The sequence below is a fragment of the Coregonus clupeaformis genome, chromosome 23, assembly GCF_020615455.1.
Source record: "Coregonus clupeaformis isolate EN_2021a chromosome 23, ASM2061545v1, whole genome shotgun sequence".
Classification (NCBI taxonomy): Eukaryota; Metazoa; Chordata; class Actinopteri; order Salmoniformes; family Salmonidae; genus Coregonus; species Coregonus clupeaformis.
The window spans coordinates 60,416,035-60,488,123 of record NC_059214.1 but is presented as its reverse complement, the minus strand read 5'-3'; the positions used below and the strand labels follow the sequence as shown (position 1 = coordinate 60,488,123).

The following is a 72,089-nucleotide window of genomic DNA, read 5'->3' as shown; positions in this document are numbered from 1 at the left end:
ACTTGTTTGTAAAAACTGGGCAATATCTGTTGTGGAAATAACAAAACTCTATGTGATAGTTAAGGCTTTTATCTTTGAATTGTGAAAATATCAAATTGATTGTATCTGGTAACTTTTGGTATGAAATATGTATTTCTCATGTAATTGTAATAGCAGTGTACATGGACCAAACACTGGTCCTGTCCATTCGACCTGGGTTCAAAAGGTCCTGTGATCAGCTCAGTGAGCACTTATAACAACAACAGTGTTCCAGATGGTTTCTTGGAACTTCCTTGTGTGACTGTATGAGTGTGGGAATATACAGTTGAAGTCGAAAGTTTACACTTAGGTTGGAGTCATTAAAATGTGTTTTCAACCACTCCACAAATGTCTTGTTAACAAACTATAGTTTTGGCAATTTTTCCAACAATTGTTTACAGAAATATTATTTCACTTATAAATCACTATATCACAATTCCAGTGGGTCAGAAGTTTACATACACTAAGTTGACTGTGCCTTTAAACAGCTTGAAAAACTCCAGAAAATGATGTCATGGCCTTAGAAGCTTCTGATAGGCTAATTGACATCATTTGAGTCAATTGGAGGTGTACCTGTGGATGTATTTCAAGGCCTACCTTCAAACTCAGTGCCTCTTTCCTTGACATCATGGGAAAATCAAAAGAAATCAGCTCATCCTTGGGAGCAATTTCCAAACGCCTGAATTTACCACGTTCATCTGTACAAACAATTGTACACAAGTATAAACACCATGGGACCACGCAGCCGTCCTACCACTCAGGAAGGAGACGCGTTCTGTCTCCTAGAGATGAATGTACTTTGGTGCGAAAAGTGCAAATCAATCCCAGAACAACAGCAAAGGACCTTGTGAAGATGCTGGAGGAAACAGGTACAAAAGTATCTACAGTAAAACGAGTCCTATATCGACATAACCTAAAAGGCCGCTCAGTAAGGAAGAAGCCTCTGCTCCAAAACCGCCATAAAAAAGCCAGACTACGGTTTGCAACTGCACATGGGGACAAAGATCGTACTTTTTTGAGAAATGTCCTCTGGTCTGATGAAACAAAAATAGAACTGTTTTGCCATAATGACCATCGTTATGTTTGGAGGACAAATGGGCCCGCTTGCAAGCCGAAGAACACCATCCCAACCGTGAAGCATGGGCGTGGCAGCATCATGCTGTGGGGGTGCTTTGCTGCAGGAGGAACTGGTGCACTTCACAAAATAGATGGCATCATGAGGAAGGAAATTTATGTGGATATATTGAAGCAACATCTCAAGACATCAGTCAGGAAGTTAAAGCTTGGTCGCAAATGGGTCTTCCAAATGGACAATGAAGTTGTGGCAAAATGGCTTAAGGACAACAAAGTCAAGGTATTGGAATGGCCATCACAAAGCCCTGATCTCAATCCTATAGAAAATGTGTAGGCAGAACTGAAAAAGCGTGTGCGAGCAAGGAGGCCTATAAACCTGACTCAGTTACACCAGCTCTGTCAGGAGGAATGGGCCAAAATTCACCCAACTTATTGTGGGAAGCTTGTGGAAGGCTACCCGAACAGTTTGACCCAAGTTAAACAATTTAAAGGCAATGCTACCAAATACTAATTGAGTGTATGTAAACTTCTGACCCCACTGGGAATGTGATGAAAGAAATAAAAGCTGAAATAAATCATTCTCTCTACTATTATTGTGACATTTCACATTCTTAAAATAAAGTGGTGATCCTAACTGACCTAAGACATGGAATTTTTATTTGGATTATAGTTTTTCTCAATTGCTAAAACACTAAACCCTATTGTCTGAACCAAATGCTCAGTTGCCTGAACCCACTGATTGAATCAATCACTCTTTTGGCAAAACCATAAGCACTTTTCACCTGTTTAGACATAACTTGCCAACACATTTTCATTGTGATGCACCCGTGCTGCATAATGGTGAGCACAGGTGACAAAAGTCAAACACAATTAGAGCACAGGTGTCACCACTTGAACACAACAACTCAAAATTGATCACACTTGTGGCTACTGATGTGAGGGAACATATACAGTAAGCCAGTTCAGAGAGCACTGGTTTGTGAGGCCCTACAATGGATAGAAATCTAAGAGGAAGAGTTCGTGTGAGAGGAGGTCGAGGTGGTCGGCGAAGACAAAGAACAGTAATATCTGATGAAATCAGAGCTACTGTGATTGACCATGTTCTTGTCCATGGTATGAGCATGAGGGAGGCTGGACAGAGGGTACAACCAAACATCAGTAGATTCACTGTGTCCACCATAATCCGAAGATTTAGAGAAGAGAACAGGTAATTACCTTTTTTTGACATTATAGTGCAGTTTGTAAATGTTGACAGCAATTACTGTATGACATACTATATACTGTACCACAGTATACTGTAAGTAAAGATATGTTTCAGTACATCACTATACCAATGTACTGTAGTATTGTAATGGAGGGTTGGTCTAACTGTTTGTAGGCCTAGTATTCCATGTATATTTTTTGTAACTCCATGTTCTCTTTTTGTAGAATTGAAAGACTGCCACATGGGGGTGGGAGGACAGGTATGTTCTCCCCACACCAAGAGACCCTAATTGTTGATATGGTCCGTGAGAACAATGCCATTAAACTGAGCGAAATTCAGCAGAAGATCATTGAGGACCATTTAAATTTTGAGGGTATCAACAGTGTCAGCCTCTCTACTGTTGATCGTGTCCTCAAGCGCAACAGACTGCGCATGAAACAGCTATACAGAGTGCCCTTTGATCGCAACTCAGAGAGAGTCAAAGAGCAAAGATTCCAGTATGTACAGGTTGGCATATATCCAGACACATTCAATGTTGATTACTCTAAGTAGTGATTTACTGTAGTGGCCTAAATCACTTTTTCCGTATCACTTACAAAACTATATCTATTTCTACAGAGGGTTTTTCAACTGGATGCAATGGAAAGACCCCATCAATACATCTACATGGATGAAGCTGTGTTTAATCTCACCAAAAGGAGAAGGAGAGGCCGTAATGTGATTGGCCATCGGGCCATTGTTGGTGTTCCTGGGCAGCGTGGTGGCAATGTCACATTATGTGCTGCCATCAGCAATCATGGGGTTGTCCACCATCATGCCAACCTGGGGCCCTACAACACTCACCAGCTCCTCATTTTCCTCAATCACATGCGAGATGCTTTGTTAGGGCAGCAGGATGAGCATCGCATCTATGTTGTTGTTTGGGAAAATATGAGTTTTCACAGAGCCCTCCAGGTTAGAGAGTGGTACAATATGAACCAAGGTTTTATCAATCTTTGCCTTCCACCGTACTCCCCTTTCCTAAACCCCATTGAGGAATTCTTCTCCTCATGGCGGTGGAAGGTACATTGGGGGAAAAAAGTATTTAGTCAAGTTCTTCCACTTAAAAAGATGAGAGAGGCCTGTAATTTTCATCATAGGTACACGTCAACTACGACAGACAAATTGAGAAGAAAAAAATCCAGAAAATCACATTGTAGGATTTTTAATGAATTTATTTGCAAATTATGGTGGAAAAAAAAGTATTTGGTCACCTACAAACAAGCAAGATTTCTGGCTCTCACAGACCTGTAACTTCTTCTTTAAGAGGCTCCTCTGTCCTCCACTTGTTACCTGTATTAATGGCACCTGTTTGAACTTGTTATCAGTATAAAAGACACCTGTCCACAACCTCAAACAGTCACACTCCAAACTCCACTATGGCCAAGACCAAAGAGCTGTCAAAGGACACCAGAAACAAAATTGTAGACCTGCACCAGGCTGGGAAGACTGAATCTGCAATAGGTAAGCAGCTTGGTTTGAAGAAATCAACTGTGGGAGCAATTATTAGGAAAGGGAAGACATACAAGACCACTGATAATCTCCCCTCGATCTGGGGCTCCACGCAAGATCTCACCCCGTGGGGTCAAAATGATCACAAGAACGGTGAGCAAAAATCCCAGAACCACACGGGGGACCTAGTGAATGACCTGCAGAGAGCTGGGACCAAAGTAACAAAGCCTACCATCAGTAACACACTACGCCGCCAGGGACTCAAATCCTGCAGTGCAAGACGTGTCCCCCTGCTTAAGCCAGTACATGTCCAGGCCCGTCTGAAGTTTGCTAGAGTGCATTTGGATGATCCAGAAGAGGATTGGGAGAATGTCATATGGTCAGATGAAACCAAAATATAACTTTTTGGTAAAAACTCAACTCGTCGTGTTTGGTGGACAAAGAATGCTGAGTTGCATCCAAATAACACCATACCTACTGTGAAGCATGGGGGTGGAAACATCATGCTTTGGGGCTGTTTTTCTGCAAAGGGACCAGGACGACTGATCCGTGTAAAGGAAAGAATGAATGGGGCCATGTATCGTGAGATTTTGAGTGAAAACCTCCTTCCATCAGCAAGGGCATTGAAGATGAAATGTGGCTGGGTCTTTCAGCATGACAATGATCCCAAACACACCGCCCGGGCAACGAAGGAGTGGCTTCGTAAGAAGCATTTCAAGGTCCTGGAGTGGCCTAGCCAGTCTCCAGATCTCAACCCCATAGAAAATCTTTGGAGGGAGTTGAAAGTCAGTGTTGCCCAGCGACAGCCCCAAAACATCACTGCTCTAGAGGAGATCTGCATGGAGGAATGGGCCAAAATACCAGCAACAGTGTGTGAAAACCTTGTGAAGACTTACAGAAAACGTTTGACCTGTGTCATTGCCAACAAAGGGTATATAACAAAGTATTGAGAAACTTTTGTTATTGACCAAATACTTATTTTCCACCATAATTTGCAAATAAATTCATTAAAAATCCTACAATGTGATTTTCTAGATTTTTTTTCTTATTTTGTCTGTCATAGTTGATGTGTACCTATGATGAAAATTACAGGCCTCTCTCATCTTTTTACAGTTTTTTTTGATTGCTTACACACTAAAATTTAAAGTAGTACACTATTAGCAAAACCTTACACTCAAGAAGCAAAACATCAGCCCATATTTGCACAACTATAAGCACATTGTCAACCTTACACTTGTTGCAAAACTCTACACACAGTGATTTGCAAAACACTAAACACACTTAACATACATTACACACAAAAATCTATCATGAAGTCACGTCCTTGCAATACCAAAGCACTGACTGTCAAATTACCACACCGTCCAACCAAGTGGTTCAACACAGTCATCAGGTGTGCAAACACTCGTTTGCTTAATTGTAGACACACCAATCAGGTGTATAAGCACTATAAAAGCAGCAGGTGAGTTCATCGGTCTTCAAGCACAATGGAAAGAGTCAGAGAAAGAGTAAGACGAGGAGGAGGAGGAGGAGGAGGAGCGACGAGGAGAACGAGGAGGAGGACGAGGAGAACGAGGAGAACGAGGAGGACGAGGAGGACGAGGAGGACGAGGAGAACGAGGAGGAGGACGAGGAGAACGAGGAGGACGAGGAGGAGAATGAGGAGGAGGAGGAGGAGGAGGAAGGGGAGGAAGAGGAAGAGGAAGAGGAAGAGGAAGACAAGAAGGTGCTCAAAGAGGACCGAATCTGACAAATGAGATCCGCGCAACACTGGTTGACCACATTGTCAACCACGGCCTGACGCTGAGGGAGGCTGGACTGCGAGTACAGCCAAATCTAAGCTTCGATATACAGTGGCAAGTGTGATGAGAACATTTCGACTGGAAAATAGGTATTGTAAAAATATCATCATATCAAAAACATCTGCACGGTTTCAGTAACTGCTTACAGTACTATATTCTATGCACTATCAGCACTTCTGTTACCTTTTCCTGTGAAATTACTGTACTATTGTATACTGTTTTTTTTTCTACATAGGATTGAGGGTCAGGGACGACAAGGGGGAAGGCCTCCTATGTTCACAGAACAGCAAGAGAGGGAGATAGTAAACATGGTTTTGGCCAACAATGCTATAACACTCAAGCAGCTCCAAGCTAACATTGTCAATAACCACGCCATTTTCAACGATATCCATCAGGTCTCAACATCAACACTGGCACGCATCCTAAAAAAAACATATTCAAATGAAGCAAATTTATCGAGTGCCTTTCGAGCGCAATTCCGAAAGGGTGAAACGACTGCGGCATGATTATGCAGAGGTATGTATTCACTTTAGCAGTGTGATCTTGCATACTGTCTCATAATCTTTACTGTACTGTAATATGTATACTAGATCTACACTGAACTGCACAATTTTGCCTGACACTGTTTTTCAGAGAGTTTTACGAATGGATGGAGAGGAGATCCAGCATGAGTTCATTTACGTAGATGAGGCTGGGTTCAACCTGACGAGAACACGAAGGAGGGGAAGAAACATCATTGGCCACAGGGCTATAGTCAATGTCCCAGGGCAACGTGGGGGTAATATAACACTCTGTGCAGCCATTACACAGAATGGGGTCCTCCACCGCTATGCCCATATGGGCCCTTACAACACAGCACTCATACTTACATTCTTGGACCAATTGCACAACATAACAGCAGCAAATCAAATCGATCATATGCAATACATTGTTGTCTGGGACAATGTGTCTTTCCACCGCTCTGCTCTGGTTCAGAACTGGTTTCAGCAACATCCACATTTCACCGTCCTATATCTTCCACCATACTCTCCATTCCTCAACCCTATAGAAGAGTTTTTCTCGGCATGGCGGTGGAAGGTATATGATCTCCGTCTCCAGGCTGAGGTACCCCTCATCCAAGCCATGGAGGAGGCCTGTGACCAGATGGAGGTAGCAGCAATGCAAGGATGGATTCGTCATTCAAGACGTTTTCTTTCCAAGGTGTCTTGCTAATGACAACATTGCCTGCGATGTTGATGAAATTCTCTGGCCAGATCCAGCTAGGCGAAGAGACAATGTCTAGTTATTTTTTTTATTTTTTTGAACTTACAATACGTAAAGTGACGTTTGGTTACAGTATTATGAATCTCCATGTCAACATTTTGGGCGTGTTGAGAAATAAATGAGTTTCTTCAGTCTGCAACATTGGTCTTGTGTAGTGTTTGGTGAATTTACATTATATTTGTACTTTGTTGAGAGTAGCCTACTCTAATCATAGGGAAGTAGAAGTGCTAAAAGTGTTTTAGGTTTATCACAGCAGAGTGTAACTCGTGCAAACAGAGTATAGTAATGTGAAACGTGTGTGTTTCATATGGTAACAAAGTGTGGTTTTTAAAAAGAAGTGTATAGTTTTTACAAGAGTGTTTAATTTTGCAAAAGGATCTGTAGTGTTTTGCTAATTGGGTGTGTGGTTGTGCTAATTGTGTGTAGTGTTTTGAAAACACGGGCCCTGTTTTGAAAATCGTGCTTAAGCAATAAAAAAAACTGTAAGTGGGAGAACTTGCACAATTGGTGGCTGACTAAATACTTTTTTTCCCCACTGTATATGAACGCCAACCTTACACCAGGGTAAATCTCCTGCAAGCCATGGGACTTGCCTGTGGTGACATAGGTGTGGAGGCATGCCAAGCCTGGATACGGCATGCCAGGGGGTTTTTCCCCCGTTGCCTGGCCAGACAAAATGTGGCCTGTGATGTGGATGAAGTCCTGTGGCCTGACCCAGTACGGAGACATGATGCTGTGGCTGAGTAATGCACTTATTTGTATATTTTTGTACTTTACTTTTACATGGGCTTACTGTACACAAGTGGCAAACGCATAAGATTTCTGTTTGTTTTTACAAGTGCTACATGTAAATGCACAAGATTTCTGTTTTGTCTTTTTGTACAAGTGCTAAATGCACAGTTTTTTTTTGTTTTGCAACATGCATTTAGCCTACAGTGAACAATAAACATTTATTTATCCAGCTTCATGTCCTGAGCATTGTGTTTTCTATTTTTCTACGTAGTGTTTAGTGACTGTTCAGTAGTGTTTTTTATTTTGATTGACTCGGGGCACGATTTGACAACATAGTTCAGTTTTGAGCACAGATTGAACTGTTTTGAGGTGAAAGTTTGGTTTTGCAAGAAGAGTCTGAGGTTTTGTGAATGTAGCTTGAAAATTGGGTTTTGTGTTCACAGTTAAGAGAAAAGGAGAGCAGCTTTCAAGAAATGTGTCTTAGCAATCGAGAAAAACTGTAAATGTCAGGAATTGTGAAAAACGGAGTTTAAATGTATTTGGCTAAGGTGTATGTAAACTTCCGACTTCAACTGTATGTCAGACAGAGAGAGATACGGAGAGCATGGTATATTTCTCTATGTGATCAGGCGCTAAGCGTCTGAATAGTATACCCTACTGTAGTGGGAACTTCCACAGAAATCCATTTAGTACATACTGTATACATCTATTTCATTTTTCATTGTGATGGAACCAGTCACTCACACAATATACACATACAGTATGTGTCTGTCTGAAGCATGAACCATGAATAATCAATTTCATCATGTTGTTTAAACCTTTGATCTTTTATGACCTGATGAGCACAACGAAACAAATGAAGAGCACAGTTGAGGAGTGGGACATTGCGCATTGATGACCTGCTGGATATAAGATCTCCTATGAAACCTGGATAGGAGAGTCCTTCAACAATGCACCGAGTTCTCAGAAATACACAGGGCATACGTTTTGTTGTCACACCGTCAGCTGAGCGCTTTTGGCACCGATAAGATTGTGTAACCACGTTGCCACTAAACATTTTTACTGCTCTAATTACATTGATAACCAGTTTATAATAGCAATAAGGCACCTCGTGGGTTTGTGGTATATGGCCAATATACCACGGCTAAGGGCTCTATCCAGGCACTCTGCGTTGCGTCGTGCTTAAGAACAGCCCTTAGCCATAGTATATTGGCCATACCATACCCCCTCGGGCCTTATTGCTTAATTGTAGGACACTCTAGGTTCTAAGTATCACAAATACAAAAACTTCACAGCAGTGGTATAGCAAGCCCTGCCAAGTGATCTCAGTACAATTCATATGAATTATAATGTCTGACTGTAGGGAGAGGGACCTCACAGAGAAGGAGAGAGAGAAACAGATGTAGAACTACTGCAAGGAGAAATGTGAAAAGCAGGAAGAGGAGGGGATAGGGATAGGGAGGTGGAAGAGAAAATACTGACAACCACTGATGGAGGGAAGGGAGGAGGGAGAAAGGAAAACAGAGTGGAAGGAACGAGGATGAGATAGAAGAATGATAGGTGAAGGGTTTAGAGATGGAAAGGGAAGTAGAGTTGTGAGACAGGTCAGAACAGATGTGGACACATTAGACATGTCAGGACCCGCTGGACCCTATAGAGTGACTCTAGGGCTGGTTTCACAACTCAAAAAGTTTCTCATTGGATTTAGCTTAACGTGATTTGATTTTATCTTCTTTCTAGTATCTCTGTGTATATAATTATTGTACACAGATTTAGAAGATATAGTGTACACAAAAAACAACCCAGCGCTGGGTAAATAGTGGACAGAACACGTTGGGTTATTGAGCTATCATCAGCGTTTGTAAGTACTTAAGTAAAAATACTTTAAAGTACTACTTAAGTCGTTTTTTGGGGTATCTGTACTTTACTATTTATATTTTTGACTACTTTTACTTTTACTTCACTACGTTCCTAAAGAAAATAATGTACTTTTTACTCCATACATTTTCCCTGACACCCAAAAGTATTCGTTACATTTCAAATGTTTAGCAGGACAGGAAAAGTATCTAATTCATGCACTTCTCAAGAGAACATCCCTGGTCATCCCTACTGCCTCTGATCTGGCGGACTCATTAAACACAAATGCTTTGTTTGTAAATTATCTCTGAGTGTTGGAGTGTGCCCCTAGCTATCCGTAAATTTTAATAACAAGAAAATGGTGCCATCTGGTTTGCTTAATATAAGGAATGTGAAATGATTTATACTTTTACTTTTGATACATAAGTATATTTTAGCAATTACATTTACTTTTGATACAAGTATATTTAAAGCCAAATACTTTTCGACTTTTACTCAAGTAGTATTTTACTGGGTGACTTTCACTTACTTTAGTCATTTTCTATTAAGGTATCTTTTCTTTTGAGTATGACTTACTGGTCCCCTCCCCCCGTGTCAAAAACTTCAATTCAGGAGGCGGGATTGTTAAGGGGATAGGGTGACATCACCATAACTCTAATTTTAATACAACATCGGAGAAGGCGTGTTAGCAGAGGGCCGTGGTTTATATAGCTAGATAGCTACTCTACTGGTGCCAAAATGTTACAGTAGGGGTGTCAGCAAATATAATTAAAAGTTAACACTATTTTTTTATGGCAAATATACTTATATGTTTCCCCTTTTATCTGTGTCTGGTGTTAACTAGTTACTAGCTAGCTAGGCCTTCAGCCAGCGTGGAACAAAATGGGGGGTCATTCAAAACTCTGACGCAGTTGTGATGTCAACACATCCGTCAGTGCCACTGTGAACTGCATTACTAAGTGACATGTAAAATGGGAGATGTTTAAAATATTATTGAGCTGATTTTACTGCAACACTGTATTCAAGTTGCTTTACATAGGTGTTTTAAAGCGCTGTCAGTCAAGGCATGTCCATGAATACAAGCTCTCTGCCCACTCAGCCTGTCTTTTCAATCATCCTGGTAGTTAGCCATGAGAGAAATTACTTTTTCTCAATTTTTTTGTATTTCTATCAACCCAAAAATATTATTAGTGATATTTTAGTCACTCAAAAGGCTATTTTACATGAGAGTCAGAATGTCTGTTCAGGACCTTTAAAAAAGACAAATCCTTAAAGGACCCAGCACGAAAGTGAATAGAAACCCAACTGATGCTTAAATTAACCCATGTTTGACCACCCGTGAAAGTAAATGTTCATCATGTTAAGTTTGTACACTGCTAATTTAAATGTTCAGCACTTTTGCCTAATTACATACTTTTATATACTGTAAAGTGAATAACATTATTATTGAAATATAACTAAGTGGTAAATATTCCAACATTGGGATATGTATAGAGACTTAAAGAATTCATACTCTTGTGTAAGCTTTATTAAAGGTACAAAAGTGTCAGTGCTCAACCTTAACATGTGTTGACAATATAACAGAACAGATTAACAGGAATGACATTTACTATCACGGGTGGCCAAAAAGAACAAAACAAAAGCCACGCCCCTACTAAACCATGCCTCTAACCTGGTGAATCATAGCTCAATAACCCAGTAGAAACAACCCAATTTAACCCTCCCGTTGTCCTAGGGTCAAAATGACCCGCCACTGTGTTGAACCAACTTTATTTAATTTTTATATTTTTGGGATCATTTGTGAGAAGGAGGCAGTGATACTTTTATTAAAGTATCACTGCCTCCTTCTCACAAATGATCCAAAAAATATAAAAATTAAATAAAGTTGGTTCAACACAGTGGCGGGTCATTTTGACCCTAGGACAACGGGAGGGTTAAAGAAAACGATGTGTTGTTTGTGACCGAACGGGCTGGGTCAAAATAACATAACGTGGGTTCTGTCCAATATCCATCATTTACATAAGTATTCAGACCGTTTACTCAGTACTTTGTTGAAGCACCTTTGGCAGCGATTACAGCCTCGAGTCTTCTTGGGTATGACGCTACAAGCTTGGCACACTTGTATTTGGGGAGTTTCTCCCATTCTTCTCTGCAGATCCTCTGAAGCTCTGTCAGGTTGGATGGGGAGCATTGCTGCAAAGCTATTTTCAGGTCTCTCCAGAGATGTTCGATAGGGTTCAAGTCCGGGCTCTGGCTGGGCCACTCAAGGACAATCAGATAATTGTTCCGAAGCCACTCCTTTTGGCAAACTCCAAGCGGACTGTCATGTGGCTTTTACTGAGGAGTGGCTTCCATCTGGCCACTCTACCACAAAGGCCTGATTGGTTGAGTGCTGCAGAGATGGTTGTCCTTCTGGAAGGTTCTCCCATCTCCACAGAGGAACTCTGGAGCTCTGTCAGAGTGACCATCGGGTTCTTGGTCACCTCCCTGACCAAGGCCCTTCTCCCCCGATTGCTCAGTTTGGCCGTGCGGCCAGTTCTAGGAAGAGTTCCAAACTTCTTCCATTTAAGAATGATGGAGACCTCTGTGTTCTTGGTACCCTTCCCCAGATCTGTCCCCCGACACAATCCTGTCTCAGAGCTCTACGGACAATTCCTTCAACCTCATGGCTTGGTTTTTGCTCTGACATGCATTGTCAACTGTGGGACCTTATATAGACAGGTGTGTGCTTTTCCAAATCATGTCCAATCAATTGAATTTACCACAGGTGGACTCCAGTCAAGTTGTAGAAACATCTCAAGGATGATCAACGGAAGCAGAATGCACCTGAGCTCAATTTCGAGTCTCATAGCAAAGGGTCTGAATACTTATGTAAATGAGTTATTTCAGTTTTTTATTTGTAATACATTTGCAAAAAATCTAAAAACCTGTTTTCGCTTTGTCATTATGGGGTATTGTGTGTAGATTGATGAAAAAAATGCATTTAATCCATTTTAGAATAAGGCTGTAACGTAACAAAATGTGCAAAAAGGGAAGGGGTCTGAATACTTTCCGAATGCACCGTATATCACTATAAGGCCATGACATAATCCATTGACAGTACTGCTTTGTAATGTCAATAAACAAATCCTATACACAACAAAATACTAAAATGTAAATAAGTATAAATATTTTGATCCCTTAATCTGAAACATGTTATAAGGGTTAAGTGTTTATAAGCCAGATAAGGCCTGAGCTTTATTGTAATGGTAATGTTTTCACAGGACAGTAATCTAAAGCTTAGTCCATTCTCAGAGTTTGTGGCCTACAGCCCACTGCAACTATCGTAGCAAGCTATCCTTATTACAATAGCATTAGCGACCTCTTTCGCTTGCGCTCTTTCAAGGACAGTTAAGTCCTTGGCCCTGTTTTGCGAGACTGACCAGTAAATTGTGTGTTTGGCTGAGAAACAGTAAGAGTGGTGTGTCCAGCTAGCCAGGCCTGTAGAGGCTGTATGGTTATTATGGAGTATTGAGACTGTTGACTGATCTGGACAGGACATGCCTACTATTCATTAGACCAATGACCTAATGTCCTGGTAGTGGTACTGGTAGAGTCCTGCTGTCAAAGATATATCAAGATAGGGTAGGTCTCCCGGGTAGAACCGAGCATTGGAGAAGGAGAGTAGCAGAGGTGAAGCGTAGAGGAATAGAGAAATCTGAGGTAAAACAGTAGAGCTCATTGTAGAAAATAAACAGTCAAAACCTCTCCGTTACAGCATTCACTTACAGCACAGCATTCAATTAACATACTCCTCTCTACTATTTTCTATGCTTTCCTGCTCCTCTCTTACTCACTATGCCCTCCTTCTTTCCCTCTCTCTTTCTCTCTCCCTCCTCTCTCTTTCACTCTCGCAGCTCTCTCGCTCTCTCACACTTTCCCGTGCTCTACCCGCCTACTCCCCCCCACCCCCCCCCACACTCTCTCTGGCTGCGCTGACTCCCTCAGCTGTTTTCAGTTGCCCTGTGTGCAGTGTGCAGTGTAGACAGGGCTAGGCTGAGCTGGGCTATGTTGAGGGCATATAGTGAATCTGTGTGGTGAATCTGTGAGGACTACAGAAGGAGTGTCTCAGTGCAGACTCTGTTTCCCAAACTAACTGGATTAGGAACTGGAACATAATGGACCTGTTTTTCTATACTAACTAAAGACAGAGCTTTAAGCGAGAGCAGGCTGGAAGAGAGAAAATAGAAAAACATATAGAGAGTCAACACTGGAGAACTGCTGGAGCAGAGACCCACGTCAAGACTGATCTCTAGCCCAGCTCCCCTCACTCTCCCTGGGATCGGTATGGTGGGACTCTCTCTCTGACCTCCAACACTGGGGTGATGTGAGTCTGTTGTGTGGGTCCTGTTTAGCTCAGTTCAGTCCCAGTTAGTTAAGTTTGGCTCAGTTCTGTTTGACTTGCTTAGGCTGGCCCTCTATGACACTGACCCATACCCCTGCTCCATTTGCAGGTTCTGTGTCTCTGGAACCCCTGACCCCTAACCCCTGAACCTAGGACAGGTTCTGGTACGGTTTTGTGAATTACTGGACTGAAGGGACTTCTGTTTGGCAGTATTTCAGGACTTGAGGATTTTTATTCTCTGGAAACTCTACCCCTGATCTTTGACTGCTGAGACCTATTCTGTCTTCTGGAGGACTGGTGCTTCAGGGACCTGTCTGGCCTCTCTCTCCCTAGGATCATGGCCTCTCTCTGGGGCACAGTGGTGCTGCTGTGTGGGGTAGTGGCACTCTCTGGAGCCCAGCAGGCAAAGAGCAATGTTCCCCGGCTAAAACTCTCTTATAAAGGTGAGTCCACCTTACCCCGACATTTACTGTACCATGTTCCTTTCCTGTGTCTACTATTACTCTACAAGAATAATCCTCTATGGTTACTGTGTCCTCACCAACTGCTCTCTATGTTTACTTGTCTGTATGCATGTCTAGCAGGGACAAAGGTTTCTGTGGCTGTTTGTATTGAGAAAGAGCAGAAGCAGAATTGATATGATATGATGTTGTTTCTATTTTAGATCTATGTAGGCTATACATTGAAATATAGCAGGACTCATGTCTAATATCTGTGTCAAGATAAAGTGCAACCCATATTTCCGTGATGTTGTTTGGTTGCTTTTAGATGGCTTTATAAATAACATTTTGAGCACAACCATAATCTAGCTGCAATGACTTTCTTTTTTACTAAAAACGAGAGATGCATGTTTGGTATGATCATTGGATTGAATAAGACATCTCATGTACAGCTTATGCACTCTGCACCATAGATATTTTTTGATGTGTGTAGGTGCACACTGTCTTTTTCCCTCAGTATTCCATGTGCCACATCTCTGATCAGAGACATGCTTACTAACCGTGGGATCTGTTACAAAATATATTTGTTGACCATGGAGTAGATCAGAATGGATTTATATCAGAGTAGTTCTGTAGGAATCTGTTTGATCACACTGGATCGAATCTGTTAGATCACCATAGAGCCTCTGTGATTAAAGTGTCTCTGTAGACTACTCACTGTGACCAGCTCTGGGAGATACATAGATCTGCCCTGATATCCACCTCTAGAAAACTATACACTGGTTATATTTTCTACTTTTCCACTGTGTGGTATAAGTCAGGTGGAACCGAAAGTTGTCTTATTTCATAGAATGCTTTATCAGAGCATCCACATAATCAGCAATGTGTATGAATGTACAATACTATCTGCTCTCTACTGTTGTCAGTTTGTTAATAAAGAGAGATACCAGAGTCTGACTTGCCAGTGTTTAAGTGAAGTAATATTAATCTGTCTATCCTTCTCTCGTTTTCGTGGTTGTCGTTTTTCCGCTCTGTCGTTCCCTGCATGGTAATTATGGTGAGGATGAATGGTGTAAGTCTGTCTCAACAGATGGCTCTCCCAAACAGACACATTTCTCTCTCAGCACCACCACACTCATATCTACGCATACGCACACACACACACAGACACAAATACACACACACACATATAAACACACGCATGCACTCTTTCGCTCTCTCTCGCATGCATGCACACTCACATGCACCTTGGCCATCTGTAGGTAATGATACCTGTGTGTGTATGTATCAGTCATCTCTAAATCACACGCCTTCTGTGATTTCTCTATTAGACCACAGCACTACAAAGAACTACACATACACAGCAGCACAGACCTGCATAGAGCTCAGGGTAGAAAGTCAGTCTCTGATATGGATCTGTTCATACTGAGTGTTGAATTATCAATATAGGCTTAAACGTTGCTGTGGATAAAACCTAAAAACATGTTTTATTGCTAAACATTTGTGGAGCAGGATGTGAGGTGTGTGGGTCTGTATATGTGGCTTCTGAGTGTTTGTGTGTGTGTGGTTGGTTCTCTGTGCACGACAGGTCCGGGGAGTGTAGGAACCCTGACCCCTACAGGTGGCACTCAGCACACACACACACACGCACACGCACACTCCCACGCGCAGACACAAACACACACACACACACACACACACACGCAGACACACACACACACACACACACATACACACACATATACATACATACAGTTGAAGTCGGAAGTTTACATACATCTTAGCCAAATACATTTAAACTCAGTTTTTCACAATTCCTGACATTTAATCCTAGTAGAAATTCCCTGTTTTAGGTCAGTTAGGATCACAACTTTATTTTAAGAATGTGAAATGTCAGAATAATAATTCATTTATTTCATCACATTCCCAGTGGGTCAGAAGTTTACATACACTCAATTAGTATTTGATAGCATTGCCTTTAAATTATTTAACTTGGGTCAAACGTTTCGGGTAGCCTTCCACAAGCTTCCCACAATAAGTTGGGTGTATTTTGGCCCATTCCTCCTGACAGAGCTGGTGTAACTGAGTCAGGTTTGTAGGCCTCCTTGCACACACACGCTTTTTCAGTTCTGCCCACAAATGTTCGATAGGATTGAGGTCAGGGCTTTGTGATGGCCAATCCAGTACCTTGACTTTGTTGTCCTTAAGCCATTTTGCCACAACTTTGGAAGTATGCTTGGGGTCATTGTCCATTTGGAAGACCCATTTGCGACCAAGCTTTAACTTCCTGACTGATGTCTTGAGATGTTTCTTCAATATATCCACATAATTTTCCTTCCTCATGATGCCATCTATTTTGTGAAGTGCACCAGTCCCTCCTGCAGCAAAGCACCACCCACAGCATGATGCTGCCACCCCCGTGCTTCACGGTTGGGATGGTGTTCTTCGGCTTGCAAGAACCCCCTTTTTCATCCAAACATAACAATGGTAATTCTGGCCAAACAATTCTATTTTTGTTTCATCAGACCAGAGGACATTTCTCCAAACAGTATGATCTTTGTGCAGTTGCAAACCGTAGTCTGGCTTTTTTATGGCGGTTTTGGAGCAGAGGCTTCTTCCTTGTTGAGCGGCCTTTCAGGTTACGTCGATATAGGACTCGTTTTACTGTGGATATAGATACTTTTGTACCTGTTTCCTCCAGCATCTTCACAAGGTCCTTTGCTGTTGTTCTGGGATTGATTTGTACTTTTCGCACCAAAGTATGTTCATCTCTAGGAGACAGAATGCGTCTCCTTCCTGAGCGGTATGAAAGCTGCGTGGTCCCATGGTGTTTATACTTGCGTACTATTGTTTGTACAGATGAACGTGGTACCTTCAGGCATTTGGAAATTGCTCCCAAGGATGAACCAGACTTGTGGAGGTCTACAAATTCTTTTGAGGTCTTGATTTTCCCATGATGTCAAGCAAAGAGGCATTGAGTGTGAAGGTTGGCCTTGAAATACATCCACAGGTACACCTCCAATTGACTCAAATGATGTCAATTCGCCTATCAGAAGCTTCTAAAGCCATGACATAATTTTCTGGAATTTTCCAAGCTGTTTAAAGGCACAGTCAACTTAGTGTATGTCAACTTCTGACCCACTGGAACTGTGATACAGTGAATTATATGTGAAATAATCTGTCTGTAAACAATTGTTGGAAAAATTACTTGTGTCATGCACAAAGTAGATGTCCTAACCGACTTGCCGAAACTATAGTTTGTTAACAAGAAATTTGTGGAGTGGTTGAAAAACCACTTTTAATGACTCCAGCCTATGTGTATGTAAACTTCCGACTTCAACTGTACATACATACATACATACATAGCACACACACACACACACACACCACATCCCCAACCCTAACTCTAACTGCAGAGGGCAATAGGACAGAGGGTCAGTGATGGGGGCGAGGAGCATGGTGGAAGTATAACAATGGCCTCCTTACCTTAACATGATCCTACCAGGTCCAACTGTAACAACTGCAGGCCAGCAGGACTGTAGGACTGCAGGGCAGCAGAGGGACAGGGTAGAGAAAGATGTATCACTGGTCGCCTGAGGTGAGGTTTTAATGGATTTCTGTACAGTGCCAGGGACATAATAACTAAAGCTTTGCTGTACAGTATGTCATACATGTGTCCTAGCCAGGAGAAGTGGAGGGCATATTGTTAAGTGTGTGGGAAATAGAGGAAGACAAAATGAGAGTTTGAAGGAGAAGAAATGAGAGGGAAGGAGAGTGAAAGAGAGCGTACTTTAGTTTCATGGCCAGTGAGGGGACTTCCAGACCTATCCACCCCTTTGATACCCGCAGCCAAGACACACGCAGATACACAGATACACAGACACACAGACACACAGACAGACACACACACACACACACACACTAAAACTCTCTCTCCCTCCCCCTTTCTCCCCTTTCTCTCTATCCTTCTCTCTCTCCTCCTGAGGTCATGTAAATCTTAGTAGTAATGTTATCCACTGGGTTTGTCTGGGTCTGAATAGACTTTTAATCAGAGCATAGAATGAGGGAGGTTCATTTAAAACATTTTATCCATAAGTATGTTTATTTGTCTATGCTTTACCCATCAGTATCCCAGAGAGACAGATGACATGCTGAACGATGCTTGTGTGAAGCCTGGTGTTGTGGACAGTGACTGATGGGCTAGGAACATAGAGAGAAGGAACTGCCAGATGAGTCATAGTCGCCTGGATGTAAAACAGCATTGAGAACCAAATTTGAAATGGACACGATTTAAATGTATGGTCACCATTCATGTAACACATTAAATCTATACATCTCATGGGAGTGGGGAGCTATTTTCTAGTTTTCACAGGTATATTATTTTCCCTATTTAATCTTATAGCAAGCTTATGCTTGACGTGACTGTTATAGGTAGAGCAGACCATCCGATATGCCCTTAAATATTTTTATATGAAACCTGGAATAAAAATGTAAGAGGACCAGTGCTTCTATACTGAAACAAATCTCACATCTGTGCAGTTTGTGAGCGATGTTGTTAGGCTACTTTTTTTTTTTTTTTTTTTTTTTTTTTTAATTTATTTCACCTTTATTTAACCAGGTAAGCCAGTTGAGAACATGTTCTCATTTACAACTGCGACCTGGCCAAGATAAAGCAAGTAGTGCAATAAAAACAACACAGAGTTACATATGGGTAAAAAAACATAAAGTCAGAAATACAACAGAAAATATATATACAGTGTGTGCAAATGTAGCAAGTTATGGAGGTAAGGCAATAAATAGGCTATAGTGCAGAATAATTACAATAGTATTAACACTGGAATGCTAGATGTGCAAGAGATGATGTGCAAATAGAGATACTGGGGTGCAAAAGAGCAAAATAAATAACAATATAGGGATGAGGTAGTTGGGTGGGCTAATTTCAGATGGGCTGTGTACAGGTGCAGTGATCGGTAAGGTGCTCTGACAACTGATGCTTAAAGTTATTGAGGGAGATAAGAGTCTCCAGCTTCAGAGATTTTTGCAATTCGTTCCAGTCATTGGCAGCAGAGAACTGGAAGGAATGGCGGCCAAAGGAGGTGTTGGCTTTGGGAATGACCAGTGAGATATACCTGCTGGAGCGCAGACTACGGGTGGGTGCTGCTATGGTGACCAATGAGCTAAGATAAGGCGGGATTTGCCTAGCAGTGATTTATAGATGGCCTGGAGCCAGTGGGTTTGACGACGAACATGTAGTGAGGACCAGCCAACAAGAGAGTACAGGTCACAGTGGTGGGTAGTGTATGGGGCTTTGGAGACAAAACGGATGGCACTGTGATAGACTACATCCAATTTGCTGAGTAGAGTGTTGGAGGCTATTTTGTAAATGACATCGCCGAAGTCAAGGATCGGTAGGATAGTCAGTTTTACGAGGGCATGTTTGGCAGCATGAGTGAAGGAGGCTTTGTTGCGAAATAGGAAGCCGATTCTAGATTTAACTTTGGATTGGAGATTCTTTATGTGAGTCTGGAAGTTGAGTTTACTGTCTAACCAGACACCTAGATATTTGTAGTTGTCCACATACTCTAGGTCAGACCCGTCGAGAGTGGTGATTCTAGTCGGGTGGGCGGGCGCTAGCAGCGTTCGATTGAAAAGCATGCATTTAGTTTTACTAGTGTTTAAGAGCAGTTGAAGGCTACTGAAGGATTGTTGTATGGCATTGAAGCTCGTTTGGAGGTTTGTTAACACAGTGTCCAATGAAGGGCCAGATGTATACAAAATGGTGTCGTCTGCGTAGAGGTGGATCTGAGAGTCACCAGCAGCAAGAGCGACATCATTGATATACACGGAGAAAAGTGTCGGCCCAAGAATTGAACCCTGTGGCACCCCCATAGAGACTGCCATAGGTCCAGACAACAGGCCCTCCGATTTGACACACTGAACTCTATCTGAGAAGTAGTTGGTGAACCAGGCGAGGCAGTCATTTGAGAAACCAAGGCTATTTAGTCTGCCAATAAGAATGCGGTGGTTGACAGAGTCGAAAGCCTTGGCCAGGTCGATGAAGACGGCTGCACAGTACTGTCTATTATCAATCGTGGTTATAATATCGTTTAGGACCTTGAGCGTGGCTGAAGTGCACCCGTGACCAGCTCGGAAACCGGATTGCATAAGCGGAGAAGGTACGGTGGTATTCGAAATGGTCGATGATCTGTTTGTTGACTTGGCTTTCGAATACTTTCGAAAGGCAGGGCAGGATGGATATAGGTCTGTAGCAGTTTGGATCTAGAGTGTCACCCCCTTTGAAGAGGGGGATGACCGCGGCAGCTTTCCAATCTCTGGGGATCTCAGACGTTATGAAAGAGAGGTTGAACAAACTAGTAATAGGGGTTGCGACAATTTCGGCGGCTAGTTTTAGAAAGAAAGGGTCCAGATTGTCTAGCCCAGCTGATTTGTAGGGGTCCAGATTTTGCAGCGCTTTCAAAACATCAGCCGTCTGAATTTGTGTGAAGGAGAAGCGGGGGGGGCATGGGCAAGTTGCAGCAGAGGGTGCAGAGTTGGTGGCCGGGTTAGTGGTAGCCAGATGGAAAGCATGGCCAGCTGTAGCAAAATGCTTGTTGAAATTCTCGATTATTGTAGATTTATCGGTGGTGATAGTGTTTCCTAGCCTCAGTGCAGTGGGCAGCTGGGAGGAAGTGCTCTTATTCTCCATGGACTTTACAGTGTCCCAAAACTTTTTGGAGTTAGTGCTACAGGATGCAAATTTCTGTTTGAAAAAGTTAGCCTTTGCTTTCCTGACTGCTTGTGTATATTGGTTCCTAACTTCCCTGAAAAGTTGCATATCGCGGGGGCTATTTGATGCTAATGCTGTACGCCACAGGATGTTTTTGTGCTGGTCAAGGGCAGTCAAGTCTGAGGAGAACCAGGGACTATATCGGTTCTTAGTTCTGTATTTTTTGAATGGGGCATGTTTATTTAAGATTGAGAGGAAATTACTTTTAAGGAACAACCAGGCATCCTCTACTGACGGAATGAGATCTATATCCATCCAGGATACCTGGGCCAGGTCAATTAGGAAGGCTTCCTCGCTAGTGTTTTAGGGAGCGTTTGACAGTGATGAGGGGTGGTCGTTTGACCGCGGACCCGTTACGGACGCAGGCAATAAGGCAGTGATCGCTGAGATCCTGGTTGAAGACAGCTGAGGTGTATTTAGAGGGTATGTTAGTCAGGATGATATCTATGAGGGTACCCATGTTTAAGGATTTAGGGTTGTACCTGGTAGGTTCATTGATAATTTGCGTGAGGTTGAGGGCATCTAGCTTGGATTGTAGGATGGCTGGGGTATTAAGCATATCCCAATTTAGGTCACCAAGCAGTACAAACTCAGAGGATAAATGGGGGGCAATCAATTCACATATGGTGTCCAGGGCACAGCTGGGGCTGAGGGGGTCTGTAGCAAGCGGCAACAGTGAGAGACTTATTTCTGGAAAGGTGGATTTTTAGAAGTAGAAGCTCAAACTGTTTGGGCACAGACCTGGATAGTATGATAGAGCTCTGCAGGCTATCTCTACAGTAGATTGCAACTCCACCCCCTTTGGCAGTTCTATCTAGACGGAAAATGTTATAGTTGGGGATGGAAATTTCAGAATTTTTGGTGGCCTTCCTGAGCCAGGATTCAGACACTGCTAGAACATCAGGGTTGGCAGAGTGTGCTAACGCAGTGAATAACTCAAACTTAGGAAGTAGACTTCTGATATTTATGTGCAAGAAACCAAGACTTTTGCGATTACAGAAGTCATCAAATGATAGCTCCTGGGGAGTAGGAGTGATACTGGGGGCTACAGGGCCTGGGTTAGCCTCTACATCACCAGAGGAACAGAGGAGGACTAGAATAAGGATACGACTAAAGGCTTTAAGAACTGGTCTTCTAGTGCGTTGGGTACATAGAATAAAGGGGGCAGATTTCCGGGTGTTATAGAAAAGATTCAGGGCATTATGTACAGACAAGGATATGGAAGGATATGAGTAAAGTGGAGGTAAACCTAAGCGTTGGGTAACAATGAAAGAGATAGTATCTCTAGAGGCATCAATTGAGTCAGTCTCTGAGTGTATAGGGGGAGGGGCAAAGGAGCTAACTAAGGCAGGTTTAGCTAGGCTGGGGGATCTACAGTAAAATAGTACCATTAGAAATAACCGAAACAACAATAAACTAATCATGTTTGGGCTGAGGCTAAACATAAACAGGATGTAGTACCTAAAAAGGAACAGTCCAGCAGACATCAACTGTATAGCTGAGTTATCATAAGGTCCGGTGGTGAAGCGCTAGTGAGTAAGGGCCCACGGCTAGCGTGTGCTACGTCCGTTTTGTTGTTGTAGCCAGCTGGTAGCGATGAATCCAGAGTTAACGGTCCAGTGAATCAGTGATTCCGGCGGAAAAACTGATATGTTCTGGGTCGATAACGCGCTGTGCAGACTGGCCGAATATCCGGTGATCAATGTCCAGTGATTAAAAATTAATCCCGCGGAAAAAATCCAATATTCTGGGTGAAATGCCGCTAGCTGTGGCTAATAGCAAGTAGCTTGTTCAGTAGCTAGTTCAGTTTAGTGAGTAAAAGGCCACGGATAACGTGTGCTAACGGGCCAGGGCTAGCAGATGGATGGAATCTTCGTGGTTAACGTCGTAACCACATCAGACGATTTCGTCGGCAGACCAGTCGTGTAGGATCGGCGGGGCTCCGTGTCAACACTAGGTGGTCCCGTCCGGTTGATAGAGAGGTAGATAGCCGGGAGATGGGCCTAGCTCGGGATGATTAGCCAGACCACAGCGTCCGTTTTGTTGTAGCCAGCTGGTAGCGACGAATCCGGAATTAGAGGTCCAGTGAATCAGTGATTCCGGCGGAAAAACTGATATGTTCTGGGTCGATAACGCGCTGTGCAGAATGGCCGAATATCCGGTGATCAATGTCCAGCGATTAAAATTAATCCAGCGGAAAAAAATCCAATGATCTGGGTGAAATGCCGCTAGCTGTGGCTAATAGCAAGTAGCTAGTTAGCTGGCTAGCTAGTTTCAACTGGAGATTCTAGATTCTAGATAAAAAGGTAAGTCAATAATAGAATCCGTTCCACATTGAGTGAGGCGGGTTGCAGGAAAGTATATTTTGTAGAAGGATGAAAGTCTGATAGGAAAATATGTACGAAAAATACAAAAAAACTGGGTATTTACAGGCTATTTACAGACACACGACATAAACACAACTGCACTACTACGCCATCTTGGAACTACTTTGTATCGTTGTTTCTTCTTCAGAGCGCACTGGTGCACAAGTGATACATTTTACATTTACATTTTAGTCATTTATCCAGAGCGACTTACAGTTAGGGCATTCATCTTAAGATAGCTAGGTGGGACTCATTTTGCTTGACCGTGACAATCGCATGTTCTTTCAAGTTTTGCAGTGTGTGTTCTGAAGGTTTGCATTAAAATAAAGTGTATAGCCTATTAAATATCAGTGGAGGAGCCTATAGGCCTACTATTTCATTTTTTCAAAATTAACTTATTGGATCCCCCTCACCATGGAACGAACGCGCTATACAGCACAAAGCACGCCACATGATCTCCACCCCAGGCCACCCACTTAACCACTGCTTTGAGCTCCCATCAGGTCAGAGAAAACAGACAATTAAATGGAGGACATCACTATTATGAACAACTCCCCATATGGGCAGGTGTTGGGTGGGGTAGGAGGGTAGGAAAGGTAGCTGTCTGACTGTTCCTATTGTTTGTTTCCTGTTGTGTTTTCTATACGTTTTGTTTAGGCCTATGTGATGTGTTAGAAGTGCTATGATTTCCTCTTGTAGGACAAAAGTTAATCTGAATCGGAATTGGTTTTACTTTCCCATCATATGACAGTCATGATTCAAAAGCATTGATATAGTTTAATTCAATCAATGAATCAAAGTTTAATGCTGGAATTATTTTATCCTTCATGGTATCAGGAGTGATAGCTCATAAACTGAAGAGAATTTCGGCCTATACGATAAGAATGGTTGCCTTTTTTCTCTCCTTGATACATTTCACACCATCCCAATTCAGACCCAAACACACATTTGATTTACACACACATGGGGACTTCATTAACATAATGTGGCATGTGATGGGTATGTGGTCTTCTCTATTCGCTACAGAAAATTGTAAAGGAGTAACGTTAGGAAACAAGAATCTCAACCTACAGTGGTCAAATGATTTGGCATAAATAGAAACAAGCACCAACAGTTTGATAAAAAGTATAAAACACGCTTGTGAAAGATAAATTACAATATTAGTGGGAATATGTCCATGATAAAGAGAATGGGATATAATTAGATAAAGTAGAAAAAATATTATTTGAGATGCAGCACCACTTGTGTGTAGATCGCTATTTCTAAAATCAATATGGACAGCGCCCAGTGCTGAAAGTTGAGTAGGCAAATTAACAAGAGGGTTTTCTTAGACCACTAAGAATTAAGAGGTATAGGCTTAACTGTTTGACAGACGCAATTATGTTATCCATATTTTTGTCGGTATAGCTATTTCCTCCAATACTGTCACCATGCACTCCTTAAATAGGCTTACCTCCTTTCTGCGTCGGATTCAGGCGTCATGTTTGGGGTGGTAAATCAACTTCTGAAATTACCATGTTTATATTCATAATGACATCTCAGATTTAATTATTTGCATACAGTAACAGTTTATTTTCAAACAAGACACACTGGTTTGGCATTGGAGAAATAAGGTAAGATTAATATATTTAATAGAGTAAGTAGGCCTATTCGTAGAGACAAAGGTGATTTTAGATCGAAATTATTATGTTATTGTCATTGAATTGATTAGCACACTAACCACGTGTTAAATGTGTAGTGTAAGGCTATGAATTGGGCAGCTAGTAGGCTATTTGCTAATAGGCTAATTATGTTCTGGCTGGAGGCCAAACCTAGTTGCCATCCCCCGTTGTATATTTAAGCAATAAGGCACGAGGGGGTGTGGTATATGGCCAATACACCATGGCTATGGGCAGTTCCTATAGCATGACACAATGTGGAGTGCCTGTATACAGCCGTTAGCCGTGGTATACTGGCCATATACCACAAACCTTTGAGGTGCCTTAATGCTATTATAAACTTATTATCAATGTAATTAGAACAGTCAAAAATAATGTTGTGTCATACCCATGGTATACGGTCTGGTATACCACGGCTTTCAGCCAATCAGCATTCAGGGCTCAAAGCACCCAGTTTATAATGTACATTTAATCACCCTGTTCACCATCACCATCATTCAGATCATATACAGTGGGGAGAACAAGGATTTGATACACTGCCGATTTTGCAGGTTTTCCTACTTACAAAGCATGTAGAGGTCTGTAATTTTTATCATAGGTACACTTCAACTGTGAGAGATGGAATCTAAAACAAAAATCCAGAAAATCACATTGTATGATTTTTAAGTAATTAATTTGCATTTTATTGCATGACATAAGTATTTGATCACCTACCAACCAGTAAGAATTTCGGCTCTCACAGACCTGTTAGTTTATCTTTAAGAAGCCCTCCTGTTCTCCACTCATTACCCGTAATAACTGCACCTGTTTGAACTCGTTACCTGTATAAAAGACACCTGTCCACACACTCAATCAAACAGACTCCCACCTCTCCACAATGGCCAAGACCAGAGAGCTGTGTAAGGACGTCAGGGATACAATTGTAGACCTGCACAAGGCTGGAATGGGCTACAGGACAATAGGCAAGCAGTTTGTGAGAAGCCAACAACTGTTGGCGCAATTATTAGAAAATGGAAGAAGTTCAAGATGACGGTCAATCACCCTCGGTATGGGGCTCCATGCAAGATCTCACCTCGTGGGGCATCAATGATCATGAGGAAGGTGAGGGATCAGCCCAGAACTACACGGCAGGACCTGGTCAATGACCTGAAGAGAGCTGGGACCACAGTCTCAAAGAAAACCATTAGTAACACACTACGCCGTCATGGATTAAAATCCTGCAGCGCACGCAAGGTCCCCCTGCTCAAGCCAGTGCATGTCCAGGCCCTTCTGAAGTTTGCCAATGACCATCTGGATGATCCAGAGGAGGAATGGGAGAAACTCATGTGGTCTGATGAGACAAAAATATAGCTTTTTGGTCTAAACTCCACTCGCCATGTTTGGAGGAAGAAGGATGAGTACAACCCCAAGAACACCATCCCAACCGTGAAGCATGGAGGTGGAAACATCATTCTTTGGGGATGCTTTTCTGCAAAGGGGACAGGACGACTGCACCGTATTGAGGAGAGGATGGATGGGGCCATGTATCGCAAGATCTTGGCCAACAACCTCCTTCCCTCAGTAAGAGCATTGAAGATAGGTCGTGGCTGGGTCTTCCAGCATGACAACGACCCGAAAACACACAGCCAGGGCAACTAAGGAGTGGCTCCGTAAGAAGCATCTCAAGGTCCTGGAGTGGCCTAGCCAGTCTCCAGATCTGAACCCAATAGAAAATCTTTGGAGGGAGCTGAAAGTCCGTATTGCCCAGCGACAGCCTCGAAACCTGAAGTATCTGGAGAAGGTCTGTATGGAGGAGTGGGCCAAAATCCCTGCTGCAGTGTGTGCAAACCTGGTCAAGACCTACAGGAAACGTACGATCTCTGTAATTGCAAACAAAGGTTTCTGTACCAAATATTAAGTTCTGCTTTTCTGATGTATGAAATACTTATGTCATGCAATAAAATGCAAATTAATTACTTAAAAATCATACAATGTGATTTTCTGGATTTTTGTTTTAGATTCCGTCTCTCACAGTTGAAGTGTACCTATGATAAAAATTACAGACCTCTACATGCTTTGTAAGTAGGAAAACCTGCAAAATCGGCAGTGTATCAAATACTTGTTCTCCCCACTGTATAGTGCTAAACTTGAAGAACTCATGGATGTTTCGGTGAAGTGAAATTATGTTGTTGCTCACCAGTGCGCTCTGAAGAAAAAACTATTATACAATGTAGCCTAACAACATCGCTCGCAAACTGCACAGATGTGAGATTTGTTTCACTATATAAGCACTGGTCCTCTTACATTTTTATTCCAGGTTTCATATCAAAATATTTAAGGGCATATCGGATGGTCTGCTCTACCTATAACAGTCACTCCAAGCCGGGTTGCTACAGTAGAAGATTGAAATGGGAAAATAAAATACCAGTGAAAAAACTATGAAATACCTCCCCAATACCTTCTGATGTACAGTATATATTTAATGTATTACATGAATGGTGACCACAGCCCTTCCGAAAATACATTTAAATCGTGTTTTAATGGGAAGAAAATCCACCCTGCTCCATGTATTCAATGTATTCCATATCAAATGTTGCCAGTGCTTCTTTACTTTTGGGCTATTATGACGCATCTGGTAGTTCCTTCTCTGTATGTTCCTAGCTGATGGGACATGGGATGTTGTTGCAGCATCTAGAACACTTCACTGTTCATTGTCTATACTCCACCCCTCAGACAGATCATGTGTGTTGACATGATCAGGAGATGCTTTATCTGTTGTCACCGAGCAGACACACAAAGCCAGCCATGTGGATGTCAGCTGATCTACAGTACCAGTCAAAAGTTTGGACACACCTACTCATTCAAGGGTTTTTCTATATTTTTACTATTTTCTACGTTGTAGAATAATGGTGAAGACATCAAACCTATGAAATAATACATATGGAATCATGTAGTAACCAAAAAACTGTTATAAAATCTAAATGTATTTTATATTTGAGATTCTTCAAAGAGCCACCCTTTATCTTGATGACAGCTTTGCACACTCTTGGCATTTTCTCAACCAGCTTCACCTGGAATGCTTTTCCAACAGTCTTGAAGGAGTTTCCACATATGCTGAGCACTTGTTGGCTGCTTTTCCTTCACTCTGCTGTCTGACTCATCCCAAACCATCTCAATTGGGTTGAGGTCGGGGGATTGTGGAGGCCAGGTCATCTGATGCAGCACTCCATCACTCTCCTTCTTGGTAGAATATCGCTTACACAGCCTGGAGGTGTGTTGGGTCATTGTCCTGTTGAAAAACAAATGATAGTCCCACTGAGCCCAAACCAGATCGGATGGCGTATCTCTACAAAATGCTGTGGTAGCCATGCTGGTTAAGTGTGCTTTGAATTCTAAATAAATCACTGACAGTGTCACCAGCAAAGCACCCCCCACACCATACCACCTCCTCCTCCATGCTTTACGGGGGAACTACACATGCAAAGATCATCCGTTCACCCACACCGCATCTCACAAAGACACTGCTGTTGGATCCAAAAATCTCAAATTTGGACTCCAGACCAAAGGACAAATGTCCACCGGTCTAATGTCCATTGCCCGTGTTTCTTGGGCCAAGCAGGTCTCTTCTTCTTATTGGTGTCCTTTAGTAGTGAGTTATTTGCAGCAATTAGACCATGAAGGCCTGATTCTGTCACACCCTGGCTCTGGGGACTCTATATGTTGAGCCAGGGTGTGTAAATTCTATGTGTTTATGTTCTGTGTGGGAGTTCTAGTTGTGGTATTTCTATGTTGGCCAGAGTGGCTCCCAATCAGAGGCAACGAGTGTCAGCTGTTGCTGGTTGTCTCTGATTGGGAGCCATATTTAAACAGTCTGTTTCCCTTAGTGTTTGTGGGATCTTGTTTCCGTTTGGTTTGTTTCTGTGTTAACCGTAGGACTGCACGTTCCGTTTATTGTTTTGTTGTTATATTATCACTAAAGATAATAAAGTTAAGTATGTTCGCAACTAACGCTGCGCATTGGTCTACTCCATATAACGATCGTGACAGAAGATCCCACCATACCAGGACCAAGCAGCGTGTCCAGGAGCAGGCAGCCTGGACGTGGGAGCAAATATTGGACGGGCAGGGGTCCTGGACCTGGGAGGAAATCCAGGCCGGGATGGATCGCCGTCCATGGAGTGAGACGGTAGAGGCGCGACGGAGAGAGGAGCAACGGCGTCAACAGTGTCGTCGTCGGACGGACGAGAGGCAACCCAAAAAATTTTTTAGGGGGGGCACATGGCATGGACGATGGGGCTGCTGGAGGCAGATAAGGGGCGAATTCAGAAGGCCACCAGGTTACGGGAGCCATTGGTGAGAAGAGGGAAGGAAGATATAGAGGCACGGCGAGAGGTAGTGAGGTGTATTGCCAGTCCGGTCCGGCCCGTTCCTGATCCCCGTTTAAGGCCAGTGGTGTGTGTTCCCAGTACGGTCCGGCCTGTTCCTGCCCCTCGCACCAAGCCTACGGTGTGCGTCGCCAGCCCGGCCCGGCCTGTTCCTGCCCCTCGCACCAAGCCTACGGTGTGCGTCGCCAGCCCGGCCCGGCCTGTTCCTGCTCCTCGCACCAAGCCTACGGTGTGCGTCGCCAGCCCGGCCCGGCCTGTTCCTGCCACTCGCACCAAGCCTACGGTGCGCGTCGCCAGCCCGGCCCGGCCTGTTCCTGCTCCCCCCACCAAGCCTACGGTACGCGTCACCAGCCCGGCCCGGCCTGTTCCTGCCACTCGCACCAAGCCTACGGTGCGTGTCGCCAGCCCGGCCCGGCCTGTTCCTGCTCCCCGCACCAAGCCTACGGTGCGCGTCACCAGCCCGGCCCGGCCTGTTCCTTCCACTCGCACCAAGCCTACGGTGCGCGTCGCCAGCCCGGCCCGGCCTGTTCCTGCCACTCGCACCAAGCCTACGGTGCGCGTCGCCAGCCCGGCCCGGCCTGTTCCTGCCACTCGCACCAAGTCTACGGTGCGCGTCGCCAGCCCGGCCCGGCCTGTTCCTGCCACTCGCACCAAGCCTACGGTGCGCGTCGCCAGCCCGGCCCGGCCTGTTCCTGCCACTCGCACCAAGTCTACGGTGCGCGTCGCCAGCCCGGCCCGGCCTGTTCCTGCCACTCGCACCAAGCCTACGGTGCGCGTCGCCAGCCCGGCCCGGCCTGTTCCTGCCACTCGCACCAAAGCTACGGTGCGCGTCGCCAGCCCGGCCCGGCCTGTTCCTGCCACTTGCACCAAAGCTACGGTGCGCGTCGCCAGCCCGGCCCGGCCTGTTCCTGCCACTCGCACCAAAGCTACGGTGCGCGTCGCCAGCCCGGCCCGGCCTGTTCCTGCCACTCGCACCAAGCCAGGGGTGCGAGTCGTCAGCCCGGTCCAGCCCGTTCCTGCTCCATGCACCAAGTCAGGGGTGCGCATCGTCAGCCCGGTCCGGCCCGTTCCTGCTCCACGCACCAAGCCAGGGGTGCGCATCGTCAGCCCGGTCCGGCCCGTTGCTGCTCCACGCACCAAGCCAGGGGTGCGCATCGTCAGCCCGGTCCGGCCCGTTGCTGCTCCACTCACCAAGCCAGGGGTGTGCAGCGTCAGCCCGGTCCGGCCCGTTGCTGCTCCACGCACCAAGCCAGGGGTGCGCATCGTCAGCCCGGTCCGGCCCGTTGCTGCTCCACGCACCAAGCCAGGGGTGCGCAGCGTCAGCCCGGTCCGGCCCGTAGCTGCTCCACGCACCAAGCCAGGGGTGCGCATTGTCAGCCCGGTCCGGCCCGTTCCTGCTCCACGCACCACGCCAGGGGTGCGCATCGTCAGCCCGGTCCGGCCCGTTCCTGCTCCACGCACCACGCCAGGGGTGTGCGTCATCAGCCCGGCACAACCCGTGCCTGGGTCACCGGTGCCTGGTCAGGTACCGGTCAGCTGCTCCACACCGGAGCTGAAGCTATCCGCTCCGACGATGTCCAGTTCAGCTCCAGCCAGCGGGGCCAGACCGGACCAGGGGCGCTACTTGGGGATTATTGGAGGGTGGTGGTCTAGCCCGGAGCCGGAACTGCCTCCGAGGAGGAATGCCCACCCAGCCCTCCCCTGGTTTGTTTATGTTCAGGCGCGGTCGCAGTCCGCGCCTTTGAAGGTACTGTCACACCCTGGCTCTGGGGACTCTATATGTTGAGCCAGGGTGTGTAAATTCTATGTGTTTATGTTCTGTGTGGGAGTTCTAGTTGTGGTATTTCTATGTTGGCCAGAGTGGCTCCCAATCAGAGTCAACGAGTGTCAGCTGTTGCTGGTTGTCTCTGATTGGGAGCCATATTTAAACAATCTGTTTCCCTTAGTGTTTGTGGGATCTTGTTTCCGTTTGGTTTGTTTCTGTGTTAACCGTAGGACTGCACGTTTCATTTATTGTTTTGTTGTTATATTATCACTAAAGATAATAAAGTTAAGTATGTTCGCAACTAACGCTGCGCATTGGTCTACTCCATATAACGATCGTGACAGATTCACACAGTCCCCTCTGAACAGTTGATGTTGAGATGTGTCTGTGATTTGAATTCTGTGAAGCATTTATTTGGGCTGCGTTTTCTGAGGCTGGTAACTCGAATGAACTTATCCTCTGCAGCAGAGGTAACACTGGGTATTCCATTCCAGTGGCGGTCCTCATGAGAGCCTGTTTCATCATAGCGCTTGATGGTTTTCACGACTGCACTTGAAGAAACTTTAAAAGTTCGTATTGACTGACCTTCATGTCTTAAAGTAATGATGGACTGTCGTTTCTCTTTGCTTATTTGAGCTGTTCTTGTCGTAATATGGAATTGGTATTTTACCAAATAGGGCTATTTTCTGTATACCCCCCCTACCTTGTCACAACATAACTGATTGGCTCAAACGCATAAAGAGGGAAAGATATTCCACAAATTAACTTTTAAGAAGGCAAACCTGTTAATTGAAATGCATTCCAGGTGACTACCTCATGAAGCTGGTTGAGAGAATTCCAAGAGTGTGCAAAGCTGTCATCAAGGCAAAGGGTGGCTATTTGAAGAATCTGAAATCTAAAATATATTTTGATTTGTTTAACACTTTTTTGGTTACTACATGATTCCATATGTGTTATTTCATAGATTTGATGTCTTTACTATTATTCTACAATTTTAATAATAGTAAAAATAAAGAAAAACCCTTGAATTAGTAGGTGTGTCCAAACTTTTGACTGGTAGTGTACAGTGCCCTCCACTATTATTGGCACCCCTGTTTAAGATGTGGTCGAGGACTTCCAAAAATTCTCATTTTTTTTAAAACAACATAGAACCCAAATGCAAAAAAAAGAGAAAAATCCAACCTTTTATTTAAGTACATTACTTTGGTGTAAAAAACAAAATCACACATTTAGAAAAAATAAAACTTGAAATCATGTGTCCCACAATTATTGGCACCCCTAACAATTCCGCTGAAAATTTTAATTGATTTTTTTTAAAATATATTTTTCTGTAGTTGCTAAAGTTGGTCAGGGTATCTAGGAACTTTTAATTAGTAATTCATGACTTCCTGTTTCCCTGGGGTATAAATATTATGTGACACAGAGGCCTAATTCTCTTACCCATTTGTCAACATGGCAAAGACAAGAGAACACACCATTCAAGTAAGGCAGATTTGTGTCAACCTTCATAAGTCAGGCAATGGCTACAAGAAAATAGCCACTCGCCTTAACTTGCCCGTATCTACAGTCAGAGGAATCATTAAGAAGTTTAAAACAACTGGAACAGTGACAAACAAGGCTGGAAGAGGTCCCAAGTTTATCTTGCCACAACGCACAGTGAGGAGGATGGTAAGAGAAGTAAAAAAAAGTCCTAAGCTCACTGTCACAGAATTGCATCAAAGAGTGGCATCTTGGGGTCACAAAGTCTCCAAAACAACCATCAGACACTCTCTACATGCCAACAAGCTGTTTGGGAGGCATGCAAGGAAAAAGCCTTTTCTCACTAACACTCACAAACGTAAATGTCTGGCGTTTGCTAAGCGGCACTGGGACTTCAACTGGGATCGTGTGCTTTGGTCAGATGAGACTAAGATTGAGCTTTTTGGCAACAAACACTCTAAGTGGGTCTGGCGTAAAACAAAAGATGAGTATGCCGAAAAGCACCTCATGCCCACCGTGAAGTATGGTGGAGGATCTGTGATGCTGTGGGCCTGTTTCTCTTCCAAAGGCCCTGGGAACCTTGTTAGGGTGCTTGGCATTATGAACGCTTTGAACTACCAGGACATTTTAAATAAAAACCTGATGGCCTCTGCCAGAAAGCTGAAGATGGGTCGTCATTGGGTCTTTCAGCAGGATAATGATCCAAAACATGTGGCAAAATCTACACAAAAATGGTTCAGCAGTCACAAACTCAAGGTCCTCCCATGGCCATCTCAGTCCCCAGACCTCAACCCAATCGAAAACCTGTGGGGCGAGCTAAAGAGGAGAGTGCATAAGAGAGGACCCAGGACACTGGATGATCTAGAAAGATTGTGCAAAGAAGAATGGTCAAAGATCCCTCTCTCTGTGTTCTCCAATCTTGTGAAATGTTATAGGAGGAGATTAAGTGCTGTCTTGTTGGCAAAAGGGGGTTGTACAAAGTATTAACATCAGGGGTGCCAATAATTGTGGGACACATGATTTCAAGTAATTTTTTTCTAAATGTGTGATTTTTTTTTTTTACACCAAAGTAATGTACTTAAATAAAAGGTTGGATTTTTCTCTTTTTTTGCATTTGGGTTCTATGTTGTTTAAAAAAAAAAGAGAATTTTTGGAAGTCCTCGACCACATCTTAAACAGGGGTGCCAATAATTGTGGAGGGCACTGTATATGAACAAGGCCTTGAGATATAGGGCTCCATACAATACTGGCTCATATGTTTTATTGCTTAGATGTGCTTCTGATATTTTCTATGGCCGCACTTAACGCTCCCTATAACCTTCAGCCCAGAGACAAACAAAGAAAGAGAGAAAGAGAGAGAATGTAGGGTACAATTGTTCATTTATACAGTGATGGAAAAAAGTGATTTGCTTATTTTGTACGTTTGCCCACTGACAAAGAAATGATCAGTCTATAATTTTAATGGTAGGTTTATTTGAACAGTGAGAGACAGAATAACAACAAAAAAATCCAGAAAAATGCATGTACATTTTTTTTCTAAATTGATTTGCATTTTAATGAGGGAAATAAGTATTTGACCCCCTCTCAATCAGAAAGATTTCTGGCTCCCAGGTGTCTTTTATACAGGTAACGAGCTAAGATTAGGAGCACACTCTTAAAGGGAGTGCTCCTAATCTCAGCTTGTTACCTGTATAAAAGACACCTGTCCACAGAAGCAATCAATCAATCAGATTCCAAACACTCCACCATGGCCAAAACCAAAGAGCTCTCCAAGGATGTCAGGGACAAGATTGTAGACCTACACAAGGCTGGAATGGGCTACAAGACCATCGCCAAGCAGCTTGGTGAGAAAGTGACAACAGTTGGTGCGATTATTCGCAAATGGAAGAAACACAAAAGAACTGTCAATCTCCCTCGGCCTGGGGCTCCATGCAAGATCTCACCTCGTGGAGTTGCAATGATCATGAGAATGGTGAGGAATCAGCCCAGAACTACACGGGAGGATCTTGTCAATGATCTCAAGGCAGCTGGGACCATAGTCACCAAGAAAACAATTGGTAACACACTACACCGTGAAGGACTGAAATCCTGCAGCGCCCGCAAGGTCCCCCTGCTCAAGAAAGCACATATACATGCCCGTCTGAAGTTTGCCAATGAACATCTGAATGATTCAGAGGAGAACTGGGTGAAAGTGTTGTGGTCAGATGAGACCAAAATGGAGCTCTTTGGCATCAACTCAATTCGCCATGTTTGGAGGAGGAGGAATGCTGCCTATGACCCCAAGAACACCATCCCCACCATCAAACATGGAGGTGGAAACATTATGCTTTGGGGGTGTTTTTCTGCTAAGGGGACAGGACAACTTCACTGCATCAAAGGGACGATGGACAGGGCCATGTACCGTCAAATCTTGGGTGAGAACCTCCTTCACTCAGCCAGGGCATTGAAAATGACAATGACCCAAAACACATGGCCAAGGCAACAAAGGAGTGGCACAAGAAGAAGCACATTAAGGTCCTGGAGTGGCCTAGCCAGTCTCCAGACCTTAATCACATAGAAAATCTGTGGAGGGAGCTGACGTTTCGAATTGCCAAACGTCAGCCTCGAAACCTTAATGACTTGGAGAATATATGCAAAGAGCAGTGGGTCAAATACTTATTTCCCTCATTAAAATGCAAATCAATTTATAACTTTTTTGACATGCTTTTTTCTGGATTTTTTTGTTGTTATTCTGTCTCTCACTGTTCAAATAAACCTACCATTAAAATTATAGACTGATCATTTCTTTGTCAGTGGGCAAATGTACAAAATCAGCAGGGTATCAAATACTTTTCCCCCTCACTGTATAGGTGTCATATAAAATAGAGCTGTGTCTTAGCTGAGAGGGAGGAAGATATAGGAAGGTGGAGAAGATTACAAAAGAGTTGAAGAGATAAATGACTGGAGAAGGGAAAGGCAGAGGTGAAAAGAGAGAAAAGAGAGAGGCAATGATAGATAGTTCGGTAAGGGGTGACATGGAGAGTGCATTGAAATAAAAAAGAGAGGGGAGAGTGGAGCATATTGCAGCTGAGAGAGAGGGATAGTTGAATGGAGAGTGTGGGAAAGGAGGAAACATGAAGAGTGGGGATAGGGAAAGGTTAACAGCTGACATCTTTTGACCCCACTTCCCATACAATTGTCTGTCTGTCTGTCTGGCCACCTGTTTGTCCACCTGTCCATCTGTCTTTCCAAATGAGCCCCTATGCAGATACGGAATGAGTAGTAGGGCTAGGAGTTGTTTCTGACCAGGAGGATACAGATCAGAGTCTCTAACATGGCTGATTTCACATATTTGAATATTCAAATCATGATTAAAGTTTTTGTGTGGATCCATATATGCTTAATCATGCATGTGTGTGCATTCTTGAGCACGTGTGTCTCTACGTCAGCAGTTATCCCTGTTTTATTTTTAATAATCTCACTATACTCTGGTGAATGAATGGTTTCCATGGGTGCTAGTCCCACACAAACACAAACACTCACCTGAGATGTGTGTGGTGTGTGTTAAAATGTCTGACACGCCACCGTTTGCAATCAGCTGCTTCCTTTTCACAGTGGGTAGCATATACAGTAGGATTACAGTAACTCACACACACACACACACACACACACACACACACACACACACACACACACACACCTGTCTCTTTGTTTGTTCAGGTGTGTGTGTGTGTGTGTGTGTGTGTGTGTGTGTGTGTGTGTGTGTGTGTATGCGTGGGGAGGGGGAATAGTTCTGGGGTGTGTGTGGGAGAGGAGGGCTTTCAATTAAAAGTGGTGTGTGTTTGTGACATAGCAGAATGAAGGGCACTTGAGGGAATCTGTTTCTAACTAGAAGCAGGTGGTCTCCCTCTCTCTTTCTCTCTCTCCCTCCCTCCCACTCTTACTCTGTAACTCCTCTTTCTCTTCCTTTGCACATTTTCCCTTACATTACCTTTTTCTTAAACTGCATGCATATCCATCTCTCTCTTCTCTTACTTTGCCCACTTCTCTCCTCCTCCCCCTTGTCCTTTCCCTTCTCCTCTCTCTCAGGGGTTCTGACATATAAACACACTTCAGATAGGGGGCATTCTCCCTGCTGAAACATTCATGATGTACACACACACACACACACAGAGAGAGAGAGAGAGAGAGAGAGAGAGAGAGAGAGAGAGAGAGAGAGAGAGAGAGAGAGAGAGAGAGAGAGAGAGAGAGAGAGAGAGAGAGAGAGAGAGAGAGAGAGAGAGAGAGAGAGAGAGAGAGAGAGAGAGAGAGAGAGAGAGAGAGAGAGAGAGAGAGAGAGAGAGAGAGAGAGAGAGAGAGAGAGAGAGAGAGATAATTTACAATTAGTAACCATATTACTTCCTATGGTATCTGATATAACCAGAGTCCAATACTTTCTGAAAAGTACACTTCCTGAGGTCTGTATTCAAATATGTTAAAACATATGTGTAGGGTAACTTCCCACAAAGCATAGTTAAAACTATAGTTAGGCTTTCATACATCCTGTGGCAATCAGATCCGAGTCATTAATACAAGTTTCAATTTCTTACACAGCAATACACCCTTAGCTAACAACCAACTGCACACTAAGTTGTGGATTAATGATATAGCACTCTGAAACCTATCACCAGCTAATGTTTTCCTTCATCACACATAGTAATACATCTACTTCCAATCCCACATTTAGAATAGAATCTAGCAACTGGCTGTAGAGGGGTTTCAGGTAGGTTGTATATTGGTTGTAGAGAGGTTTCAGGTTGGTGTAACACAGAAGCTAAAAACATGCACAGTGTAATGTATGACTGTGGTGTGACCTGGACTACATCAATAGGACATTCCCATTAGTCTAGCGAGCTATACCTCTACCCACACATAGTGATATTACACACATGGCCATACTGAACATGACTAATGTCACTCCAGAGAACACTCACACATGGCTGTCACTATTTCAGGAAAAACACTATTTGACTAAAACATTTCATGGAAAAAACTCTTGTTCTACCGAGCTCAGGAATCCAACCATCTGGAGGGCTGTCCTCCAATCTAATGTATTCTGATAGATGAGACCAATGGTAATACATAGCTATATTTTTGTAGTTCATCTGTGTGAAGAAATGTGCTTCTAAAATGAGACACAGATCTTGAGCAAACAGTTATTCCACCCAGCTTTTCAGTCATAAGTGAGGAGGGAGTATGTCACTACTGCTTACGTCAAACCAAATTGGACTGTGGGGAGAGAGAGAGGGAGAAAGAGAGAGAGGAGGAAAAATAAATTGAAGAGTGTAGGGACTGAGGCGCCCAGAATTACAGGGTGTTACAGACACTCATCTCAACAGTTCCTCAGAGACTTTACACTGTGGTTACTTCATTATTGCCACTTATCACACACACACACTCTCTCTCCTGTCCCTTCCCATCTCTCCCTGTCCCTCCCTCTCTCTCTCTCCCTCCTCCTGACTTTCGCTTCTTCACAAGATTCACAATACCTTTGCCTATCACCCTATCTCTCCATAATTTTTTATTTCCCCTTATAATTCCTCTCCCTTCTCTTTCCCTCTCTCCCTCCCACACACAAATGTGTGGGTGGTCAGCTGGTGGGGGCAATGGGTGTGGGTGGGTTTATTGGGTGAGGAGAGAGTGTGAGAAGGAATGGTGTGTGCATACGTGGGAGGGTACGTGTGTGTGTATGTGTATGTGTGTGTGTGTGTGTGTGTGTTTGTGTGTGTGAGGTGTTAGAGATGGTGTGTGAGAGAGGTTTAGGTGTGAGAAAAACAATTTGGGCACCAGGTAAAGGTTACAGTTTCATCTAGAAAGGCGGTCAAAATAACACCCCTCAGCCTAAAAGGTTGCAAATATTGCATTGTACAATACTGGACTGTTTGTTGACACTGACCTAATGGTTGTTGTGGTTTGAAGTGGTTCATCAGAGCCTACAGGAAGACCGACATCCACCCAGCAAAGCAAACCTAAATTGTTTCTGTGAAAGTTCCCAGATCATTCGTTAGGTCACTGCAAGTTTTCTCATGTCCAGTCATGGTGATGATTATAGAACATTTGTATAAAACATTCACTTGATATTGCAAGAACGCTCCTAGAACACATTTAATCTGTTCTTTAAAAAATCCCATAATGTTTCATTAGGTTGTGGGAACATTGTGTGGACATGATAAGAGATTCTCAAAAGAGTTTCCAAACACAAAAACTGTCCAGTTGTGCTGATTACTGCAATCTTTCTATTAGGTTGCAAAAAACATTTGCCTGATGTTGCAAGAACATTCCCAGAACATGTTTTATTTTCTTTAAAAGTTCCTAAAACAGTTATTTACGTAGTGGGAACATTGTGGGGATATGACAAAATAAATATTAGAGAGAAATATTATTGTGAAATGTTTTAATTGTCTGTATAATCAACGTACATATAGCTCTGACAGACATACTTACCTCACTGGACATGTCACCAGGGGTCTCTTCACAGTCCCCAAATCCAGAAAGAATTCCATGTCCATGTTAATGTTTTTAAATGCTTATAAATTGTAAAGTATGTTTGTCTGTAATGTATTTTTTGTTATTGGTCGGACCCCAGGAAGACTAGCTGACACCATTGCCGTCAGCTAATGGGAATCCCAATAAAATCAAAATCAAACCTAAAACAAACATGTTATTAACGTCATAAAAACATACTTTTTTTCATTCTTAGAACATTAAGGGAATGTCCTGACCACCTAACTTAAACATTGTATGAATGTCATCACATCTTAGCATATTTGGTGAACCTACTTTGTGAAATGTACCCACACTGTTCCCACAACCTAATTACATGTTCTGGGAACCTTTAAAGAACTCAGAAAGGCGGTTCTTTCAACATTCTTGCAACATCAAAGGGATATTTTGTGCACCCTGATACAAACATTATCTGAATGTCAGCACAACAGGACAGTTTTTGTGTTTTGGGAACATCTCTCTTGTCATGTCACCACAATGTTACCACAACCTAATGAAACATTCTGGGAACCTTTAAAGAACAGATGAAATGTGTTCTGGGAATGTTCTTGTAACATCAGGTGAATGTTTTTTGCGCCCTAAAAGAAACATTGTAGAATAATCTGTACAACTGGACAATTTTTGTGTTTTGGGAGCATATCCTTTGATGTTCCCACAATGTTCGCACCAGACTATTCCCACAACCTAATGAAACATTCTGGGAACCTTTAAAGAACAGACTAAATGTGTTCTTGGAATGTTTTTGTAACATCAAGTAAATGTTTTTTGCACCCTAAAAAAAACATAGTAGAATCATCCACACAATTGGAAAGCATTCTGGGAACCTTAAAGAATAGATTAAGGACTCTATTCAATCTGTAAAGTTAAAGCATTACAGATTCCGCAATATAAATGTAAAGGTAATTTCCAATTGAGCCGCATATGCAGCGTTTACCGTGAATGCAGTCTCCGCTAAACCTGGGAACATTGCCTTTCAATCATGCTGTAACGCTGAACTTCCACAGTGAGGATTGAATAGAGCCCTAAATGTTTTATTCTATAGGAACATTCTTGCAACATTAGGCAAATGTGTTATACAAACATTCTATAATCATCACCACAAATGGACAGTTCTTGTGTTATCAGAACATTTGCTGCGACCTAACGAATGTTCTGGGAACTTTCACAGAACCAATTATGGTTTGCTGGGAAAACAGTACTGGTACATGTACATTGTGTTATTAGATTAGCTGGAAAACTAATGAGAACTTTTGGGGAATGTTCTGTGGTGGTTGTTACAGATGTTGTGCACATTTTAATACAACAATTAAAATTACCTCATGGTTGTTGTGGTTTGCGATAATTTCTCCAGTGTCTACTCTGAGACTGGCTGGTCATACTGTACGGAGAATTGTCTCCGTTTTCCACTGAGAGTTTGTTCTGTGGTCCAGTTCTGCCTGGCTGGCCAGTCAAGGTCAGTTCCCCCAGCCCGACCATTTGGTCATTGCCTCTTCAGCATTTCCACACAGTCCAAGCAAGTTTGGCAGCGCTGATTCATAGAATACATTTTGTTGGACACAAACTAGTGTGGGGTAGAGGGTGTGAGGGAGAATGTGTGATTGGGCAAGAGAGAACACACTAACATTGTTTTATTACATCTCAGCTAAAGCACCCTCTCTTTCTGGTACCTCCCTAGGCTTTTGGAGTTGTGATCCTGTCCCTGCTGCTACGCTCTTAGAAAAAATAGTTCCAAAAGGGTTATTCAGATGTCCCCATAGGATAACCCTTTTGGGTTCCAGGTAGAACCCTCTGTGGAAAGGGTTTTACATGGAACCCAAAAGGGATCTACCTGGAACAAAACATGTTTTTCTAGGAATCAAAAAGGGTTCTTCAAAGGGTTCTCCTATGGGGACAGCTGAAGAACCCTTTTAGGTCCCACATAGCACCTTATTTTCTAAGCGTGTAGGATGTGTCTTCATGTGGGGATGGGATGTTTCCCCTCTGACATTATGACTATACTGAGGAGACAGTTCACAATATGTTCTATAAGATGCTATTCTATTAGACGCTGTATGCCAAGACTTCCCTTTATCAAACTCTCTTTATTTCTGTCTAGTCTAAAGTGTTTAATTACCTGGGTATATCAGATACCACAACAAGTCATATGGTTAATAATTGTAAATGCTCAATGCGCTCTCTCTCTCTCTCTCTCTCTCTCTCTCTCTCTCTCTCTCTCTCTCTCTCTCTCTCTCTCTCTCTCTCTGTGTTCTCCAGAGATGTTGGAGTCTAATAACTTGGTGACGTTTGAGGGCTTGGTGAATAGCTCCGCCTACCACACGTTCCTTTTGGACGAGGAGAAGGGTCGTCTGGTGGTGGGAGCCAAGGACCACATCTTCTCCTTCAACCTAGTCAACATCAGCAGAGATCTGGCACAGGTAACATTTACAATACACTGATAATGCATTATAATCAATACACTTGCATATATACACCATAGTCTGCTTGTAGTCTGTCTGTCTATACAGATGTAGGATCTTCATTCGAGACAGTTTGCTACAAAAGGAAATGTGAATTATTACGTGGATTATAATTAATGGACAATTTTGTAGGGGTTGATACATTTCAAATTGTAAATTACAAACTTCCTCACCCCTGTCCGTTTTAGCTAGTCTCAGCCAGGTGTCCAGGGACTCTGTTTCTACCATAGAGATAGATAGAGGACTCATCTTTGTATCTGTGCCATTATAACGTCTGTGACAGCATAGGCAGCGCTATTGAGGCAATATCCATTTTGAAGTATTACATTTTCTTACATTTACATTTACATTTAAGTCATTTAGCAGACGCTCTTATCCAGAGCGACTTACAGTTAGTGAGTGCATACATTCTTTTTTATACTGGCCCCCTGTGGGAATCGAACCCACAACCCTGGCGTTGCAAACGCCATGCTCTACTGAGCTACATCCCTGCCGGCCATTCCCTCCCCTACCCTGGACGACGCTGGGCCAATTGTGCGCCGCCCCATGGGTCTCCCGGTCGCGGCCGGCTACGACAGAGCCTGGATTCGAACCAGGATCTCTAGTGGCACAGCTAGCACTGCGATGCAGTGCCTTAGAACAATTGGCTGATCCCTCCTGATGACCCGGTTGAACATGACTCTAACAGGGTCATCAGTAGGGATCAGCCAATGAAGTTGGAAGTCCCACCCAGTTGACTACATAAAAATGGTGGAAGCCCTCAATGGCGCTGCCCATGCTAATACAGCCTTTTGGTACCTAGAGGCCTCTATCATTCTATATGGTTTCTACAGAGAAGTGGCTGATGATTAATTCAGACCTGAGCTGTCGCACAGGATCTCACACTGCGCCAGGCGTGTTAGCCACTCCCTGCACACCTGGATGAATAATGGAGTAAACGGAAACAAAGTGGAGAACAAATCACATTGTGACTCCTCTACCTCTACCTCCACCACGCACATACACATATGAACATGCACAGGTGCGCAAGCAGACACATACACATCAACACAATCTCATAAAATATGAGCTGCCTCCTACAAAAGTAAATTTTGTAGTAACGTTGCTGGCAGAAGCACCTCAGCTAATTTTTAAGGCCTGTTAGCTGACCAGCTGCTTGGTCGAGGGGTTAGGGTTAGGGACTGGTTGAAGTTAGGATTGCTAGTGGCTGATTAAAGTTATTGTATCTATGTGTATTGTGTAGTGAAGTGTCCTTATCTCTCTCTGTGTCTGTGTAGATCCCGTGGCCTGCCTCCACCTCCAGAAGAGACGAGTGTAAATGGGCAGGAAAGGACCTCATTGTGAGTAGCTACCACATCTTACACTTTTACACTATCTCTCCCTCCGGAAGTACTGCTTTTTAGAGTACAGTGTGTTTGTGTAATCTGTGTGTTGACACATGGACAGGAAGCTCTGAATCTGATCATAATCCCCTGGCCAAGATAGAGACATTACATGACCTTAATCATCTAGAGTCCAACCCATAGACTGTAAGAAATATGGACGAAGACTTTGATGACGACACCCCATTGTTTCCTATGAGAATCCTCAGTGACGCATTTGAAGATCAGAAAGTGTCATTTCAGCATGTCACCATCTTGCTACATGTTTTTGGAAACATCACATGAGCAGTTTGAGCTACTCTAGGAAGTGACGTTGTAGGCTAGCTCAGTGTATCTTAAGTTGAAGGCTGACCGGGGACCTGCAGGCTGGCATTAGCAACTAAATTATTATTTACATTTTGTCTGTGTGTGATTTTAAAGTAATCAGTTCAAGGACATACATCTGGTGAAATAAAAGCAATTATTGGTTCAATGTTTTTTTATATAGCCACGAATATTGACCACAAAGATCGCCATTTTCTCATTCACTATAATGGGGTGTCCTGTTTTTTGGAAACTATGCCTGCAGTACTGCGGTCAGCATTCAACTTGAAATCCTCAATGTGCTTTCAACTTGAAATCCTCAATCCTCAATGTGCTTTCAACACAGGAGCAGTATCCTACTGTAACATCAGTTATGGCTGTGTAAAATAGAGCATGGCTTCTGTCTACACAGTCATATGGCATTAGAAATTCCCACCGCCATATCACAAGATAATTTAGGTGTGTGTTTTCTTCAGCCTAAGAAGAGTCATGTCGATACCAGCAGCACTTCTATGCTACATGTGTCCTCCTTGCATGACTAGCTCAGTCGTGTATATTTTTCCTTTATATCTGTCTGAATACAAGCAGTACAATGTGTAAAGACTCAGAGAGACAGTTCCAATCTCTCTCATTCTGACTTCCTTCTCAGACACAGCCTGGGGCCATGTGTTGCCTGCAATATAAAATCATAGCTCTGCTGCGTCTGCCTCACTGAGTTCACAAGATCAAGGTCAGGCTATGCTGAGTTTCTATAGGGCTGATTTGAAGGGCCATCAGGTCTTTTGTGTGTGTGTGTTTTCTGTAAACATTCTGGAAGGGATGAGCAGGGAGCCCTGAAGGATGGTCTTTGTGTGTGAAGGGCAGAGGAGAGAGGGAGGAGAGGAAGGAAAAGAGGGCAGAGGGGAGAAGGAGAGAGAGAGAGGTAGCAGGACTACAGATGTCCTTCGATGAACTGGAACAAAGACACTTGTGAACATGGGGAAGACTGTGAAAGAGAGATGAGAAAGAGAAAATAATAGAAGGAGAAATTGCTAATTTACTGTACATCTATGAAGAAGGGAGGGTGATACACAGAGCCAGGAAAGGTTTTATTAAATCTGCACATCTGCACAACCAGCTAAACCGCCCTGAAATGATAGACAGTTCTTCGGTTGACAACAAATGCATACACAATCAACAGAGCTGCTTTCTGTTGGTGACCTTCTAAAGGCAGATACATGTAATCATGCATTATTAGTTTTTCTGTTTTCTCATCAGTGTGATGACATTCATTTTCATATGAGGTCAGGCCTGTTGCCTGCTCAGGCATGTGCTGACAGATCACGGGAAACAGGCTTTGTAGCATGGAGACACACATACCCACACACACATACACACTACACTACACTACACTACACTGCACAGTAAACTCAGATGAGGTTACAGTATGTAATGCTCATAACATTTTGTTGTTGTGGGAAGGTTTCTGGTTCGTTGCAGGTTAGTTGCAAGGCTGTTTCTGCATTAAAAGGTCTCACTGTTGATGTCCATCATAAAATCCCAGCTGCTTTAATACTCATCCCTGATCCTTTCTGATCAGGAGTCAGGATAGGAGAGAGGTCAGTGATTGCATATGGGGAGGGGGAGATGGAGAGAGAAATATAGGAGAGAGATATAGAGATAATTAAATAAAGAGGGAAAAACAGAGAATTACAGATTACTGGCCTCAATCTGAACAGTGAGTTGTTGAGTTACTACACAGCACAACAGTCTGGATTATCTCTGAAACAGCAGAAACAGCACTCACTCAGCTGGCCTGGGCATGATGTCATTGTTACAGTATAAACAATCAGGGCTGTTCCTTTCAACAACATTGTTATTCACATGTACAGTGGGGAGAACAAGTATTTGATACACTGCCCATTTTTGCAGGTTTTCCTACTTACAAAGCATGTAGAGGTCTGTAATTTTTATCATAGGTACACTTCAACTGTGAGAGACGGAATCTAAAACAAAAATCCAGAAAATCACATTGTATGATTTTTAAGTAACTAATTTGCATTTTATTGCATGACATAAGTATTTGATCACCTACCAACCAGTAAGAATTCCGGCTCTCACAGACCTGTTAGTTTTTCTTTAAGAAGCCCTCCTGTTCTCCACTCAATACCTGTATTAACTGCACCTGTTTGAACTCGTTACCTGTATAAAAGACACCTGTCCACACACTCAATCAAACAGACTCCCACCTCTCCACAATGGCCAAGACCAGAGAGCTGTGTAAGGACATCAGGGATAAAATTGTAGACCTGCACAAGGCTGGGATGGGTTACAGGACAATAGGCAAGCAGCTTGGTGAGAAGGCATCAACTGTTGGCGCAATTATTAGAAAATGGAAGAAGTTCAAGATGACGGTCAATCACCCTCGGTCTGGGGCTCCATGCAAGATCTCACCTCGTGGGGCATCAATGATCATGAGGAAGGTGAGGGATCAGCCCAGAACTACACGCAGGACCTGGTCAATGACCTGAAGAGAGCTGGGACCACAGTCTCAAAGAAAACCATTAGTAACACATTACGCCGTCATGGATTAAAATCCTGCAGCGCACGCAAGGTCCCCCTGCTCAAGCCAGCACATGTCCAGGGCCATCTGAAGTTTGCCAATGACCATCTGGATGATCCAGAGGAGGAATGGGAGAAGGTCATGTGGTCTGATGAGACAAAAATAGAGCTTTTTGGTCTAAACTCCACTCGCCGTGTTTGGAGGAAGAAGAAGGATGAGTACAACCCCAAGAACACCATCCCAACCGTGAAGCATGGAGGTGGAAACATCATTCTTTGGGGATGCTTTTCTGCAAAGGGGACAGGACGACTGCACCGTATTGAGGGGAGGGATGGATGGGGCCATGTATCGCGAGATCTTGGCCAACAACCTCCTTTCCTCAGTAAGAGCATTGAAGATGGGTCGTGGCTGGGTCTTCCAGCATGACAACGACCGAAACACACAGCCAGGGCAACTAAGGAGTGGCTCCGTAAGAAGCATCTCAAGGTCCTGGAGTGGCCTAGCCAGTCTCCAGACCTGAACCCAATAGAAAATCTTTGGAGGGAGCTGAAAGTCCGTATTGCCAGCGACAGCCCCGAAACCTGAAGGATCTGGAGAAGGTCTGTATGGAGGAGTGGGCCAAAATCCCTGCTGCAGTGTGTGCAAACCTGGTCAAGACCTACAGGAAACGTATGATCTCTGTAATTGCAAACAAAGGTTTCTGTACCAAATATTAAGTTCTGCTTTTCTGATGTATCAAATACTTATGTCATGCAATAAAATGCAAATTAATTACTTAAAAATCATACAATGTGATTTTCTGGATTTTTGTTTTTAGATTCAGTCTCTCACAGTTGAAGTGTACCTATGATAAAAATTACAGACCTCTACATGCTTTGTAAGTAGGAAAACCTGCAAAATCGGCAGTGTATCAAATACTTGTTCTCCCCACTGTAGATGAGGTTGTTCCCTGCATATTCTTGGAATATTATTTATCGATTATTCAGACAGGACAAGCCTTTAATTCTGATTACAGATGCCCTTCATTCCTTCAACCTAAATGTTTGTTTTTCAGCAATCATAGCTCTATGTGATGTTGTGTGAAGTCCAGAGAGGATTTTACACTTTTCTCTCTCCAGTGGATCAGCTCTGGATAGGAGGGCTTACTTCTGAGGGACAAACTGGGTTTTGACCCAACAGCTTCAGACAGCTTTATTCTCTGTCTGTTAGTTGTTTTCATAAACTGTTTATCTCCTGCGTACCCAAGATATACAAAATCTCTCTCATTTTCTATCTCCAGAGTGAATGCTCTAACTTCATCAAGGTGTTGCAGCCATTTAACCAGACCCATCTGTATGTATGTGGAACTGGAGCCTTCCACCCTGTCTGTGCCTACCTGGAGGTGGGGAAGAAACTAGAGGTATGCCAACCTGCATTGTTACTATTCACACATTTATTCATCTTTGTGCCCACCCATCGGTCTGCTTACTCCAGTAATCTAGCTCTAGTGTTCAACTATTTACTGACCAATATGACAACATAAGCCGTGGTAGAGGGCACGTCATGTTTCTGCTGACTGATCCAAGCCTTGTATGAGCTACAGCTAGATAGCAGCGTTAAGAAAAACTCTACACTATAATGTGAGATTACGGTTTTGGCTTTCGATTTAAAATCATAAACCGTGCCATGGAGGTATTCTCTGAATCGTAATGATTCACTGATGGCCTTAGGAAAAATGGTTTTATTCGTTCAGTAAATGAGGTGGAAAATTAAACACAGAGTTCCATCGTCCAAAAGCTCCTCAATTCATTCCTTTACAATTGAAATGCTGTGTGTATGCCTGTGTTCTACGTCTCCTCTTCGTTATGTCAGTGAGTCAGGCTTATAAATGTGTTTCCTATTCATTAGACTGCAGAGAATAGAGAGGGAGAATCTCTCTGAGAATAGTCGTCCCCGCTCTTAACTGCCCGGCTGGGCCCACTTGTTAAAGTGACTCTATGACAGGGGTGTCCTACCCCAGTTATGTTTTCGCTCCAACCCCAGTTATAACTAACCTGGTTCAGCTTATCAAACAGCTAATTATTAGAATCAGGTGTGCTAGATTAGGGTTGGAGTGAAAACCTACAGGATAGTAGCTCTCCAGGAACAGGGTTGGAGAACCCGGCTCTATGAGAATGTAAAAAATCAAATTCTGCAAAAATAGAGATACAATGTTTTTTTCCAAGACGCCAGCATTATGCATTGATGTCAATGGGACTTTGACCTAAAATCTGAGTTCTAAATTATCTTTATTTTGACCTATTTCTTATGTAACAGGACAGTGTGTTCAGGCTGGAGCCCCAGATAGAGAACGGTCGAGGGAAAAGCCCTTATGACCCCAAGCTGCTCACAGCATCCATGCTCATTGGTGAGTGACCCCAACAAACTCACACGCTCAACTTTCTGTATCAAGGCACTAATTTACCCCTGAACTTTTAAACACACTTAAAGAGGAAGTTAAACCTCTTCTCTCATCTCCACTCATTCATTCAGCATATTTACAGTTAAGAGGAAGTGGATGAATGACAGGGCTGGGTATATACAGTATAGTGTTCATAATTAGGAGTACTCTACAGCGGACACCCACTCATTTCCAAGCCTGTAAGAGTGGTAGATGTACAGTGCATTCGGAAAGTATTCAGTTCCCTTGACTTTTTCCACATTTTGTTACGTTAGAGCCTTATTCTAAAATGGATTAAATAAAAATAAATCCTCATCTATCTACACACAATACCCCATAATGACAAAGCGAAAACAGGTTTTTACAAATTTTTGCAAATGTATTAAAAATAAAAAAACAGAAAAAAAACAGAAATAACTTATTTACATTAATATTCAGAAAGTACTGAGTGAAGGGTCTGAATACATATGTAAATATGATATTACATACAGTGAGGGAAAAAAAATATTTGATCCCCTGCTGATTTTGTAAGTTTGCCCACTGACAAAGAAATGATCAGTCAATAATTTTAATGGTAGGTTTATTTGAACAGTGAGAGACAGAATAACAACAACCAAATCCAGAAAAACGCATGTCAAAAATGTTATAAATTGATTTGCATTTTAATGAGGGAAATAGGTATTTGACCCCCTCTCAATCAGAAAGATTTCTGGCTCCCAGGTGTCTTTTATACAGGTAACGAGCTGAGATTAGGAGCACACTCTTAAAGGGAGTGCTCCTAATCTCAGATTGTTACCTGTATAAAAGACACCTGTCCACAGAAGCAATCAATCAATCAGATTCCATACTCTCCACCACGGCCAAGACCAAAGAGCTCTCCAAGGATGTCAGGGACAAGATTGTAGACCTACAAGACCATCGCCAAGCAGCTTGGTGAGGAGGTGACAACAGTTGGTGCGATTATTCACAAATGGAAGAAACACAAAAGAACTGTCAATCTCCCTCGGCCTGGGGCTCCATGCAAGATCTCACCTCGTGGAGTTGCAATGATCATGAGAACGGTGAGGAATCAGCCCAGAACTACACGGGAGGATCTTGTCAATGATCTCAAGGCAGCTGGGACCATAGTCACCAAGAAAACAATTGGTAACACTAAGCCGTGAAGGACTGAAATCCTGCAGCGCCCGCAAGGTCCCCCTGCTCAAGAAAGTACATATACAGGGCCGTCTGAAGTTTGCCAATGAACATCTGAATGATTCAGAGGAGAACTGGGTGAAAGTGTTGTGGTCAGATGAGACCAAAATCGAGCTCTTTGGCATCAACTCAACTCGCCGTGTTTGGAGGAGGAGGAATGCTGCCTATGACCCCAAGAACACCATCCCCACCGTCAAACATGGAGGATGAAACATTATGCTTTGGGGGTGTTTTTCTGCTAAGGGGACAGGACAACTTCACTGCATCAAAGGGACGATGGACGAGGCCATGTACCGTCAAACCTTCCCTCAGCCAGGGCATTGAAAATGGGTTGTGGGTGGGTATTCCAGCATGACAATGATCCAAAACACACGGCCAAGGCAACAAAGGAGTGGCTCAAGAAGAAGCACATTAAGGTCCTGGAGTGGCCTAGCCAGTCTCAAGACCTTAATCCCAGAAAAAGTCTTTGGAGGGAGCTGAAGGTTTGAGTTGCCAAACGTCAGCCTCAAAACCTTAATGACTGAGATGTGTGCAAACCTGGTGGCCAACTACAAGAAACGTCTGACCTCTGTGATTGCCAACAAGGGTTTTGCCACAAAGTACTAAGTCATGTTTTGCAGAGGGGTCAAATACTTATTTCCCTCATTAAAATGCAAATCAATTTATAACATATTTGACATGCATTTTTCTGGATTTTGTTGTTGTTATCCTGTCTCTCACTGTTCAAATAAACCTACCATTAAAATTATAGACTGATCATGTCTTTGTCAGTGGGCAAACGTACAAAATCAGCAGGGGATCAAATACTTTTTTTCCTCACTGTATACAGTTGAAGTCGGAAGTTTACATACACCTTAGCCAAACATAACGATGGTCATTATGGCCAAACAGTTCTATTTTTGTTTCATCAGACCAGAGGACATTTCTCCAAAAAGTACGATCTTGGTCCCCATGTGCAGTTGCAAACCATAGTCTGGCTTTTTTATGGTGTTTTTGGAGCAGTGGCTTCTTCCTTGCTGAGCAACCGTTCAGGTTCTGTCAATATAGGACTTGTTTTACTGTAGATACTTTTGTACCTGTCTCCTCTAGCATCTTCACAAGGTCCTTTGCTGTTGTTCTGGGATTGATTTGCTCTTTTCGCACCAAAGTACGTTCATCTCTAGGAGACAGAACACGTCTCCTTCCTGAGTGGTAGGATGGCTGCGTGCACCCGTGGTGTTTATACTTGCGTACAATTGTTTGTACAGATGAACGTGGTTCCTTCAGCCGTTTGGAAATTGCTTTCAAGGATGAGCCAGACTTGTGGAGGTCTACTATTTTTATTAGCTGATTTCTTTTGATTTTTCCATGATGTCAAGCAAAGAGGCACTGAGTTTGAAGGTAGGTCTTGAAATACATCCAATTGACTAAAATGATGTCAATTAGCCTATCAGAAGCTTCTAAAGCCATGGCATCATTTTCTGGAATTTTCCAAGCTGTTTAAAGGCACAGTCAATTTAGTGTATGTAAACTTCTGACCCACTGGAATTGTGATACAGTAAATTATAAGTGAAATAATCTGTCTGTAAACAATTGTTGGAAAAATGTATTGTGTCATGCACAAAGTAGATGTCCTAACCGACTTGCCACAACTATAGTTTTCTAAGTGGTTGAAAAACGATTTTTAATGACTCCAACCTGAGTGTATGTAAACTTCCGACTTCAACTGTATATATACAGTGGTGGAAAAAAGTATTTAGTCAGCCCCAAATTGTGCAAGTTCTCCCACTTAAAAAGATGAGAGAGGCCTGTACTTTTCATCATAGGTACACGTCAACTATGACAGACAAATTGAGAATATTTTTTCCAGAAAATCACATTGTAGGATTTTTTATGAATTTATTTGCAAATTATTGTGGAAAATAAGTATTTGGTCACCTACAAACAAGCAAGATTTCTGGCTCTCACAGACCTGTAACTTCTTCTTTAAGAGGCTCCTCTGTCCTCCACTCATTACCTGTATTAATGGCACCTGTTTGAACTTGTTATCAGTATAAAAGACACCTGTCCACAACCTCAAACAGTCACACTCCAAACTCCACTATGGCCAAGACCAAAGAGCTGTCAAAGGACACCAGAAACAATATTGTAGACCAGCACCAGGCTGGGAAGACTGAATCTGCAATAGGTAAGCAGCTTGGTTTGAAGAAATCATCTGTGGGAGCAATTATTAGGAAATGGAAGACATACAAGACCAATGATAATCTCCCTCGATCTGGGGCTCCACGCAAGATCTCACCCCGTGGGGTCAAAATGATCACAAGAACGGTTAGCAAAAATCCCAGAACCACACGGGGGGACCTAGTGAATGACCTGCAGAGAGTTGGGACCAAAGTAACAAAGCCTACCATCAGTAACACACTACGCCGCCAGGGACTCAAATCCTGCAGTGCCAGACGTGTCCCCCTGCTTAAGCCAGTACATGTCCAGGCCCGTCTGAAGTATGCTAGAGTGCATTTGGCAACATCAAGGCGGTGACCCGCTCCTGCAGGTTCATGCTCTACAACATTCGGAGAGTGCGACCCTGCCTTACACAGGAAGCGGCGCAGGTCCTGGTCCAGGCACTTGTCATCTCCCGTCTGGACTACTGCAACTCGCTGTTGGCTGGGCTCCCTGCCTGTGCCATTAAACCCCTACAACTCATCCAGAATGCCGCAGCCCGTCTGGTGTTCAACCTTCCCAAGTTCTCTCACGTCACCCCCCTCCTCCGCACACTCCACTGGCTTCCAGTTGAAGCTCGCATCCGCTACAAGACCATGGTGCTTGCCTATGGAGCAGTGAGGGGAACGGCACCTCTGTACCTTCAGGCTCTGATCAGTCCCTACACCCAAACGAGGACATTGCGTTCATCCACCTCTGGCCTGCTGGCTCCCTTCCTCTCGCGGAAGCATAGCTCCCGCTCAGCCCAGTCAAAACTGTTCGCTGCTCTGGCACCCCAATGGTGGAACAAGCTCCCTCACGACGCCAGGACAGCGGAGTCACTCACCACCTTCCGGAGACATTTGAAACCCCACCTCTTTAAGGAATACCTGGGATAGGATAAAGTATTCCTTCTAACCCCCCCCAAATTGTAAAGTGGTTATCCCACTGGCTATAGGGTGAACGCACCAATTTGTGAGTCGCTCTGGCTAAGAGCGTCTGCTAAATGACGTTAATGTGCCCCTGAGCAAGGCACTTAACCCTAATTGCTCCTGTAAGTCGCTCTGGTTAAGAGCGTCTGCTAAATGACTAAAATGTAAATGTAAATGTAAATTTGGATGATCCAGAAGAGGATTGGGAGAATGTCATATGGTCAGATGAAACCAAAATATAACTTTTTGGTAAAAACTCAACTCGTCATGTTTGGAGGACAAAGAATGCTGAGTTGCATCCAAAGAACACCATACCTACTGTGAAGCATGGGGGTGGAAACATCATGCTTTGGGGCTGTTTTTCTGCAAAGGGACCAGGACGACTGATCCGTGTAAAGGAAAGAATGAATGGGGCCATGTATCGTGAGATTTTGAGTGAAAACCTCCTTCCATCAGCAAGGGCATTGAAGATGAAACGTGGCTGAGTCTTTCAGCATGACAATGATCCCAAACACACCGCCCGGGCAACGAAGGAGTGGCTACATAAGAAGCATTTCAAGGTCCTGGAGTGGCCTAGCCAGTCTCCAGATCTCAACCCCATAGAAAATCTTTGGAGGGAGTTGAAAGTCCGTGTTGAACAGCGACAGCCCCAAAACATCACTGCTCTAGAGGAGATCTGCATGGAGGAATGGGCCAAAATACCAGCAACAGTGTGTGAAAACCTTGTGAAGACTTACAGAAAACGTTTGACCTGTGTCATTGCCAACAAAGGGTATATAACAAAGTATTGAGAAACTTTTGTTATTGACCAAATACTTATTTTCCACCATAATTTGCAAATAAATTCATAAAAAATCCTACAATATGATTTTCAGGATTTATTTCTTATTATTTTGTCTGTCATAGTTGAAGTGTACCTATGATGAAAATTACAGGCCTCTCTCATCTTTTTAAGTGGGAGAACTTGCACAATTGGTTGCTGACTAAATACTTTTTCTCAAAAAAATAAAGGGAACACTTAAACAACACAATTTATCTCCAAGTCAATCACACTTCTGTGAAATCAAACTGTCCACTTAGGAAGCAACACTGATTGACAAAAAATGTAACATGCTGTTGTGCAAATGGAATAGACAACACGTGGAAATTATAGGCAATTAGAAAGACACCCCCAATAAAGGACTGGTTTTGCAGGTGGTGACCACAGACCACTTCTCAGTTCCTATGCTTCCTGGCTGATGTTTTGGTCACTTTTGAATGCTGGCGTTGCTTTCACTCTAGTGGTAGCATGAGACGGAGTCTACAACCCACACAAGTGGCTCAGGTAGTGCAGCTCATCCAGCTCATGTGCTTACAGCCCAACACCGTGCAGGACGTTTGGCATTTGCCAGAGAACCCCAAGATTGGCAAATTTGCCACTGGCGCCCTGTGTTCTTCACAGATGAAAGCAGGTTCACACTGAGCACATGTGACAGACGTCTGGAGACGCCGTGGAGAACATTCTGCTGCCTGCAACATCCTCCAGCATGACCGGTTTGGCGGTGGGTCAGTCATGGTGTGGGGTGGCATTTATTTGGGGGGACGCACAGCCCTCCATGTGCTCGCCAGAGGTAGCCTGACTGCCATTAGGTACCGAGATGAGATCCTCAGACCTCTTGTGAGACCATATGCTGGTGCGGTTGGCCCTGGGTTCCTCCTAATGCAAGACAATGCTAGACCTCATGTGGCTGGAGTGTGTCAGCAGTTCCTGCAAGAGGAAGGCATTGATGCTATGGACTGGCCCGCCCGTTCCCCAGACCTGAATCCAATTGAGCACATCTGGGACATCATGTCTCGCTCCATCCACCAACGCCACGTTGCACCACAGACTGTCCAGGAGTTGGCGGATGCTTTAGTCCAGGTCTGGGAGGAGATCCCTCAGGAGACCATCCGCCACCTCATCAGGAGCTTGCCAGGCGTTGTAGGGAGGTCATACAGGCACGTGGAGGCCACACACACTACTGAGCCTCATTTTGACTTGTTTTAATGACATTACATCAAAGTTGGATCAGCCTGTGGTGTGGTTTTCCACTTTAATGTTGAGGGTGACTCCAAATCCAGACCTCCATGGGTTGATAAATTTGATTTCCATTGATAATTTTTGTGTGATTTTGTTGTCAGCACATTCAACTATGTAAAGAAAAAAGTATTTAATAAGATTATTTCATTCATTCAGATCTAGGATGTGTTATTTTAGTGTTCCCTTAATTTTTTGGAGCAGTGTATATATTTTTTTGTGCAACATCAACAAAAAAAATACGGTTTTTACTTTGTCATTATGGGGTATTGTGTGTAGATTGATGAGCGGGGGAAAAAACTATTGAATAAATGTTAGAATAAGGCTGTAACGTAACAAAATGTGAAAGTCAAGGGGTCTGAATACTTTCTGAATGCACTGTGTGTGTGTGTGTGTGTGTGTGTGTGTGTGTGTGTGTGTGTCGTGTACGTGTCAGCTTCATTTCTTCAACATGTTCATCACCAGGACCAGTCATACTATATGACATCACACCACCCCAACCAACAGATGGTCATTTTCCAGCCCATGACCCCTTTATCTCTCTCTCCTCTTTCTCCTCTCACCTGTCTGCCTCCTCTCTCTCTCTCCTCTCACCCCTGTCTCCCTCCTCCTCTCACCCCTGTCTCCCTCCTCCTCTCTCTCTCCTCATTCTCCTCTCACCCCTGTCTCCCTCCTCCTCTCTCTCTCCTCTCACCCCTGTCTCCCTCCTCCTCTCTCTCTCCTAATTCTCCTCTCACCCCTGTCTCCCTCCTCCTCTCTCTCTCCTCATTCTCCTCTCACCCCTGTCTCCCTCCTCCTCTCTCTCTCCTCATTCTCCTCTCACCCCTGTCTCCCTCCTCCTCTCTCTCTCCTCATTATCCTCTCACCCGTGTCTCCCCTACTCCTCTCTCTCTCCCCTCTCTCCTTTCATGCCCTCTTCATGCAGCCAGCTACCTGGCCCTCTGAGTCTCTTCCTGTTAAATCAGGCTTTCACACCCACTTGTTCTGGTTCATTAAATGGTAGATGAAGGTGTTCCTTGTGACAACACATTCTACCTGTATTTTTAAGCCTGCAGGCACCATAGTGTACCTGCTAGACTAATACAGACGCTTGACACCTGTACATGAAAGGTTATTAGACACACACTCACACTCACACACAAACACTCATATGCATGCACTGACACTTGCACACGCATACAAACACGTAACGCAGCGTACATGCACACATACACAGGCACAGGCACAGGCACACGCACACACACACACCTGATATTGTCCTCCTCCTCTGTCCTCCAGATGGCGAACTGTATTCTGGAACATCAGCTGACTTCATGGGGCGGGACTTTGCCATTTTCCGTACTCTGGGACAGCATCACCCAATCAGAACAGAGCAACACGACTCCCGCTGGCTGAACGGTGAGATGGAGATAAAGAGCATTCTCAGTTCTAATGATCTCAGTTCATTGAACTACACTTGCATGATGAGTAACTTTGCTTGAGTCTTGAAGACTTATGCTCAGCTAGCTAAAAGTCTGTTGGCATGCAGACGAGCCGGATTAAAACCATCTTAATTTGAGACAGAAAGTGTCTCAAAGACGGAATCTAAAAACACGAACAGACAGAAGCTGTGACAGTAAGTTGTTCTCAGAGTAAGATAACAAAGGAGACATACAGAGAAGACCGTGGAGAACTATTGTTAAGTGTTAAATCCTCTGTGTGATTGACATGACTGCAGAGAGGGCGTGGTAGCAGACACAGTATGTTAAGGTTTTTACTGGGGAAGACCTCACGGATTCCCTATTTCATTATTTGTTAAATTATTTCTTTTTTTGTGTAGACCCCAGGTTTGTGAGTGTCCATCTGATCCCAGAGAGTGACAACCAAGAGGATGACAAGATCTACCTGTTCTTCAGAGAGAATGCTATGGATGGGGAACACGCAGGGAAGGCTACACAAGCACGCATCGGACAGCTCTGCAAGGTGCACACACAAACACACTCGGACACCTTAGACTGAAACAGCTTCCTCTATCTCTAACAGAGTAAATGAGTGACAGCGTGTTTTCCATAATGGATGCTTTCATAACTAGGTATCTCTCTCCTCTCAGGTTATATTTAGCTGTGAGGTTTGTTGTGTTAGTGGCTCTCCTCTTACTGAGGGAAACCTGAGAGGGAGAGGTGGTTAATAAATGACACTAGCGCCAGAGAGAAAGAAAGAGAGCACATAACAATGGTGGTACTGTTAGGATAATGTCTGGTATTGGCACAGACTAGTGTCTCTTCAGCCACCATGTAGCATACACACGCACACCCTCCCCCCTCCCAGGCTGATCTCTCAGTATGTGAGAAATTTGCTCTTCTCTACTCAATACAATCCATTCATTATACAGGATGTCAGCCTTAATAGACAGTAATAAATCACTGTGAATCTGGGTGTGGATGTGTTTATTTTCTCACACTGGGAGCCTGTATTGTGTCGACGTGTCCAGAAAAACAAACACGCAAATGCAGACTAAAGTCACTTTTGTTTTGATAAAGTAATATAAGAATCTGTAAGACAGCTCCATTAAGCCGTTGTTGTCTGTTCAGGTGTCAATCATAGTTATAAAATGCAGTATTGTAGTATTGTTTTGTAGGGGGATGTAGTAAATCTTTGAGAGGTTCATTCTGGACTCTGGTATTTCCTCTATCAGAATGACTTTGGAGGCCACAGGAGTCTTGTGAATAAGTGGACCACGTTCCTGAAGGCCAGACTGGTCTGTTCTGTACCTGGACTCAACGGCATAGACACACACTTTGACGAACTTCGTGAGTGTTTAACTACTACTGTGTATGTGTTGTATTCTATGTCGTGTGTGTGTCTGTGTGGGTATGGCTGGCCATGCTTTCCACTTGGCTACCCCTCACCCGGCCACCAGCTCTGCAGCCTCCGCTGCAACTTGCCCATGCCCCCCCTGCTTCTCCTTCACCCAAATTCAGACAGCTGATGTTCTAAAAGAGCTGCAAAATCTGAACCCCTACAAATCAGCTGGGCTAGACAATCTGGACCCTTTCTTTCTAAAATTAGCTGCCGAAATTGTCGCAACCCCTATTACTAGCCTGTTCAACCTCTCATATCATCTGAGATCCCCAGAGATTGGAAAGCTGCCACGGTCATCCCTCTCTTCAAAGGGGTTGACACTCTAGATTCAAACTGTTACAGACCTATATCCATCCCGTCCTGCCTTTCGAAAGTATTTGAAAGCCAAGTTAAAAAACAGATCACCGACCATTTTGAATTTCACCGTACCTTCTCCGCTATGCAATCTGGTTTCCGAGCTGGTCATGGGTGCACCTCAGCCACGCTCAAAGTCCAAAACTATATTATAATATATATCGATAAAAGACAGTACTGTGCAGCCGTCTTCATCGACCTGGCCAAGGCTTTCGACTCTATCAATCACCGCATACTTATTGGCAGACTAAATAGCCTTGGTTTCTCAAATGACTGCCTCACCTGGTTCACCAACTACTTCTCAGATAGAGTTCAATGTGTCAAATCGGAGGGCCTGTTGTCTGGACCTCTGGCAGTCTCTATGGAGGTGCCACAGGGTTCAATTCTCGGGCCGACTCTATTCTCTGTGTATCTCAATGATGTCGCTCTTGCTGCTGGTGACTCTCAGATCCACTTATACGCAGACGACACCATTTTGTATACATCTGGCCCTTCATTGGACACTGTGTTAACAAACCTCCAAACGAGCTTCAATGCCATACAACACTCCTTCTGTAGCCTCCAACTGCTAGTAAAACTAAATGCATGCTCTTCAATCAAACGCTGCTTGCACCCGCCCGCCCGACTAGAATCACTACTCTCGGCAGGTCTGACTTAGAATATGTGGACAACTACAAATATCTAGGTGTCTGGTTAGACCGTAAACTCTCCTTCCAGACTCACATTAAGCATCTCCAATCCAAAGTTCAATCTAAAATCGGCTTCCTATTTCGCAACAAAGCCTCCTTCACTCATGCTGCCAAACATGCCCTCGTAAAACGGACTATCCTACCGATCCTTGACTTCGGCGATGTCATTTATAAAATAGACTCCAACACTCAACTCAGCAAATTGGATGTATTCTATCACAGTGCCATCCGTTTTGTCCATTTCGTCTCCCGAGTGGCGCAGTGGTCTAAGGCACTGCATCGCAGTGCTAGCTGTGCCACTAGAGATCCTGGTTCGAATCCAGGCTCTGTCGTAGCCGGCCGCGACCGGGAGACCCATTGGGCGGCGCACAATTGGCTCAGCGTCGTCCAGGGTAGGGGAGGGAATGACCGGCAGGGATGTAGCTCAGTTGGTAGAGCATGGCGTTTGCAACGCCAGGGATGTGGGTTTGATTCCCATGGGGGGCCAGTATAAAAAATTATGTATGCACTCACTAACTGTAAGTCGCTCTGGATAAGAGTGTCTGCTAAATGACTAAAATGTAAATGTAAATGTAAAATGTCACCAAAGCCCCATATACTACCCACCATTGTGACCTGTACGCTCTCGTTGGCTGGACCTCACTACATATTTGTCGCCAAACCCACTGGCTCCAGGTCATCTATAAATCACTGCTAGGCAAATCCCTGCCTTATCTGAGCTCATTGGTCACCATAGCAACACCCACCCGTAGTATGCGCTCCAGCAGGTACAGTTGAAGTCAGAAGATTACATACACTTAGGTTGGAGTCAATAAAACTTGTCTTTCAACCACGCCACAAATTTCTTGTTAACAAACTATAGTTTTGGCAAGTCGGTTAGGACATCTACCTTGTGCATGACACAAGTAATTTTTCCAACAATTGTTTACAGACAGATTATTACACATATAATTCACTTCCAGTGGGTCAGAAGTTTACATACATTAAGTTGACTGTGCCTTTAAAGAGCTTGGAAAATTCCAGAAAATGATGCCATGGCTTTTGAAGCTTCTGATAGGCTAATTGACATCATTTGAGTCAATTGGAGGTGTACCGGTGGATGTATATCAAGGCCTACCTTCAAACTCAGTGCCTCTTTGCATGACATCATGGGAAAATCAAAAGAAATCAGCCTTGATCTAAAAAAAATAATATTGTAGACCTCCACAAGTCTGGTTCATCCTTGGGAGCAATTCCCAAACGCCTGAAGGTACCACGTTCATCTGTACAAACAATAGCCATGTTCTGTCTCCTACAGATAAACGTACTTTGGTGCAAAAAGTGCAAATGAATCCCAGAACAACAGCAAAGGACCTTGTGAAGATGCTGGAGGAAACAGGTACAAAAGTATCTATATCCTCAGTAAAACGAGTCCTATATTGACATAACCTGAAAGGCCGCTCAGCAAGGAAGAAGCCACTGCTCCAAAACAGCCTAAAAAAAGCCAGACTACGGTTTGCAACGGCACATGGGGACAAGATCGTACTTTTTGGAGCAATGTCCTCTGGTCTGATGAAACAAAAATAGAACTGATTGGCCATATTGACCATCGGTATGTTTGAAGGAAAAAGGGGGTACTTGCAAGCCGAAGATCACCATCCCAACCGTGAAGCACGGGGGTGGCAGCATAATGCTGTGGGGGTGCTTTGTTGCAGGAGGGACTGGTGCACTTCACAAAATAGATGGCATCATGAGGAAGGAAACTTATATGGATATATTGAAGCAACATCTCAAGACATCAGTCAGGAAGTTAAAGCTTGGTAGTAAATGGGTCTTCCAAATGGACAATGACCCCAAGCATACCCCAAGCAAGTTGTGGCAAAATGGCTTAAGGACAACAAAATCAAGGTATTGGAGTGGCCATTACAAAGCCCTGACCTCAATCCTATATAACATTTGTGGGCAGAACTGAAAAAGTGTGTGCGAGCAAGGAGGCCTATGAACCTGACTCAGTTACACCAGCTCTGTCAGGAGGAATGGGCCAAAATTCACCCAACTTATTGTGGAAGCTTGTGGAAGGCTACACGAAACGTTTGACCTAAGTTAAACAATTTAAAGGCAATGCTACCAAATACTAATTGAGTGTATGTAAACATCTGACCCACTGGGAATGTGATGAAATAAATAAAAGCTTAAATAAATCATTCTCTCTACTATTATTCTGACATTTCACATTCTTAAAATAAAGTGGTGAGCCTAACTGACCTAAGACAGGGAATTTTTACTAGGACTAAATGTCAGGAATTGTGAAAAACTTAGTTTAAATGTATTTGGCTAAGGTGTGTGTAAACTTCAGATTTCAACTGTATATCTCACTAGTCATCCCCAAAGCCAACACCTCCTTTGGCCGCCATTCCTTCCAGTTCTCTGCTGACAATGACTGGAACGAACTGCAAAAATCTCTGAAGCTGGAGACTCTTATCTCCCTCACTAACTTTAAGCATCAGTTGTCAGAGCAGTTTACCGATCACTGCACCTGTACACAGCCCATCTGTAATTAGCCCACCCATCTACCTAATCCCCATATTGTTGTCTTCTGCACATCTATCACTCCAGTGACCTCCATAACTTACTACATTTGCACACACTGTATATAGATTTTCTGTTGTGTTATTGACTCTACGTTTTGTTTATTCCATATGTACCTCTGTGTTGTTTTGTTTTTTATCGCACTGCTTTGCTTTATCTTGGCCAGGTCGCAGTTGTAAATGAGAACTTGTTCTCAACTGGCTTACCTGGTTAAATAAAGGTGATATAAAAAAAAGAAAAAAAAGAGGGGCTGTGGTGTGTGTGGATATGTTTTGGGGAAACAAAATCATCTACTGTATATGTTTAATGCTACTGTATTGTGTTTTGTTCTCGAGGCTAACACTTCAAGATTGTTTTTGTTCTCAGAGGATGTGGTTCTGATGAGCTCTAAGGATCCCAAGAACCCCATTATCTATGCAGTGTTCACTACATCCAGGTACGTACACCTGTCACTCACCTGTTTAAACTCCCATTGGAGGTGTATGGATCCTGACGAAGATTTTTGCAGAAGATGTGTGTATCTAACTGATGAACCTCTATCTCTCTCGCTACCTCAGTAACATCTTCAAGGGTTCAGCAGTGTGTCTGTACAGCATGGCAGACATCAGAAGGGTTTTTCTCGGTCCCTATGCCCACAGAGACGGCCCTAACTACCAGTGGGTTCCTTTCCAGGGACGGGTACCATACCCACGGCCCGGAACGGTAAGGGCATGACGGGGTTTGTGGGTGGGGGAGGGGCACACTTTACTTGAAGGGGCTATACATAAAGCATTTACAACACTTTTATAAGTACAGTATTGCAAACTAGTGGATGAAATTGGACATGAAAGTAAGTATCCACATTGTAATGGGTATATATGAATCCACAGTGCCCCAGCAAGACGTTCGGTGGATTTGATTCGACAAAGGACTTGCCTGATGATGTCATAACATTTGCGAGAGGTCACCCGGCGATGTTTAACCCCGTCTACCCCATCAACAACCGACCAATCATAGTCAAGACGGACACAGACTACCAGTTCACACAGATAGTGGTGGACAGAGTGGAGGCTGAGGACGGACAGTATGACGTCATGTTCATAGGCACAGGTACACACATACACATACACACAATTGCTCGCACGCACACGTAAACACATGCACACACACACACACACACACACACACACAGTAATGTAATGTGTGTATGTTGTCTATGTGTTGTAGATATGGGTACAGTGCTGAAGGTGGTGTCCATCCCCAGAGGGTCCTGGCATGACCTGGAGGAGGTTCTACTGGAGGAGATGACTGTGTTCAGGGTAGGTTACACCTACTGATATAGTATACAGGACAAGACAACTACAGCTACATGTACAGTACATTAGCACATACTTATTACTCATACAGCTAAGGTATGATGATAACCAAAACATATGGTTTAACACAATATGGGTTTGTAACATTTTTCATGTGTTTTCTCCCAGGAACAAACTGCTATTACAGCGATGGAACTCTCTACGAAGCAGGTAGCTAATGCTGATCATATTCCTCATGACATTAGCAGGACAGAAAAGGATGTCATATCTATGGGAAAACAAACAAGGCAGTCCTACATTGCAGAACCATGGCCTTAGTTAAGCTACAAATCAAATGTTATTTGTCACATGCTTCGTAAACAACAGGTGTACAGATCCAGCCTCTAAATAATAATACATAATCTTTCTGACATACAGAGTCAGCTACATTCAAACGTAATGAAGTAGTAGTGTTTCTCACTAGTAGTCAGCTTTCATCAACACCAACTAGTGTTCAACACGCTAACTCGCACACTGAGCTGCAAAAGAGAGGGACACTACCATAGAAGAACTGAATGAAATCTATGCTATTCACAGAATTGCATTGTATTCCTAATACAGACTTGATTTGTCCTGTCAATGTCATGGGTGACACACCTAGCCTGAGGGCTGTATAGGGACAAAAGATACACTCTTTATAAGATGTTAACACGATGCTGACTGTCTAAGACAGATGTCTATTGTTAGGATGTCAACCAACTGGTCCCTAATATGTAGGAAGGAAGAAAACTCTATTAGTGTGCTATAGAAGGTGCCATACACCAATAATAATATGATGTGGTCTTTCTTTTACTGTGAAACACTACGGGGCTCTGAGAAAATTTAGAAACCACTATGCATAACATATAAATAATGCATCAATTTGATCAGGTATTTAGAATATTTCCTCTCTGTTTCCACAGCAACAGTTGTACCTCGGCTCAGAGCTGGGTGTATCCCAGATGCCTTTGCATCGCTGTGAGGTGTACGGGAAGGCCTGTGCTGAGTGCTGTCTGGCTAGAGACCCTTACTGTGCCTGGGATGGGACAGAGTGCTCACGATACTTTCCCATGGCAAAGAGGTATGCTCACACGCACACACACTCATTGCATAGTGAACGTTCAAGCATTGTTATTCTCATTCAAAGACTGCACATAATGGGTACATTATTAAGTAGAGAAAATCTGATCAGAGGGATTGTTCATATCCAGAGATTATATACAGTATGTCGGCTAGGTGTTTCTGTAGAGGTGGGTCTGATAATGAATAGAGCAGGCCTTGTGTTGGAGCCAGAAAGCCCTGAAGGTAGCCAGGTCACATTTCTCACTCAAACACAGAAAAATAACCTGAACTTTGTTTACTGGCAATGAGAACCAATGTCAGTCATACCTGCAGGCAGAATGTCTGGGTGAATGCAGGGTGAAATAAAGTGTTAAAGGTTCTAGCTGTGTATAGGAGGAGGGTGTGTGTGTGTGTGTGTGTGTGTGTGTGTGTGTGTGTGTGTGTGTGTGTGCCTCCCACCCACTCATAAAGTCTCCACTGGGTTATTGATTTGAGCTCTAGCCTGAAGGTCTCATATTTCTACATCTTTTAGACTCTGAATACTCTCATACTCTCTGAGAAAACAGCCCTGTAGTGAAGAGATTTTCTGTGAGAGAAGACACTTGGTCTTTCTCAATGAATAAATCTCTGTTTTGTTTCTCACTCTGGATATTCCATTGTTTATTCCGTCATTATCCTTGGCTGAGTATCCTTGGCTGAGGGTGACTGTGTGAGTCAGGCTGTGTAGCATAGTTAGAGTGAGTGATTGATTGATTAGGTCTGAATTCCTCAGTCTCAGCCACCCTGTAATTATAACTAAGTATGTGGTCTACAGTGGTATGAAGCTCACTGGTGTTAGTTTATCAGCCCGGCTCACAACCACCAGCACAGCACATCCAAAATCACAAACATGCACGTGCACACTCACAAACTGACTGTTGACATGTGTGTTTTTGCAGGAGGACAAGGAGACAGGACATCAGGAATGGAGACCCTTTAACCCAGTGTTCAGATCTGCAGCATCATGGTATGTATTCACAAATAAACCTCATCATGCAGTATTCCTCTCTTCCCTTCACATTATAATGGTGCTGAGTTCATGTAGTGTTCACACTATTATTTGTGTGTGTGTCCCTGTAGATAACCTGAATGGGCAGCCCACGGTGCTGGATAAGAAAGTGTATGGAGTGGAGAACAGCAGTACGTTCCTGGAGTGTAGCGCCAAGTCCCAGAGAGCACTCACCTACTGGCAGTACCAACAAGCCAACGACGACAGGAGACAAGACGTATGAAACCTGCTTTCACAAATCCTTAGACATACTGTAGAACTCCAGATAGCGTTTAAATCATGATTTCCATAAATTAGTGAAATACTGATCCAGCACATCATACAGATTTCTGTATTACTATAGATACTAGATCCTGTACTGTGACTAAGTAAACAATACTAAAAATAATGGATATGAAATGTAGTGCTGTTTATCTTAGTATGTAAAGTAAAACCAAGTCAAGTGAAGTAATCATTGTATTATTCCTCTCTGTGCAGATCAAAGCAGATGATCGTTTTGTACGTACGGAGCTGGGCCTGCTGATCCGCACGTTGGACAAGAAGGATTCGGGGACGTATGTGTGCCAGGCAGTAGAACACGGCTTCATGCAGATGCTCCTAAAGGTCACCCTGGAAGTCATCGACACTGAACGCCTCGACGATCTCATTCACCGTGATGACGAAGAAGCCGCACACACCGCTACCACACACACCACCGCCCGGGACACACCCACAGCCCGGGAACCGCCCAATCAGAAGCTTTGGTACCGTGATTTCCTGTCGTTAGTGAACCACCCGACCCTGAACAGCGTGGATGAGTTCTGTGAGCAAGTGTGGAAGAGGGAGAGGAAGCAGAGGAGGCAGAAAGCAAACCTAGCCCAACAGGTCCAGCAACATCCGCTACACCAGCAGCAGCAACAGCAGCAGCAGCAGGGCCTCGTGCACGCTCACACCCACGTGCACACCCACGGCCTGGCGGCCAAGTGGAAACACCTGCAGGAGAGGCAAAAGGGCCGCAACCGCCGGACCCACGAACTGGAGAGAGCCCCCCGCAGCGTCTGACCTCTCACCCACTGAATCCCATGACCCTCCAACCCTCAACCCAAGTACCCTGTCCTCGTCCATGAACACCCTCCGAACATCCTCCCCTGCCTCCTCTGCCCCATACAGAGATAAAGACTCGTTCCACACAGACTTTGTACAGAAAATCTCAACTGGAAACAAAGGCAATATCCCACCCTGGTCGGTGTGTGTAGGCTGCGTGGGCACCCATGTTTACACAGAGACACAGGATGTTACAGGACACCAGATGATACAGTACTATTATATTACATTATCTCAGCTGGCCTCTGTGGCCCCAGCACCATGGAGGGACAGTGTCAACCAACATGAGGACTGGACTTCATGTAGTTACATGCTCTCTCTACTATTGAATAACCTATTGAAAACATGGCTCTGTCTCCACAATAGTGTAGCTTTGTATGTCTCATCGTTGTTGTCCACCCATATTTAGTAGGTAGCTTCTCCTAACAACCACTATCTTGGAACAAGGGATGATAGTGTTTGATGACATTATTGCGCAGGGATGGACCTTGTGTGTATCACAAGGACAATTATAATATACAGGTCATGTAAAGCACAACGGTTTGATGTTGAGAAGATTCTATTAGATATGAAGAGTTCTGAGGAGAGAGGAGGATGCCCAAGCACTGCAAGAAACTTCACAGAGTAGCCATGGATTTGTAACTAATGTTGTTATTCTAACTTAAATTCGACATGTAAATATGCTTTGATGCGCCCTTGTACTAAAGGGAATGGTTTGCGGTTTTCTTGTTACATGTACAGTTGAAGTCGGAAGTTTACATACACCTTAGCCAAATACATTTAAACTCAGTTTTTCACAATTCCTAACATTTAATCCTAGTAAAGATTCCATGTCTTAGGTCAGTTAGGATCACCTCTTTATTTTAAGAATGTGAAATGTCCGAATAATAGTAGTAGCTTTTATTTCTTTCATCACATGTCCAGTTGGTCAGAAGTTTATATACACTCAATTAGTATTTGGTAGCATTGCTTTTAAATTGCTTAACTTGGGTCAAACGTTTCGGGGAGTCTTCCACAAGCTTCCCACAATAAGTTGGGTGAATTTTGGCATGGTGTAACTGAGTCAGGTTTGTAGGCCTCCTTGCTCGCACATGCTTTTTCAGTTCTGCCCACACATTTTCTACAGGATTGAGATCAGGGCTTTGTGATGGCCACTTCAATACATTTACTTTGTTGTCCTTAAGCCATTTTGCCACAACTTTTGGAAGTATGCTTGGGGTCATTATCCATTTGGAAGACCCATTTGCGACCAAGCTTTAACTTCCTGACTGATGTCTTGAGATGTTGCTTCAATATATCCACCAAATTTTCCTTCCTCATGATGCCATCTATTTTGTGAAGTGCACCAGTCCCTCCTGCAGCAAAGCACCCGCACAGCATGATGCTGCCACCCCCGTGCTTCACGGTTGGGATGGTGTTCTTCAGCTTGCAAGCGTCCACCTTTTTCCTCCAAACATAACGATGGTCAATATGGCCAAACAGTTATATTTTTGTTTCATCAGACCAGAGGACATTTCTCAAAAAAGTACGATCTTTGTACCCATGTGCAGTTGCAAACCATAGTCTGGCTTTTTTATGGCAGTTTTGGAGCAGTGGCTTCTTCCTTGCTGAGCGGCCTTTCAGGTTATGTCGATATAGGACTCGTTTTACTGTGGATATAGATACTTTTGTACCTGTTTCCTCCAGCATCTTCACAAGGTCATTTGCTGTTGTTCTGGGATTTATTTGCACTTTTCGCACCAAAGTACGTTCATCTCTAGGAGGTGGAACGCGTCTCCTTCCTGAGTGGTATGACGGCTGCGTGGTCCCATGGTGTTTATACTTGCGTACTATTGTTTGTACAGATGAATGTGGTACCTTCAGGCATTTGTAAATTGCTCCCAAGGATGAACCAGACTTGTGGAGGTCTACAATTTTTTTTCTGAGGTCTTGGCTGATTTCTTTTGATTTTCCCATGATGACAAGCAAAGAGGCACTGAGTTTGAAGGTAGGCCTTGAAATACATCCACAGGTACACCTCCAATTGACTCAAATGATGTCAATTAGCCTATCAGAAGCTTCTAAAGCCATGACATCATTTTCTGGAATTTTCCAAGTTGTTTAAAGGCACAGTCAACATAGTGTATGTAAACTTCTGACCCACTTGAATTGTGATACAGTGAATTATAAGTGTAATAATCTGTTTGTAAACAATTGTTGGAAAAATTACTTGTGTCATGCACAAAGTAGATGTCCTAACCGACTTGCCAAAACTATAGTTTGTTAACAAGACATTTGTGGAGTGGTTGAAAAACAAGTTTTAATGACTCCAACCTAAGTGTATGTAAACTTCCGATTTCAACTGTACATGATGCTGTTTCACCATAAACAATTGTTTTTAAGAAAAGGTGATTTTTTGGGGGGGGTTAAAAAGTATCCAACATGATTAAGTGTATAGATAAACTCTCCCTTTCAAGACACAAATGTTTTAATGTTTTATTTAGATGTTTGTCTTTTTTATTTGTTCAGAGCCCTGTAAAAAAATATGTTACATAGTTGAAGTTGACTTTATTTTAAATATCTTCTTTATTTTAAGTTTCAGTCAAACCACTGCATCCCAGCTTAACTAAGGGCTCTTTTCAATCTGTATCGCTGAAGCGTTAAAGATTGCGTGATAGAAATGTAAAAGTAATTTCTGATTAAGATGACATATGCAGCGTTTACCGTGAATGAAGTCTCCGCCAACGCGGGAACATTGCCGTTAAATTTCAATCATGCTGTAACGCTGAACGTCCGCGATGCGGATTGAATAGAACTCTAAAACTTTGACATGTCTCTGCATCGACTCTGTCACATGTTGTTTGATTGAACCAATTATTCAATTTGCATAAAATAAATATTTTCCACCACATACATATTTATTGATATACGTACATTGTGATTTGACAGGACCAACTAACAGAGTAAAAACTTTCCACTCATAAAAAAAACACCACTGGTGTTTTATGGAACATGCAGGTTTCTATTACAATAGTTAGCATACCACCACTGTACCATATATGTCCATGTCCGTTTGTACATGTCAGCCTGCAAATGTACTACATAGCATATCATACTCTTCCAGCAATACACACATGTATTTTGTTATTTTCCAGGAGCATAGTGTATCTGTTCTTCTATGTATTTTCAGTAGAATCACTACATTATGTACTTTACATGTGTTTTCTATATACTTCAGGAGGTGTGTTTCATTTTTGAATATCTCAACAGAGACAGACACAGATAACCTGTAATGTTGCTGTGAACACAACATACACATTGAAGAGTAAATCCTATGGTTCAACAGTATGACACAGTGCTAATTGCATGTGAATGCCATTCTAGTGTACCTTTGTTTATATAACTGTGTATTGTTTAATGTTGTTTGTGATGATATGCTCTTAGCTTAGAGGCAGCACACGTTAACCTGTTACTGAGTTGTAAATACTCTATTTTCAGTAGGAAATATAAGGCACAGAATGAATTACTGGAAGTACTGACATACTTTGAAGAACACTAAAGTACTGCATAACTGAAGTACACTGACTTAAATTTTACCATACCAGAGTTCCTTTTTTAGAACCGGTATACTACAGTATAAGAGGTGTTGGTTCTCTGTACCGGTCATCTCCAGCCCACTTCAACCACTGGCAGGACTGCTGAGTGTAAATGAGGGAGTAAACTGCTGCTGCTGTATAGACTGTGTTTGGCATGATGATGATGATGATGATGATGTACTCTATTGTTCTAATAAAAGTATCTTCCTAAAGCCTGGTCTTACTGACCCTGTCATGTGTTATTTGTTATATCTGAGATTGTTGCTCTACTACACTGCCACAATGCTACTATGTCCTATGCCACTTAAAGGGGCACTCTGCAATTGGTACATAAAGTGTTGCACTTTAAATTAATGATACAGTATATACCCATTGATTCTTGAAGAATATAACATCTAAATGCCTAATGAGCTTAGTTCAACTGTCGTACCTCATCATAACTCAAAATATAAGCTTGTTTTACTTAATTGTTTGTAAATAATGTAATTGTAACAAAGACTGTATAGCCTCAACTTGGGCTGGGATTCAATCTGATTGGTTTTGTCCGCAATACACATATAAGTCAATGTTCCCGTGTTCGCTGTGACCACATTCAATTTTCCAATTCCGCGATCTGATTGAATCCCAGCCTTGGTTAAAGCTACAATATTGATCTCATGGTTCAGTCCTTGCATCCATAGTTCTGTCTATGAATTTGAAAGTGGTTACATTTCTCCAGCCCCAGCCCTCAGATTTTTATTAAAAGTGTGGCGGGATTCCCGCTTAGTTGTTGTTTGAACTGCATATTTCCCCTTTAAAAACTAAAATACACGGTGGGCTTGGTCACATTAATCTATATAAAATATCAACTCAATGAGAAGAGACATTTGGTTGTCGAGGGTGTCGTTACAGATTTTATATTTTGTTACCATGAGACAATAGTTGTAATACAATTGCAGCATTGTAAATTGTAAATAAACACACACAATTATATTCCATGCACTAAAGCTATAGACCTCTTGGTGCTGAAAGATAGTTTCTTTTTAAATATATAAATTTAGCTAACAGCACACAGCCCATCAGTGTTAAATAAGTATTATAAATTACAGGCACTGAAAAGTATAATTGATGCTCGATGATTGATCATCTCGTCCTATGATAAAAACAAACAAACAGAAATCTCTGCGGGTTGATGATGTTATGGTTTGACATAGCTGACATGCCTTTGCTTTGAAACCTTACTCTCTGTCTTGTGGTACGTGACTGCCCCCCTCTGGCAGAGTGGACCTTTGTCATCATGTATAAGTTACAACTATCGTCCTGTCCCTCACCACTAGGGACCACCACATCTCTCACAAAGGACTGATATATCCAAAGGAACAACTGACATGAGGGACAGAATTAGAGAGATACACTTCCCCTTTCACTGTGAAACAAGGTCCTCGTTAAGAAAGTAAGAAATCACTAAATCAATTCCCAATGTCCAAATATAAGAAAAATAAAGAAATAGAAAATACTAATGTCACTATGATCCACCTAATACAGTCCTCCTCCTCTCTCTCTCCTTCCTCTCCTTTACAGCGACTGAGGGGTGGAGGGATCAGTTTAACTCTCTTTTTGCCTGGTTTAGAGGAGGTGAAATGATGCAGAGATACAGTCATTTATCACATGCTACTGTGGGGAGACGCTGGGTTAGTTTTCACCTGGGGAATAGGGTTCTACTGGAGAGCATAAATCACACACACACACACACACACAAACACACATAGACACATGCACGCACACAGGTACACACAAACACATACACACACAGATTTACCCTTTAAAAAATTGTAAAAAAAATTGTAACTTTTTCTGTGCATAATATTTCCACCATAATTTCCTATGACCAAAAACAGCTTCTGGACATCAGAACAGCGATCACTAACCTCGATTTGGATGAAGACATCTTCTTCAACGAGTCAGCAGGTGTGGATGTACTGCTCATCCCAGACCAGGCCCTAATCTCCGGGACTCCAAAGAGGAAGAGACGGCGCAAGAGAGAAAAATTAGCGGTCTCCCTGACGAGACTACGTCGGTGAGTAAATAAACCGCCTCCACCCTCCGTTCTATTGGCGAAACGTATAATAACTAGAGAACAAACTGGACGAGCTCCGTTCAAGACTATCCTATCAACGGGACCTGAAGAACTGTAATATCCTATGTTTCTCGGAATCGTGGCTGAACAAGGACATGGGTAATATACATCTAGCTGGTTTTTCTATGCATCGTCAAGACCGAACCGCAGCTTTGGGTAAGGTTAAGGGGGGAGGTGTGTGACTCTTTGTTAACAACAGCTGGTACATGAGATCTAATGTTAAGGAAGTCTGGAGGTTTTGCTTGCCTGAGTTAGAATACCTCATGATAAGCTGCAGACCATACTATTTACCAAGAGAGTTTTCATCTATATTTTTCAAGGCTGTCTATTTACCACCACAAGCCGATGCTGGCACTAAGACCGCACTTAACGAGCTATATAGGGCAATAAGCAAACAATAACATTTACATCCAGAGGTGATGCTCCTAATGGCCAGTGATTTTAATGCAGTGAAACTGAAATCCATCTTAACTCATTTTTACCAGCACGCCACCTGTGCAACTAGAGGCAAAAAAAAACTCTAGATCACCTTTACTCCACACACAGAAACGCATACAAAGCTCACCCTCGCCCTCCATTTGGCAAATCTGATCATAACTCTATCGTCCTGATTCCTGCTTACAAGCAAAAATTCAAACAGGAAGTACAGTGGGGAAAAAAGTATTTAGTCAGCCACCAATTGTGCAAGTTCTCCCACTTAAAAAGATGAGAGAGGCCTGTAATTTTCATCATAGGTACACATCAACTATCACAGACAAAATGAGAAATTTTT

The 72,089-nt window shown here is 43.3% G+C and overlaps 1 protein-coding gene across 1 annotated transcript; it reads left to right on the top strand.

The window, feature by feature from the left end:
- The first annotated feature begins 13,462 nt into the window (after positions 1-13,462).
- LOC121576580 (semaphorin-3ab-like) lies at positions 13,463-66,424 on the top strand. The gene is made up of 17 exons (XM_041889823.1): positions 13,463-14,268; positions 41,460-41,620; positions 42,940-43,002; positions 47,169-47,288; positions 48,185-48,275; positions 55,947-56,066; positions 56,488-56,630; positions 57,343-57,457; positions 61,487-61,556; positions 61,678-61,822; positions 61,990-62,209; positions 62,327-62,418; positions 62,584-62,625; positions 63,357-63,514; positions 64,434-64,501; positions 64,615-64,760; positions 65,021-66,424. Exons 1-17 carry the CDS (start codon positions 14,163-14,165, stop codon positions 65,582-65,584), a joined length of 2,424 nt encoding a protein of 807 aa, XP_041745757.1. The 5' UTR covers positions 13,463-14,162; the 3' UTR covers positions 65,585-66,424.
- Positions 66,425-72,089: the final 5,665 nt, after the last annotated feature.

Excerpts from the sequence above, each read along its gene's own strand:
- LOC121576580 (XM_041889823.1), top strand. The coding sequence starts at position 14,163 with ATGGCCTCTCTCTGGGGCACAGTGGTGCTGCTGTGTGGGGTAGTGGCA. Across the intron at positions 62,419-62,583 it reads AGGAGATGACTGTGTTCAGG|GAACAAACTGCTATTACAGC; the intron begins GTAGGTTACACC and ends GTTTTCTCCCAG. Across the intron at positions 64,761-65,020 it reads ACGACGACAGGAGACAAGAC|ATCAAAGCAGATGATCGTTT; the intron begins GTATGAAACCTG and ends CTCTCTGTGCAG.